General features: G+C 53.4%; 3 protein-coding genes and 1 long non-coding RNA gene across 7 annotated transcripts; 3 read left to right on the top strand and 1 right to left on the bottom strand.

The window, feature by feature from the left end:
* Positions 1–3,507: 3,507 nt before the first annotated feature.
* NADSYN1 (NAD synthetase 1) lies at positions 3,508–31,339 on the top strand. 4 transcript variants are annotated; one of them, XM_081537766.1, is made up of 22 exons: positions 3,508–3,704; positions 4,773–4,833; positions 6,909–7,025; positions 10,312–10,466; positions 10,962–11,015; positions 11,409–11,498; positions 13,750–13,801; positions 16,765–16,853; positions 17,021–17,138; positions 17,894–18,025; positions 21,512–21,586; positions 22,436–22,560; positions 23,189–23,237; positions 24,044–24,146; positions 24,596–24,764; positions 25,949–26,084; positions 26,853–26,959; positions 27,498–27,629; positions 28,002–28,071; positions 28,366–28,491; positions 29,095–29,271; positions 31,110–31,339. In XM_081537766.1, exons 5-22 carry the CDS (start codon positions 10,969–10,971, stop codon positions 31,158–31,160), a joined length of 1,848 nt encoding a protein of 615 aa, XP_081393892.1. In that variant the 5' UTR covers positions 3,508–3,704; positions 4,773–4,833; positions 6,909–7,025; positions 10,312–10,466; positions 10,962–10,968; the 3' UTR covers positions 31,161–31,339. The 4 variants fall into 4 exon arrangements, 3 of the variants coding, with proteins under 3 accessions (XP_081393892.1, XP_081393890.1, XP_081393891.1); XR_014067862.1 differs by lacking the exon at positions 10,312–10,466 and having other exon boundaries at positions 27,498–27,804; XM_081537764.1 differs by lacking the exon at positions 10,312–10,466.
* LOC145524827 (uncharacterized) lies at positions 11,988–15,346 on the bottom strand. Its single transcript, XR_014067868.1, has 2 exons — positions 15,286–15,346; positions 11,988–12,895 (listed from the first exon to the last, which is right to left on the bottom strand). It is a non-coding gene; the product is annotated as an uncharacterized LOC145524827 (long non-coding RNA).
* A 15,185-nt stretch (positions 31,340–46,524) lies between the features above and the next one.
* On the top strand, positions 46,525–56,321 carry LOC145524824 (uncharacterized). The gene is made up of 5 exons (XM_081537833.1): positions 46,525–47,823; positions 48,628–48,704; positions 49,643–50,955; positions 51,461–51,686; positions 52,588–56,321. The coding sequence occupies exons 3-5, from the start codon at positions 50,776–50,778 to the stop codon at positions 52,665–52,667; spliced, it is 486 nt and encodes a 161-aa protein (XP_081393959.1). The 5' UTR covers positions 46,525–47,823; positions 48,628–48,704; positions 49,643–50,775; the 3' UTR covers positions 52,668–56,321.
* Positions 56,322–62,784: 6,463 nt separating this feature from the next.
* Positions 62,785–63,648, top strand: MRGPRG (MAS related GPR family member G). The gene has a single exon (XM_081532894.1). It carries the CDS (start codon positions 62,785–62,787, stop codon positions 63,646–63,648), a length of 864 nt encoding a protein of 287 aa, XP_081389020.1.
* Positions 63,649–64,199: the final 551 nt, after the last annotated feature.

Below are 64,199 nucleotides of genomic sequence, written 5' to 3'. Positions count from 1 at the left end.
TGATACTTTGAGACTGTGTAAATATACTGCTCCCAAATAACCTTCGGTCCAATTATCTAGCATTTAATGATGACTCTTGCCCAAATCAAACTTCTTGAAGCAAAAGGGTGATCTTCTAACTTCATCATCCTTTCAGGATTGATTAGTTGGCATTTTTTCTGTAAAGAATTTCCCTTTCTTATTTTATCCTTTGTCAGTATGGGCTAATAAATTTTTTGCTCATTGAGGAACTGTCATTTACCTTTTTTTAAAAAAGTCATTATCTTTGGATATACAAATTGTCCCATAATTGGCCAGTAGGAACCCCTCCAAACCGACTCTTTTTGTCAAATAACATGCTCACATCATTATGAGAGAATGTGCTTAGTTTCCACTCCAACCAGACATTGTAGGATTTGCTCCATTCCTGGCTAAGGCCTAGAATCGGCCATGGTTCAGTTCAGTCGCTCAGTCCTGTCCGACTCCTTGAAACCTCATGGACTGTAGCACATCAGGCTTCCCTCTCCATCACCAATGCCCAGAGTTTGCTCCAACTCATGTCCATTCAACATGGTGATGCCATCCAACTATCTCATCCTCTGTCATTCCCTTCTCCTCCTGCCTTCAATCTTTCCCAGCAGCAGGGTCTTTTCTAATGAGTCAGTTCTTCACATCAGATGGTCAAAGTATTGGAGTTTCAATTTCAGTGTCAGTCCTTTGAATGAATATTCAGGACTGACTTCCTTTAGGATTGACTGCTTTGATCTCCTTGCAGTCCAAGGGACTCTCAAGAGTCTTCTCCAACATCACAGTTCAAAAGTATCAATTCTTCGGCACTCAGCTTTCTTTATAGTCCAACTCTCACATCCATACATGACTACTGGAAAAAACATAGCTTTAACTAGATGGAACTTTGTTGGCAAAGTAATGTCTCTGCTTTTTCATATGCTGTCTAGGTTGGTCATAGCTTTTCTTCCAAGGAGCAAGTGTCTTTTAATTGCACGGCTGCAGTCACCATCTGCAGCCATGGCTGGAAGGAGAGATTTGAGTTAACTGAAAAAGATTGAGGTGTTTCTGGCAAAGAAAACTATCCCCCAAAGGGTCAGAGTTAGAATTAAATGAATGAACATATAAATATTTTCGTTCTTTTCTGAAATTTCCAAATTGTCTATCATGAACAAGTCTTACTTTATAAACAGGAAACAAGTTTGTTTCAAATGTAAAAACGTGTATGTATAGGAGAGGCATTATTGCAAACCGGGAGAAAAGGGTGCCTATTCTATCAAAGATGGTCAGCCAGCTGCTTATTCATAAGGGGAAAAAAAATGAATTCCTACCCTAAGGGGACTAAAGGCAATGCCAAAGAATGCTCAAACTACCGCACAATTGCACTCATCTCACATGCTAGTAAAGTAATGCTCAAAATTCTCCAAGCCAGGCTTCAGCAATACGTGAACCGTGAACTTCCAGATGTTCAAGCTGGTTTTAGAAAAGGCAGAGGAACCAGAGATCAAATTGCCAATATCCGCTGGATCATCGAAAAAGCAAGAGAGTTCCAGAAAAACATCTATTTCTGCTTTATTGACTACGCCAAAGCCTTTGACTGTGTGTATCACAATAAACTGTGGAAAATTCTGAAAAAGATGGGAATACCAGACCATCTGACCTGTCTCTTGAGAAACCTGTATGCAGGTCAGGAAGCAACAGTTAGAACTGGACATTGAACAACAGACTGGTTCCAAATAGGAAAAGGAGTACGTCAAGGCTGTATATTGTCACCCTGCTTATTTAACTTATATGCAGAGTACATCATGAGAAACGCTGGGCTGGAAGAAACACAAGCTGGAATCAAGATTGCCGGGAGAAATATCAATAACCTCAGATATGTGGATGACACCACCCTTATGGCAGAAAGTGAAAAAGAACTAAAGAGCCTCTTGATGAAGGTGAAGGAGGAGAGTGAAAAAGTTGGCTTAAAGCTCAACGTTCAGAAAACTAAGATCATGGCATCTGGTCCCATCACTCCATGGGAAATAGATGGGGAAACAGTGGAAACAGTGTCAGACTTTACTTTTTTGGGCTCCAGAATCACTGCTGATGGTGACTGCAGCCATGAAATTAAAAGACGCTTACTCCTTGGAAGGAAGATTATGGCCAACCTAGATAGCATGTTTAAAAGCAGAGACATTACTTTGCCAACAAAAGTACGTCTAGTCAAGGCTATGGTTTTTCCAGTGGTCGTGTATGGATGTGAGAGTTGGACAGTGAAGAAAGCTGAGCGCCGCAGAATTGATGCTTTTGAACTGTGGTGTTGGAGAAGACTCTTGAGAGTCCCTTGGACTGCAAGGACATCCAATCAATCCATCCTAAAAGAGATCAATCCTGGGTGTTCATTGGAAGGACTGATGTTGAAGCTGAAGCTCCAATACTTTGGCCACCTCATGCGAAGGGTTGACTCATTGGAAAAGACCCTAATGCTGGGTAGGATTGGGGGCGGGAGGAGAAGGGGACGACAGAGGATGAGATGGTTGGATGGCATCACCGACTCGATGAACATGGGTTTGGGTAGACTCCGGGAGTTGGTGATGGACAGAGAGGCCTGGCGTGCTGCAATTCATGGGGTCGCAGAGAGTCGGACACGACTGAGCGACTGAACTGAACTGAACTGAACTGAAGGGGAATAAAGGGTGAAATGGGAAAACAAAACCTGAAAAACTACTGGTAGTGAACAGGTCCAAACGCTACAGAGAGGAAATTGGGCAACATTTAGTAAAGTTGCACATATGCATAACCCAGGTCAGGCGTCTGGGGAGGCGCAGGTGGCTGCAGCCCCAGGGGAAACTGGCAACTAAACTACAGGTGCCCTCCAAGGAGATGACATAGGGACGGAAGGAGAGTGCGTGTATGTTCAAGCGCGCGTGCGCTGGCACGGGGCTGCTCACTTAAATGCCCGGCGGTGATGAACCGATACAGTGTGCTTTAGTCCTCCAGTGCCGTGCCGAAGTGCAGCAAAAGCGAAAGGAACGTAACTGCTGTGGGGCGGGGGACTCGCACAGGCCTGTTAAGACGCAGTTTGCGGGGAGGTGTGGAATTAAATAGAGGGATGGGGGCACGCGGGCCGGCCGGCCCCTCCACCTGCGCTCCAGAACCCGGAGACGGTCCCACCTGCCTGGGTCTGCGTCGCGGGGGCGCCGGCAGAGGGACCGGGGGTGGGTCCTCTCCGGCCACAGGCCGCTCGGCGGGCCTCCCCCCGCGCAGGCGCGGCGAGGAGCTCCACGGGCGGGGCGGGGCGGGGACGGGGCGATCGGGGGTGGGGCCTGTCGTCGCCGGCTCGGAGGTCCAGTTCCGGCCTCGCTTCGCCAGCGGGGCGGGGCGGGGCGACCCGGGGCGGGGCGGGACGATCAGGGGGCGGGGCCTGTCGCCATCGCATCTGAAGTCCAGTTCTGAGGGGCGGGGCGATCCGGGGGCGGGGCGATCCGGGGGCGGGGCGAGACGCTGCTGCTTTGCGGTCCTGTCCCTGCAGGGACTGGAGGGACGCAGCGGAACAACCCGGAAGGACCCGAGCCGCGGCCGCCTCTCTCCCTAGGACACAAAGCCCCACTATCCGGCCGGCCTTTTTGCCCAGGCGTCTGCAGCCAGGATGGGGCGGAAGGTGACCGTGGCCACCTGCGCGCTCAACCAGTGGGCCCTGGACTTTGAGGGCAATTTGCAAAGGATTTTAAAAAGTGAGTCTAGGGCCGGCGTGGGGTGGACAGGCGAAGGTCAGCTCCGGTCGTCCAGGTTTGCTGTGACGCATACGCAGCCTCGCTCTGGAGAAACTCGCGGCCATGGGTGTGGGACAGATAAGATAACCTATCTTATGACCACACCTGTGCCCTTGAGTGCCCAGGTCCTCCTCCTGAGTGAGGTTGGGGGAGGTACAGTGCCTGGGGCATGTGGTATGTACACGTTGTAAGAAAAGTCTGGCCCTGGAGGTGGAGATGAGCAGGCTGGAGTGAGCCGGTCCTCAGGTACCTCTAGGGTCCCATGTGGCATTTATAGAGCTGAATCCGGTCCAGAGAGGGACATGGAACAGGGGTGAGGCCACCAGCTTAGAGACCAGGTGTGGTCGTTGTGTGTGTGTGACGGGATCCGTGTACAGTTATCACCTGCACCAGCTCACCTTTGAGAGTGGAAGTTTGCACCTCTACACCTGAAGTGGGGCTGCCCTGGGCGGTCTGCAGGCTGGCCATCCTCAGTTGCTTCCTGCAGCAGCGCCACCAGACAGAGTAAAAACAGGGTGATTCAGGTGAGGGCATCTTATATCAGCCATGTGCCTTGGACCTTCTTCCTTTCATTTTTTTCAGTCTCAACCAGCTTTCACCTCGTCAGAGCTCAGAGCAAATCTGGTTGATGAGAGGTCATCTCGGGTGGCCAGAATTCTGTGTCCACTCAGCTGGCCTCTCCTCCCCAGACTGCATCTGGAAGCTGCTGCTCAAACCCAGAGGCGGATGGTACCTGTCACCGGTGCCTTCAGGCCCTGACTTCTCCCTGCACAGGGTCCTCTCTGTCTGATTGTTAATGAGCTACCAGTGTGTGACTCCCCCAGCCCCACCCCTGCCCTCCTCCTTGGTGCTAAGGGTCAGCCCTGCAGGCCCCGCCTCTGTCTCATTTCCTGCGGGTGTCAGCAGGGGCTGGGAGATGCCCTTTGGTTTTTTATGACACCAGTGGCAGCAGAAGGTTGGACCTGCCTCCTTTGGACCAGTGGTAGGTGCTGAAATTGCCTCTCTTTCTCTCTCTCTCTGTGCATGTAGGTATTGAAATTGCCAAACACAGAGGAGCAAGATACAGGCTTGGACCAGAACTGGAAATCTGGTGAGAGCAGAACACATAGACACCCTAGGGTGGGCGGGTAGCTGCCTCTATGCCAGCTCCCCTCAGCTGAAGGGGCGGGGAAGGAGAGGCCGGGATTGAGAACTGCCACGCAGGCCCACCTAGGAGGCAGTGAGAAGCCCCGTGAGTGGGCCCGCTTGACACCCTTGGACAAGAGCAGGCCAGCTGGCCTGGATGATCCTGGATTCCTACCTTGAGCAACACAGGAGCTCGTAGAGAGGCTGACTCTTCCCAGTCCAGGGCCGATGTCAAAGCTGGCTGGACGTCTGGCCTTACATTGGTGTTTGGTCTCACGCGTGGCCTAGGAGCTGAGGGAGTGACAACCTCTGAGCAGGTGTCTATCCTTGGAGAGGAAAGGACATCCCGGGTCTGGATCCCACACAGGGCATCTCCCTGACCTCATTTTCATCTAAGAACCAGGCTCTCCTCCTTATCAGAACCAGAGGCCCAGAGCAATGCTCCTCCAGGCATTAAGAATGGCAAAGGCCAGTTTGGAGGTTACTGTTCATGTCAGCAAAGTTTGCTTGGCATTTTAACATCACTTCTGCTATGCAGTGAGTGCGAAGGACTTTTTGAAGATTTAAAAGTAGTTTACAGGGACTTCCCTGCTGGTCCAGTGGTTAAGAATCTGCCCTCCAAGGCAGGGGATGGGGGTTCAATCCTTGGTTGGGGAACTAAGATCCCACATGCCTCAGGGCAACTAAGCCTGTGCCACAGCTACTGAGCCCACTTGCTCTAGGGCCTGCCGGCTGCAGTGAAAGATCGCACATGCCTCAACTAAGACCCTACACAGCCAAATATATCAATAAAGAAACATTAAAAAAAAAATGAAAGTAGTTTAAAAATACTCTACATTTCATTACTGAGACCCCTGCACTGAAAAATTACTCTCAAACCAGTCTTCCCACGTTGGGACCTCACTGAGCATTGTTTTAGTTTTTCTCAGGGGCTGTCATACTACGGTTTCACAAACTGGATGGTTTAAAACAGCAGAAATTCATTTTCTCACAGTTCAGGAGGCCCGAAGTCCAAAATCAAGGTGTGGGTAGGGTCCTGCTTCCTCCAAGGCTCTAGGGGAGGGTCCTTCCTGCCTCTTCCAGCTCCTGACTCCCAGCTCCTTGTCTCATGGACTGCACCCCTCCAGCCCCGGCCCCTGCCTCTTCTCCGTTGCTTTTCCTTCTTCGGTCTCACGTAAGGACACTTCTCGTTGGATTTAGGGCCCACCTGGATAGGCCAGGATCATCTCATCTCCAGATCTTTCACCTACTCACATCTCTAAAGACACTTTTTCCAAATGAGGTCACACCCCACAGGTTCTAAGGGCTTCCCAGGCGGCTCAGCGGTAACGAGTCTGCCTGCCAGTGCAGGAGACGCAGGTTCAGTCCCTGGATCGGGAAGATCGCCTAGAGAAGGAAATGGCAAGCTGTTCCGGTATTCTTGCCTGGAGAATCCCACGGACAGAGGAGCCTGGTGGGCCACAGTCCATGGGGTTGCAAAGAGTTTGGCACGACTGAGCATGCACATGCACGCCATAAGCTCTGGAGGTTAAGACATAGACATGTCTCTTTGGGGGACGCCATTCAGCCTGCTGTAAGCGCAAGTAAATCACAAGGAAGTCACATAGCCATGTAAGTGGCATTTGAATTCACGGCCCCTTTGCCTGAAGAATGTTCTTCTCTGGGTCCAGCTTTGTTTCTTTTGCATCCCTTTCTTGTAGATTAGTGTAATTTGGGCCACGTTGAAGGTTAAAAAATACCCAAGGGCAGACAGTTTTTGACATGACGGAGAATTTCTCATAGTAACTGAGAACCAGGAGCGATGGATGGGGCCCAGTCCTTTAATTTCCAATACAACGCATCTCTTTTCTTCTTTTTTGTAGCAATGAGTCTAACTCTGGTTGCACAATAGACTCTCCTGGGAGGCTTTGTAAAGATACGGGTGCCAAAGTCGCACCCTCGCACGGTCACCCTGGCCTGGCCCCAGGCCCCTGCCCCACCCCCACCCCACGCCCACCTGCTGTGTCCCGGGCGCTTACTGTTCTCACCCTCCCTCTGCAGCGGCTATGGCTGTTGGGATCATTATTATGAGTCGGACACCCTCCTGCATTCGCTCCAGGTCCTGGCGGCCCTTTTGGAGTCTCCGGTCACTCAGGATATCATCTGCGATGTGGGGATGTAAGTGCAGCGTGGGTGTGGGAGAAGGGCCAGTTCCAGGGCCTCTCTGTCCGGAGGCGTCCCTGCAGCGGGGATGTGGCGTCTGCTCCCTGCCCAGCCCTGCAGACCCCTAACTCCCCAGGTGGAGGCAGCTTTGGGGAGATTTTTTATGCTTCTCCAAGCACTACCTGTGCACGTGGAAGTCAGAGCTCAGGGTCCCCCAGTCTCGTGTATAGCATTTTCCTTACCTAGTAGTAAATTTGGGGATGGTTCCCTGTCACTCTGGGCTTCCCAGGTGGCGCTCGTGGGAAAGAACCCGCCTGCCAGTGCAGGAGACGTAAGAGACATGGGTTGGATCCTGGGTTCGATCCCTGGGTCGGGAAGATCCCCTGGAGGAGGGCATGGCAACCCATTCCAGAGTTCCTGCCTGGAAAATCCCCATGGACAGAGGGGCCTGTGAGCTACAGTCCATGGGGTCGCAAAGAGTTGGACACAGCTGAGTGACTGCCTGGGCAGGCATGCCACGCATGTCATCCCATATTGACATGCAAGCCATCTGGTTCCCGAGGGTGTGGATGCGCAAGTGTAGGTTCCAGAGGTGTAGGTGTGTACAGGGTAGGCCCATAGGGTGCAGGTTCCATATGGAGGCCCCAAGGCCTGCAGGCAGACCTCTGAGACGGCAAGCTCAATTCCACACCACTGCAGTAAAGCCAAATATAGAAATAAAGCAAGTCACACCAATTTAAGGGAGGAGGTTTCCAGTACATGTAAAAGTTATGTTTACATTTTACTGTTCTATCTAAAAATATACATACATATCTTAGTTTAAAACAACTTTGTTGCTAAAAAACTCTATCATCTCAGCCTCCAACGAGCTATCATCGTTTTGCTGGTGGAGGGTTTGAAATATCATGAGAATTATCAAAATGTGACACAGAGACCAAAAGTGAGGGAAAGCTGTTGGGAAAATGGCATCAATAGACCTGCTCAACCCAGGGTTGCCGCAGACCTTCAATTTGTAAAAAATACAATATCTGTGAAGCACGTTAAAACAAACTGCAATAAAATGAGGTCTACCTGTAGGTCCCTGTGGTGTAGATTCTCCGAGTGCAGGTCACATGGGTAGGACTCTGGCCTGGGATTATCCTATACTAGAGCGTGTCTGTGACCAGCTTTGTGTAACCGAGCCTGCTGACAGGCTTGGCGCTGCTTCTGTTTGCGTCTCTGTTCTGTGTTATATGGTGTGAACGTAGCCGAGTTTGCTTTCTTTTTCCTCAGCCTTGCGTGTATTCTACACTTCAGCCTGCTGTGACATCTGTGTAGCAGGATCTCTTTTAAGCAGTGAATAGAGGGATTTTTAGCCCCGTTTGTTCACATTTATTATAATTCTTGAGATGTGGGCCATGTTTGTTTCCTCTTGTGCTGTTGTGACAGCGTACCACGAGTGCAAAACACAGAACCACACAACTTTGCGGTCTTGTGGTTCTGGAGGTCACGAGTCTAAATGGGTCAGTGGGGCTGGTTGCTTCTGGAGGCTCTCGGAGGAGAATCGGTTTTCTTGTTAAAGTCCAGCTTCCAGGCTCGCCTGCAGTCCTCAGCTCGTGGCCCCTCCCTGCATCCTCAAAGCCAGAGATCGCATCACTGCAGCCCCTGCCCCGGTTGTCACGTGTGCCCTCCTCCCTCGTATAAGGACCCCTGTGGTTCCGATGAGGGCCCTGGGGAGTCTGGGGTCCTCGCTTGTCTCAGGATCTGTAGCTCAATGATGTCAGCAGGGTCCCTTTTGCCACGTGAGGTGACGTGTCCACGGGTCCTGGGAGTCAGGACGGGGACGTCAGTGGGGGTCTTCACTCAGCCCACCGCATGGACGGATTCTTGCCACTTTATTAAGTGTTCTGCTCACCGAGTTTTCTTCCTTTATCGTTTTCCCCTTGTCTTTCTGTTTGTTTTCTTTGCCTACTTTCCTCTTCTGGTCTTGAATTTGTAATCTGACTTTAATATTTCTACTTTTTTTCCCTTAAAACATTAACAATCATATTTTAAAATGTTTTTCTGGGATTTTCCTGGTGGTCCAGTGGCTGAGACCCCGCACTCCCAGTACAGGGGGGGCAGGTTTCATCCCTGGTGAGGGAACAAGATCCCCATATTGAAACTAACAGTTCGCATGACAACCCACTCCGGTATTCTCGCCCGGAGAATTTCACGGACAGAGAAGCCTGGTGGGCTGCAGCCCCTGGGGTTTCAGAGTCAGACACAACTGAAGTGACTAACACACAGGCTACAACTAAAGAAAGAGCCTGTGTACTACAGTGAAGACCAAAGGTCCCAAGGGCCGCCACCAAGACCTGATGCTGCTTAATACGGAAATAGTTTTTAAAAGGAATTTTTCTTTTGAAATCCAGCATTTACCTGGATCTGTAAGTGCCACTGAACAGGATAACAGTTAAACCGTGATGTCACTGATATTCACCGTCTAGAATTGTCTTATTCCCCCAAGAGAAAGACACTGAGTCTCCTTCCAGCTTTGTGTGGTTAGAGGCGTGGTACCCTTAGCACTGATCACAGAATGCTAGCTCAAAATCAAGAAACCTTAAAAAAACAAAATAGAGAAAATCTTAGAGTGAGCAATGACTTTTTTTAAAAAAGCTATCATATTTATTTGTTGTCTTGATTTATGAAATTGAACTTTTCTATTTGTTTTTTGGCCATTTGTGACACTGTCTTACTTGTTCTTTTGCCGGCAATTGAAGTGTTTGTGTCTGATTTATTAAGCGTTCTTTATATATGAAAGATATCAAGCTGTTGCCATGTATGATAAAAATACATTTCCTTGTCTGTTGTTTGCTATTTAATTTTACGTTTTGAGCTTTAAATCTTTCTTGTCACGCTTTTTATTTGTTTTTGTCTGAGAGGCTTAGTCCCACTGGAAATCAGATACTCACTGAGGGTTTCTTTTTCGTTTAGAAGATGTTTACCTCCTGCCCTGAACACGTTTTTGTATGAATGTGAGCACAGTGGGTTTCGGCTGGGCCTGGGAGGAATGGACGCTGTACGGTGGGCGTGCTCGCTGGCGGCATCCTCGTGCCGAGGCCGGGCCTAGGCAGCCCGCCTGCATCCTTGCCCCTTAAAAGGCTCTGAGAGGAGGAACTGGGGCCGCTCGGCTCAGCCAGCGCAAAGCGGGATTGGAGCCCGGCCACCTGACGTGACAGCCCACGCTGCTTACGGATGGTTTCATCTCCTCTTGCACCCCTGCCCTTTCTACTCTTGTCCCTGGGCCTTATTATTCTTTATCTGATGATCCGTCCTTAAGGCCCCCTCCCTGAGTGCCTGATGCCTCCTGCCCTGAGCTCCTGCACGCTCGCCCTCAGCTGGGCTCTGCCATCTGCGCCCAGCACTGCCCCGGCCGGCGGCCAGCAGAGTGCCCTGGCCTCCGGAGCATTGGCCCCTCCGCTGCAGAGGAGGAAGGTACCAGGTCATCGGGGAGGGTGTTTGTCCTGAGGGGTCCAGACAGAGAGGCGAGCAGATCTGCCCAGCGCCCTCCACCCCCTGCCCCTGCCCTGGCCCCCCGGCCTGGTCCCCCTGCCCTGCCTTCTTGGTGGGGTGCTCAGTCAGGAGAGAGGCCGTGGTGGAGCATTGGGGACGTGCAAGGGGCGAGTCCCTGAGGCCAGCAGGGGTTAGACAGGTGACTTGGCAGCAGAGGGAGGGAGGCGGCCACTCGATGGTCTGAGGACCTTCTGGGAGGAGAGGGCAAGCCCTGAGTCGGAGGGACTCTGTGCTCGATTTAGAAGACTCTCCATGTAGAGTCTGTGCCGTGGCAGAAACGCTTGGGTTCGTGGTTCCCTTTTCATTTGAGAAGCCACAGAGGAGCCTTCTGATTCCCGTAGAGGACCCGGAGAAACTTCATGTTAAAGCAGACGTGGGGCTCTGCTCCCTGCAGACGTGTGTCCCCTCTCTCCGCAGGCCCGTGATGCACCGAAACGTCCGCTATAACTGCAGGGTGATATTCCTCAACAGGTGGGTGACTGCTGGGAGCAGTGTGACCCCCTTTTCGCCCAGGGGCTTCTTCTGGAACTACCTTCATGGGGGTGGGGTACCAGGCAGGCAGGTGTCTAAGGTGGCACTCCTTCTCCTGGGCTCTGTCGCCACTGACACCTTCAGACATCAGAAGCAGAGACTATGGGTGGAGTTTGGGGACACACAGCTCTGTGGCCAGGAGGTCAGTCCAGGGAGGGCGACCTTGTAATAATGTCCCCTCGCAGACCCTGGGCATCAGTTGCCAGCAAGTGCCCACCCTTGGGGTCTTAGCTGCTCTGTCCCCGTCGACGGTCAAGGTGGACAAGCTGGTGGCTGCTCCATGTCACGTGGGGCGTGTTCATCTCAGGAGCGGCCTTGTTCCCTTGTCTGTAGGAAGATCCTGCTCATCAGACCCAAGATGGCCTTGGCAAATGAGGGCAACTACCGCGAGCTGCGCTGGTTCACGCCGTGGTCCAGGAGCCGGTGAGTCACTGCCTGCGTGCAGGAGCCCGGATGGTGGCCGCTCCTAGGATGCGTGGGGGAGATAGACAGAGATTTGGGCCAGCGTCCCTGCCCCACACGGGACCTGTCATTTGGTGATGGCTGCCTGATGCTGCTGATTAATTTGTAGCTAGTTTATCAGACACCACATAAAACGCTCAGTCATCAATCACCCATCACCCGCCTTTCTACATCTGATCCTACAGATCAGGGTTTCTTGACTCCAGCCCTGTTGCCTTGGGGCTGGCTCTGTCTTGTCAGGGGGGGGCGTTGTGTGCGTGGAAGAGCGTGCAGTAATGTCCCGGGCCTCTACCGGGGGATACATCTGCATCCCTGTGTCAATTTACAATGTCTCCAGACATTGCCGAGCATCCCCTGGGACAGAATCGTCCCTGTTTGCCTGCCCTGTGTTCTTCTGACAGTTATTGCTATTTTGTTCACTGTCACCACTATTGCCAGAGTAATCTTTAATGTGATTTTTAAACACTTTATTGACATGGAGTTGATTTGCAATGTTGTGTTAATTTCTGCTGTACAGCATAATGGTTCAGTTACACATCTAGATACATTGTTTTTCAAAAATTGTATTTTTTTATTCTTGGCTGCGCTGGGTCTTTGTTGCTGTGTGGTCTCTTCTCTGGTTGTGGCCAGCGGTGGCTACTCTCTAGCTGCGGTGGCGGGGGCTTCTCACTGCGCTGGCTTCTCTTGTTGCAGAGCGTGGGTTCTGAGGTACGCAGGCCTCAGTAGTTGCAGCACCTGGGCTCCAGGGCACAGGCTACACGGTTGTGGGGTACGGACTTGGCTGCTCCGCAGCGTGTGTGATCTTCCCGGATCAGGGATCAAACGCGTGTCTTCTGCATTGGCAGACAGATTCTTTACCACTGAGCCTCCAGGGAAGCCCTGTATACATTCTTCTTCGTGTGTGAATTGAGGGGGGAGGTGAGGATGAAGGGAGAAACCTTGGGAGGCTCTCCCTTGAAGACGGATCGTGATACAGCAACATCACCGTGAGCAAACCTTCTGATGGTGACCTGAGTGCTCTTCGTGGGATGCCAAGGCAGCTCGGGGGTCATAGGGCGTCTGCAGTGTCTGCCCCTTCCTTAGTGAGGGCGAGACGGCATCACCCCCTCAATCTCTCTGCTTTTAAATTTTAGTTAAGGGATTTCCCTGGTGGCCCAGTGGTTAAGACTTCATCTTCCAGTGCAGGGGACCTAATATCCCACATACCTCAGGGCTGGAAAACCAAAACATAAAACAGAAGCCATGTTGTAACAAATTCAGTAAAGACTTTAAAAATGATCCACATAAAAAAAAAATCTTTATCAAAAAATTTGCTGAAATAAAAGTCACTGAAATCTCCCAGGAGGTTCTTGTGAATTCTGAGAAAGCAAAAAGAAATCTAGTTAATTCATTAAGATTCTAGTTAATCTAGTGTCTTCATGGTACATCTGGTAACAACCCACTTGAGGTCATATTTGGAAACCATGTAGTATTCGAATTCTGCCTTTTAGGGTAGACCTTGGGATGGCTGGGGCTTCCCTGGTGGCTCAGATGGTAAAGAATCCACCTGCCAATGCAGGAGACCCGGGTTTGATCCCTGGGTCGGGAAGGTCTCCTGGAGAAGGGAATGGCTACCCCCTCCAGTATTCATGCCTGGAGAATCCCATGGACACAGGAGCCTGGTGGGCTACAGTCCATGGAGTTGCAAAGAGCTGGACACAAATGAGCGACTGTCACTTTCACTTTCTGGGATGGCCTGTACGGAAGTTGTGTATTAAACTCTCTGTCCATCTTACACGATTCGGAACGTTATTGTTTCAGTGATGATACGGGCTTGTCTCTGCATGCTGGCTTCATGCAGCACAATCTTTCTGATTGAAGAATTTTGATCAGAAAGTCCAGCCGCATTTCTCTGTGCGGAAATGTGTCTCCTTCTCGGACAGTTCCGGTGACGTGCGTCTCAGATGCCATAATGAAAGTGTGGGGCAATCAGGGCCAGTGAGGGGAGCCCCCAAGTGCCTCGGTGTCCCGTGTCCTGGAAGCCTCATGGAGTCGCCTTGCTCTTCCCTTCCTGCCTTAAATTGGTCACAACAGTGTGTGTGAAAACTTAACGGTTCCTTTGCCAGCGCACGGGTTCCGCGCTCTCAGTTTGAGCTTTGCTCTGCGTCTGGATGCCGTTCTGCATTGTCCCCCGAGATGGTCTGACTCAGGTCTGTGGTGGTTTCCTTTCCAGGGAAACAGAGGAGTATTTTCTCCCCCGAATGTTACAGGACCTGACGAAGCAGGTGAGTCTCGGGGAAGAAAACTCGTTGTCCATCAGATTGTCCCCCTGGGGTGGGCCATGGGGGCAGGACCCTTGGAAACAGGGTAATGGCATCACTGTCTCCCATGTAAGGAAAACACAGACGGGGGTTGATTTCTCTTACAAGTGGGGAGGGTCCCAGGAGCATGGGGGTGGGGGGTGGGTGGGCTCCTCCTTGCCCCTGAGTGAGGTCCCCTCCTCTCCTCTGGCTCACACTGCGGGGTGGGCTCAGGGGAGCTTGGGAGGGGGGCTCCTGCACCACCCTGGCCAGCTGTTCTAGTTGTAAAACTCATGGAAGACTCTACTTGGCTGCCTGTTCATTCTGTGAAAACTCAGCATCAGAAATCTGTCTTGTCTTGTTGTTTGTGCCTGGCTGGCCAGGTGTGAAGAGCTTTGACCTTGCAGCCTTATCCGGGGGTCCTTGTCCGTCCCCTTCACCCTGGAACCTGCTGGAACCCCATGCTATGCACTTCTGGTGGGGGGTTGGGAGCCAGGGGCTCACAGGGAATGTTCCGAGGGGCCCCTGATGTCTCTGGCTCCTACCTGAGTTTCCATTCTGGTGGGGGGTTGGGAGCCAGGGGCTCACAGGGAATGTCCCGAGGGGCCCCTGATGTCTCTGGCTCCTACCTGAGTTTCCATTCTGGTGGGGGGTTGGGAGCCAGGGGCTCACAGGGAATGTCCCGAGGGGCCCCTGATGTCTCTGGCTCCTACCTGAGTTTCCATTCTGGTGGGGGGTTGGGAGCCAGGGGCTCACAGGGAATGTCCCGAGGGGCCCCTGATGTCTCTGGCTCCTACCTGAGTTTCCATTCTGGTGGGGGGTTGGGAGCCAGGGGCTCACAGGGAATGTCCCGAGGGGCCCCTGATGTCTCTGGCTCCTACCTGAGTTTCCATTCTGGTTGCCAGCTTGTTGAGTTGTTCAGGCGCCATAACCCAATTTCACAGCCTAGGGACTCAGCAGACTTTCATTCTCTCCAGGCCTGGAGGCTGGAACCCCAGACCCAGGTGCGGGTGGGGCTGGTCCTCCTGAGGCCTCCCTCCTGGGCGTGTGGACGGCCATCTCCTCCCCGTGGCCTCACAGGGTCGGCCCTGTGTGCGTCTGTGTCCTGACCTGCTCTTCTTATGAGGACCCCAGGCCGTGGGACTAGGGCCCCGCCTGCTGACCTCCTGTCACTTGGTCACCTCTTTGAAGACCCCGTCTCCAAACACAGTCATGTCTGAGGTGCTGGCGGTCAGGGCTTCAGGATATGAACTCGGGGGACGCGGTTTGGCCTGTGTCCCCAGCCCTCTGCACCCCTCGCCGGTGCATTCAAGGTGGCTCACGGGGACAGACTGAGTCTCCCCGACGGGGCGGGCCAGCAGGACACGTCTGGACCTCAGGGATGGATCTGGGGGCGGGGACCCCACCTCCTCTTTCTGCCGGGGGTCTCCCTCTGCCTCTCGCTTCCCTGGCCCTTGGGCCGCAGTCACCTGCATCCAGGAGCCAGATTCAGTCAGCGGCACCAGTTCTGATTCCTAAGGGAGGCTCTCCGAGGGGCCGGCTTGGGTCGGTGCCACCGGCCTGGCAGTCTGGGTGGGTGCGGCTGAGATTGGGGGACGGGACTGTCAGTCAGGTCTGCCCGTCTTCCAAGTGGCCTGGAAACTTTTCTGACCTTGAGTTGCAGCAGCGAGAACAATTTAAAATCACGGTGATCCAGAACACACTGTGTGTGTGTGTGTGTGTGTGTGTGTGTGAAACAAACATTTCAGCAGCAATCCTCCTGCCGTGACACTTCATTCTTCTAGGACCCTTTCATATCCTAAACATCCCACCAGGTGACCCTCTAAGCCCACGTGGGATCGTCTGCAGGTGGAGGGGTGGGAACAAGTTGCAGGAATTGGCCCTGGGCAAACATGGATTAAAGTTCACGGCCATTTTCAAGAGACAGAGCAAAGCCGGCCCTGTAACAGCTGTAGGCTGGACAGTGCAGGTCGGGGGCCCGTCCCTGGGTGCCACCCCGGATGTTTTGTTTGTTGCCCTGAGCCCTGGTCTTGTCCGGGGAGGATGGGGTCAAGATTCCAGCGCTGCCCCTGTGGTCAGAGTTTCAAGGCAGGTGGTCCGGGGACAGCCGGCTCAGGGTCCAGGGTGAGCGCTGTGTCCATGACCCGAGGCCTCAGAACAGAAAAAGGCCGGCTTCCCCTGGTTCCTGCCCTTGGCGATGAAAGGGGTGAGCTCACGCACACGGCCGTCAGGGGACCTGACCAAGACCCCGGGCCTCCAGGGCTGAGTGCTTGAGCAAGTGAGATAGCAGCACAGCTGAAACTTGGTCCCAAAGACACGTGGCCAAGGTGAGTTCCACGCCCGCCTGACCCTCTCAGCACACGTTCGACCCGGCGACTCCTCAGACCCGTGCAGCGCCCTCGGGGGCAGCCCCGTGTGCCTCCCCCGGCAGCCCCACCCCTCGAGGGGCCATGAATGAGGCTCTTGGAGACACAGGGGCCCGCGTCCTGCCCCAGGCCTGCCGCTCGGGAGCTGGGTGACCTGTCAGCTGGAGGGAACTTTGCCGGGCTCAGTCGGGTCGTTTCTGACGTGGGGATGGGACCCCCAGAGCACAGACAATGTCGGAAGAGCATCCAGGAGCCCAGGCAGCTGCTGCTGGCTGCCCTCTGGGCCCCAGAAACTTCAGGAGCCGAGTCACAGTTGGTTACGGCCACAGTCAAGGTCGTGGCAGCTCAGAGCCGGGCTCTCGGCTGGTGAAGGGTGTGGCCGGGGCTCTTCGGTCCTCAGAGGAGATGCCCGCTGACCCTGGGCTGGGAATGCTCCCTGGTGGAGGAGGAATTTGTTAGGGCTTGAAACAAAACGGCAGCCTTCCTGCGAGTCCCGTGCGTGGCGTCTGGGGTCCTGGCTCAGCACGTGGCCCAGACGGCACGGCCAGGGGGCCTCACGAGCTCTGGTCCCCGCCCCCCCAGGAAACTGTGCCCTTTGGGGACGCTGTCCTCTCCACGCGGGATACCTGCATCGGGAGTGAGGTCTGTGAGGAGCTCTGGACGCCCCACAGGTCAGCCCTGCCCTCCGATCCCCGTCCTTGCGGGGCCCAGGGGGGCTGGGGGTTTGCAGCCGTCTTGGCGTCTCAGCCTGGGGCAGCAAAGACACCCCAGGAGCTGCAGGGCTGGGTGGGCGGGCTGGAGACACTCGTGTCTTCTCTTTGACCCCCTCTTCCCGCAGCCCGCACGTGGACATGGGCCTGGACGGCGTGGAGATCTTCACCAATGCCTCCGGCAGCCACCACGTGCTGCGCAAAGCCCACGCCCGGGTGGACCTGGTGACTATGGCCACCACCAAGGTAGGTGGCAGCGGGGACGCTGGCGCATGTCTGTCTCACACATGCGTGACCCCAGCGCCCAGCGCAGGGCGAGGCCCGAGCGCGAGGCTTATCGGTGCTCCTCCTCGGTCCGGCCGTGGCTGACCTGACTCCCTCTCCCAGGCCCCACGTCCACAATCTCATTTAATAATGGAAAGCACCCTCTGAGGCGGGCGCTGTTGCCACCTCTGCTCTCTGGAGCAGGACATCCCAGCACGTGACCATCAAGTGGCCTCTGGCCTCACACCCCAGCCGTCTAGCTCCAGGGCTCTCAACCATCACAGTGGTCTCGGGACAAGTGACTGGGAATCAGGACCCCGTTGGCACCACAGCTGAGCACGGGGAATGCCCACAAGTTTGCTGCTCTTGCGGGCAGCGTGACCCCAGGGGCCATGTCTGCTCTTTCCGGGGGCAGAATCTCGGCTTCGTAACCCAGGGAGTTGTCTTCTCCAAAGTTCCATCTCCTCCCTTCTGGGGGAGGTGACAGCACTTGCCTTGGAGGGTTGTTAAGGGTGAGAGTAGACGCTCTGGGTGACGCCTGGTACCTTGAGAGGCCGAGGCCGTCACAGCTGCAGGGCCTCCCCTGGAGGCGTGTGTTTTATTTGCTGGAGTTGGGGCACTGATTATTAGTACAGCATGGTTGAGGGGGTGGAGGCCTGACGCTTCGCTTGTTTGGGCCGGCAGAGGGTGAAGGTGATGGATCGGAGCTGACCACTGCTGGCCCCCGTGTTTTCCAGAACGGCGGGATCTACTTGCTGGCCAATCAGAAGGGCTGTGACGGGGACCGGCTGTACTACGACGGCTGTGCCCTCATAGCCATGAATGGCAGCATCTTCGCCCAGGGGTCCCAGTTCTCTCTGGATGATGTGGTACGAGCCGGCCTGAGCGATGGCGGGACGGTCTCATTCAGAGGCTCTGTTCTCTGCTCTCCCCGTAACCCGGGGTCTGATGTGCGCCCCCCAGAGGGATCCTGCTGGTTTTGATTGCTTCTTCTTCACCTCCTTAGTGGGGTGAGGGTTTCCTACCCTGAGGTTACGGGGACGCCCCCACCCAGCGCGCTGGACCGATGGATCCACAGTGGGTTATCAGCCCCGCACGCCCTGGAGGTCCCCACGAGGCTGTAGTGGAGCTGAAGGAGAGGCCCAGAGCTGTGGGAGGAGGGGGCTTGGGAGTAACCAAAGGGTGGCTGGCCCCTGGCTCCAGGGAGGATGGGACGGGCTTGTGGGAAGAATCCCATGGCTGGCGGCGAGGAACTGGAGCTGGTCCCAGGGATGAGCAGACACCGCACGTGGTCCAGCGATAAGGGGGGCATTTGGGAGGAACCGCACGTGGTCCAGGGATAAGGGGGGCATTTGGGAGGAACCGCACGTGGTCCAGGGATAAGGGGGGCATTTGGGAGGAACCGCACGTGGTCCAGCGATAAGGGGGGCATTTGGGAGGAGCAGAGCAGGGAAGAGCCTTGCAGGTGCCCTGGAGGGTTTCCCCAGAGGTCAAGGCAACACAAGCTGGAATCAAGACTGCCGGGGGAAACACCAATAACCTCAGATATGCAGATGACCCCACCCTTATGGCAGAAAACAAAGAGGAACTAAAGAGCCTTTTGATGAAAGTGAAAGAGGAGAGAGAAAAAGCTGGCTTAAAACTCAACATTCAGAAAACTAAGATCATAGCATCCGGCCCCATCACTTCATGGCAAATAGATGGGGAAACAATGGAAACAGTGACAGACTTTATTTTCTTGGGCTCCAAAGTCACTGCAGATGATGATTGCAGCCGTGAAATTAAAAGATGCTTGCTCCTTGGAAGAAAAGCTATGACCAACCTAGACAGCATATTAAAAAGCAGAGATATCACATTGCTGACAAAGGTCTGTATAATCAAAGCTATGGTTTCTCCAGTAGTCATGTATGGATGTGAGAACTGGACCATAAGGAAGGCTGAGCACTGAGGAATTGATGCTTTTGAACTGTGGTGTCAGAGAAGACTCTTGAGAGTCCCTTGGACAGCAAGGAGATTAAACCAGTCAATCCTAAAGGAAATCAACCCTGAATATTCATTGGAAGGACTGATGCTGAAGCTACTTTGGCCACCTGATATGAAGAACCAACTCATTGGAAAAGACCCTGATGCTGGGAAAGGTTGAAGGCAGGAGGAGAAGCGGGTGACAGAAGATAATGTGGTTAGAAAGCATCACCGACACAATGGACCCGAGTTTGAGCAAATTCTGGGAGATGGTGACGGACAGGGAAGCCTGGCGTGCTGCAGTCCACGGGGTCGCAAAGCGTCAGACACCTTAGCGACCGAACAACAGCAAAGAGAAATTGTGTGGCTCTCGAGAGTTTGTTAAGCCTCCAAGAAAGAAAGTGACTGTTATCGTCCCCAAATGGGAATTGATTCCAAATCTGCAAACACAACACAAAGTAACTTTCGGTTCTGCCAGAGAGAGTCGCTGTGGCTGCGCTCAGGCGATCAGGACAGGCTTCACATGGTATCTCTCGTCTTGTCTTTTCGGGGTTTTTGGAAACAAGGGTTGGAAATGCTTGGTCACAGAAGCAGGTGGTAGCAGGAGAAAAAAGGGTGTCTGGGGATTTCTCCGCCAGAGCAAGACAAGCGGGTGTCTCTGAATCAGAATTTCTCCAGGACCCTCTGATGCGATGCCTGTTGCTTCCCCGTTTCATGTACTTGTGCGGTCTCACCGGGGTTGTCGGCAAAGAAGTGGTTATGAAATAAAACCTCAGTTTCAGAATGGACTGAGGAAAGGAACCTTGGAACAAGTTCATGGTATTTCTTGCTCAGAGCGAAGCCCAGGGTTTGGCAGTCTGGCCCTAGCAGCTGGAGGGAGCCACCTCCCTGCAAATAGTCCCCAGACCGTGGGGACCCTGATCCTGCCTTCCCGGTGGGAATGAGCATGGTCCCCAGACCTCGCCGTCCAGAGGCCTCCTGCTGTTCAGCGCTAACCTTGATTACGACAGGCCTCTGGAGGCGAAGATGAAGTCCATGCAGACAGCCAGGTGCTTGTCTGCTCCAGACTTGCTTCGGTGTAGGTCAGTTTGTCCAGGACTCTCGACCAGATGTCTGGGCCGCAGGCACTTGGTGTCAGGCCTGACTGGCAGTGAGTGTCTGGGATCACCTGTACCTGGACGAGCAGGTATGCAGGTGGCTGCAGGTTCCAGGCCCTTCAGGAGCCCCCATTTCAGCAAGCACCCAGGTGACTGTTTGCCGCACTATAACCTGGGGACCGTTGCCCCACACCCCCCAGAGGGGCCCCTTGAGCCAGAGTTCTCTGATTTGAGTGTTCCTGGTGGAGGTGGCATCACCGCCCTGGGGTGCGGGCAGCGCCCTTCAGTTCTGCCACCTCTTCCTTGGCCTGTGGACCTTTTCGAGGGCACATGCTTCTTGTGGCCTTGACCTGGCCTTTGTGTGAAGCTAACCTAGTTCCAGGGAAAGTGGACTGGGGCCTTCCTCTCAGGAAGGGTTCACTCCTCTGGAGTCCTTCCCAATTCCTGTGGCTTCGTCAGGGGCAGTCTGGTGGCTTCGGTGACCAGCACTTGGGAAATGACAGAGCTAGTGGGCGTGGGAGTTCTTTGTGCTCTGTCTCTTCACAGGCGTTTCGATCTTGGGTTAGGCTCGATGTTGGCATAGATGGCTGCCCACGGCCAGCAGCAGGCCAGGGTCCCGGCCACCCTGTGTCCCCCTCAGAAGTAGTTCCTGCTGTCCTGCACCTGCATGAGATGATATCCTAGTAATATGACCTGGTTAGGATTTTTTTCATAAAGAAAGAAGTAATATCTCTGAGTTAAAACTTTTCTGTTTTTCACTACTGGTTGCAAGTGGCAGGACCTCCATCTCATCTGGATTCAAAGGCAATGAAGCGTCGTGTCCTAGAACACATGAAGCACATCTAGGCTGGGACCTTTGTGTGATGATTGCCGGGGCTCTGGCTCCATCCCTCTATGAGGAAGCTGGGCCTTCCTGTGTGTAGGCTTCATTGCCAGTTGCCTCATGGTCACAGGATGGCTGCAGCAGCTCCAGCTACCCCATCTTCATACAACCACATTCAAAGGCAGAAAGAGGGCCCTTGCTCTCCCTGTGGCTTTTTAAGAAGCTTTCTCGAAAGCCCCCAGCAGACATTTATTGCCTCATCAGCAAGTGTGTCAATTCAATAGAGTTCTGGTGGCAATGATGAGAGGGAAGGGCTTTGGGAGGGCCACACCATTGGTGCGCCCCTCTCCCAGGCCCCTAGTCCCTGCCTTAGTAGGTGGGACTCTGTGTGTAATGTGGCATACCTATTAAAACAGATGCGTGAGGAAAAAAAAGAGGAAATCACGATTTTTCTTTGAAACTCCCTTCCCTAGGAAGTCCTCACTGCCACATTGGATTTGGAGGACATCAGAAGCTACAGGGCAGAGATTTCATCTCGAAACCTGGCGGTAAGCAATTATAAACACACCCATAGGATGCTCATCAAAGATGGGGAAATTTTTTTAATAATAGCTTCACTGAAACGTCATTCCCATACCCTATAATTCACTGATTTCAGCACAAGATGCAGTGGTTTTTAGTATATTTGTGGAGTTGAGCAGCACCACCACAATCAGTGCCAGAATGTTCTTATCACCTGAAAGAAACCCGGACCCATGAGTTGTCACTCCCCAGTCACCTCCCCCAAGACCCCTGGCAACCACGGTCTGTGTTGACTCTATGGATTTGCCAATTCTGGACATTTCATATAAATGGAATCATATAATATGTGGCCTTTTGCAACTGCCTTCTTTCACTGAGGATAATGTTTTGTGGTTCATCCATGCTGAGGCGTGTTAGTTCTTCATTCTTTTTTATGGCTGAGTAATATTCCACTTCATGGGTAGCCCACATGCTGTGTGTCCATTCATCTGCCGGTGGACATTTGGACCGTCTCTGCTCTGTCCGTGATGAACGGTGCTGCTGTGGGCATGTGCCCAGGCGTCTGTGTGGACGTGTCTGCGTGTCCTCTGTTACCTACCTGGGACTGGCCTGTGGGGTCCTGTGGTGATTCTCTGTTTAATTCTGGGAGGTCCTGCCAGACTGTCCTCAGTCACTGCTCCATCTCGCATCCCCCCAGCGCTGTGCGAGGGCTCCCGTTCCCCACATCCCGCCAGCGTTTGCTGCATCCTTCTCTGTCCTGGCCGTCCTGGTGGCTGTGAAGTGTCCCCGCCGGGATTCTGAGCTGTGTAGCGTCCCCCCTCCAGTCATCCCGGGGACCCGTATGGGTTCAGGGCTTCAGAGGGTGTCCTTCCCAGGCCAGCAGGGTGAGCCCGTACCCCCGCGTGAAGGTGGACTTCGCCCTCTCCTGCCACGAGGACTTGCTGGAGCCCGTGTCTGAGCCCATCGAGTGGAAATACCACAGTCCCGCCGAGGAGATCAGGTAGGGCCGTTGGTGTGCAGGGCACGGGGTAGAGGGGGGTCTGCTGGCTCAGCTGGTAAAGAATCTGCCTGCAGTGTGGGAGACCGGGCTTCAATCCCTGGGTTGGGAAGATCCCCTGGAGAAGGGCATGGCAACCCACTCCTTCTTGCCTGGAGAATCCCGTGGACAGAGGAGCTTGGCGGGCTACAGTCCACAAGGTTGCAAAGAGTCGGACACGACTGAGCGACCGACACCCTGTCCTTCCCAGGGCACTCCCTCCGTCCCCTGCTGCACTGCTCAGTGTCCGCTTGGGCCCTCGCACCCTGGTCTCTGGGGCCCGCAGTTGACACTAACAAGACCGCTGGCCCCCACGCCCAGCCCTGCCTGCCTTGCCCTGGGCCCTCGGGCATAGAGACACCGTGCTTGCTTTCCTGTGTCTCCATTTCCCCCACGGGACCAATGATAGCTCCTACCTCCTGGGGCTGCTCTGAGGCTTCAGAAGCACTCATTCCCTCGAAAGGCTGACAGCAGCCGGGGGCAGCGTGCTCACGCCGCTCACCGGCCCCGCGTCCACCTGGGCACCTGCCCCCAGGTGAGCTGCGAACCAGGGCGGCAGCTCGCCAACCTCATGCTTCCCACCGTTCCCCAGCCTGGGACCCGCGTGCTGGCTCTGGGACTTCTTAAGACGCAGCCGACAGGTAAGACTTGGAGGGGTGGGTCTCGCCAGCCCCGTTTAATCCTTCTACGGTGGGTTTGCGTTCGACTCTGTGGCATGCTGGCAACTATTTTCTTTTTAAGATTTATTTATTATTTGCTTTTTGACTGTGGTGGGTCTTTGTTGCTGCACACGGGCTTTCTTTAGTTGCCACGAGCGGGGGCTGCTCTCCAGTTGAGTGCGTGGGCTTCTCACGGCGATGGCTTCTCTTGTCATGGAGCCGAGGCTCCAGGGCACATGAGCCTCAGCCGTTGCGGCTCCTGGGCTCTCGAGCATGAGATCAGTGCTTGTGGCACACGGGCGTAGTTGCCCTGCGGCAGGTGGGTGGCACACGGGCTTAGTTGCCCTGCCTCAGGTGGAATCCGCCCAGACCAGGGATCGAACCAGGGTCCCTAGCATGCGTGACAGATTCTTCACTGCTGAATCACCGGGGAAGCCCTGATGGGTGTTTCTTAATGCAGACATTTCCTGACTCTGCATCAGTCAGGAGCCTCGGCTACACGGGCCAAGGTCGCACTGAGGTTTCGCTCCATCTCTGGGGTCGTGTCTGATGACCCTGAGTTACAAGACTTCCTGCCTAGTTGTGCGATCGGGCGCGTCTGTAATTCACGGCGGAGACTCAGCCTTGGGCCCTCCACTGTGGAGCTCCCTTCGCCTCGTGGAATGTGCAGGGCTCCCTGCTCCCCCCCGGGGAGAGCACTTTGTGGGCGCTCGGTTTTGCTGGGGGAGCCGGGCTCACCACTGGGCATGAGGCTCCACTCACGCCGCCATCCGGTTGGCCCGTTCCAGGCGGGGTTCTTCCTTCCCCTGAGCGGCGGGGTGGACAGCGCGGCCACTGCCTGCCTGGTCTACTCCATGTGCCGCCAGGTCTGCGAGGCTGTGAAGTGTGGAAGTAGGTGACGTCTGGGGCCCGAGCAGGTTCCGGGGAGGCTCAGCCTGCGGGAGGAGCAGAGGGGCAAACCCAGCTCCTGGGCCTCGTGGTGGGGGGCATGCTCAGACGTCCCAGTGTCACCCCAAGTCCCGGGGTCCAGGCACAGCAAGGCCGTTAAAGTCCCTTCCAGGGCCTCGGGCCCACATGGCCGGGTCCATCAAGCCCACAGGGTGCCTGCCGCTGCTGTGTGTCGGCAGCCTGGCTGGGAGGAAAGCACGGGGCCCTGGGGTCAGGCTGGCCCAGGTTCACACTCTGCCGCCGTGTGCGGCGACATCAGCCATTCCCGTAGTGTCCGCAGCCGAGGAATGGGCACTGTGGTGCCATCGGGCGAGACTGCCGGGCGGTGGAGAGGGACCGGGTGGTGCGGGCGCCAGGCACACAGCCTGTGCCCTTTGTCCCACGGGTTTCAGATCCGGAGGTGCTGGCTGACATCCGAACCATCGTGAACCAGCCCAGCTACACCCCCGAGGACCCCCGGGAGCTCTGCGGCCACGTCCTGACCACCTGCTACATGGCCAGCGAGAACTCCTCCCGGGAGACCTGCGACAGGGCCCGAGAGCTGGCCCAGCAGATCGGAAGGTAGCTGGTCCCTGGTGTTGGGCCTGGCCGGCTGGCGGGGACCATGGGAAGCTCCCCCCGAGACCCCATTGGTGGGTCACTGAGCACCCCAGAGGCAAGCAGCTTTCCCATCAGCTTCACCCCAGATCTTCTCCGTGTCTGAGATCGCCCCCTTCCCCTCCATCCTTCCCAGGAGCGGGATGATGTGCTCCGGGTGGGAGCACAGGAGCCCCTCGCCGCTCCGGGGGTGCGGGCCCCCACCCTCCTCCACCTCCCTCGGGGGCCACTGTACCAGACGCAGGCGCAGAGCGGGGCATCTTTCTGTTCAGGGAGACTTGGTTCCGTTCAGAATGTTCCATCTCTTCTGCCTCCAAAGAAAAGATAAGGAGCTGCCCATTCTATAAGCAGAGCTCAGCTAAAAGCTGCCTCCACCCCGCAATCCTGCTCCCAGGGAGATGCCCAGAGGGACTGAAAGCAAAGACATGAGCAAGTATTTACACATTCATATCCACGCAGCATGGTCACAGTTCACACGTCATCAGCAATTGAGTAGAGAAACGCGATGTGGTCCGTTCGCACACGGGGGTGCTTCTCAGCCTTTGAAAGGAAGGAAGCGCTGACACAGAGGTGCTGAAGCACTACCACCTGGGTAAACCCAAAAGCACGTTCAGTGAAAGAAGCCAGACGCGAAAGGACAGATACTGTGTGATTCCGTTTCTACGAAATGTCCAGAATAAGAAAATCTTAGGGCTTCCCTAGCGGCTCAGTGGTAAAGAATCTGCCTGGCAATGCAGGAGACGAAAGGGATGCAGGTTCGATCCCTGGGTCGGGAAGATCCCCTGGAGAAGGAAACGGCAACCCACTCCAGTATTTTTGCCTGGAAAATTCCATGGACAGAGGAGCCTGGCAGAGGAGGAGCCCCAGGTCCATGGGGTCACAAAGAGTCAGACACGACTGAGCGCAGATGCACACACACACAGGAAGGGCGTCCGTGGTCGTCAGGGGCTGGAAGAGGAGGGGGTTGGGGAGGGACCGCTCGTGGGCACAGGGTCTCCTTCTGGGCTGATGGAAGGTTCTGGAACTGGAGGTGGTGTTGTCACGTCGTGAATGCACTCAGTGCCGCTGAACAGTGCCCTTGAAGATGGTGAACTTCATGCCCTGTGTGTTTGTTTCACTGTCTGCACGCCCGCCCTTTCTCCTTCCAGCCACCACATCGGTCTCAACATCGACCCAGCGGTCAAGGCCCTTGTGGGCATCTTCAGCCTGGTGACGGGTAGGAGCCCTCGGTTTGCAGTTCACGGAGGAAGCGGCCGGGAGAACCTGGCTCTGCAGAATGTCCAGGTGTGCCCCCCACCTTGTCCGCACGCAGGGACTGCAGGGAACCCAGGGGACGGCCGGCGCTGGGGTCAGCAAGCAGCCTGCCTCTTAGAGACGTGGAGCATGCAGGCTCGTGGACAAGGATGGGGGTCTGCGTGTGTGTGCGTGAGATGTGTGGGGGGGGTACGAGGGTGAGAGTGTGCACAGGTGTGTGCACAGGAATAGGTAAGTGTGCAAGAGTAAGGTGGTGGGGTATCTGAGAGTGTGCATGAGTGTGTGGGGGTAAAAGCACGTGAGTGCATGTGAGTGCACAAGTGTGTGTGTGAGCATGCATCAGCGTGAGTGTCTGTGAGCATGAGGTGTGAATGTGTACGAGTGTGTGTGTCTTCTGCATCTTCGGGGATCGGCTACAGGGGAGCTGGACCCTGGGTGGTCCGTGCAGGGAAAGAGGGGGCATAGGCTGCGTCTGCTGGGGTCTGCTTTGTCTCTGTCTGCTTCCTGGGGTTGCTGGTGGCCTTCCCCGGAGGTGCAGGGACTGACCGGAGTGGCCGAGGTCTCCCCCACTGGCTTTGCAGCCTAGTCTCCCCTCTGCTCAGCTCTCATCTTGGGCTCTGGTCCCTCCGTGCTGAGTGCAGGAGCCCCTCGGGGAAGGGACCACGGGCTCCGGGAGTCTCTGGCCGCTAGAAGCTCCTGCATCACTTAAGCTTTCCTGCTGTCCGAGGTGCGGGGAGGTGGTGTTAGCACATGTCCCTGCCCCCGGCCTGCACGGTGACGCCCCCTCCTGTGGGCCAGGCGCGAGTGAGGATGGTCGTCGCCTACCTCTTCGCTCAGCTGAGCCTCTGGTCTCGCGGCGCCCCAGGCGGGCTTCTCGTGCTCGGATCCGCCAACGTGGATGAGAGGTGTGTGTGGCCCCACCCCGGAGGAGACTCCGCTCCACCCGAGGCCACCCCTGTGGGTCTGTGCCCCCCTCACTCTGCCGCAGCTCCGGGTGCCCCTTTGGGAGCAGTCGAGGGGCAGAAGATGCACAGGAGTCAGATGCACACAGCCATCTCTTCTGGCCTGGAAATCCTGACCCTCGCCCCTGACTGGACCCCATTCATACCCTCAGCCGTCCGTTTAACAGGACAAGGAGTGACCTTACACCCACCTCGGGGTTGGCTGAAGGAGCCCTGCTCGGGCCTGGCACTGGTCACCCCCCAAACTGACCCTCTGGCTTGCTGGGTACCCCTCCTCGGCCATCCGCAGCGCCTGCCCCTTCCCTAGTCTACCCCAGCACATCAGACCGAGACCCTCAAGTCTGCGAAGCTCTGGCTCCAGGGCCCCAGAAGAAGGCATGTCCCGGTGCCCAGGGACCGGGTGGCCAGGCCCCCAGGTTCTTGGAGTCTGCAGCTCCCAGGTCTGCTGCCTCGAAACCGCCTGTCCTTTCTCCGGCTGCAGCCTCCTCGGCTACCTGACCAAGTACGACTGCTCCAGTGCCGACATCAACCCCATCGGCGGGATCAGCAAGACCGACCTGAGAGCCTTCGTCCAGCTCTGCGTGGAGCGCTTCCAGCTGCCCGTCCTGCAGAGGTGCGTGGGTGCCCGCGAGGCCACGGCTGTGCCCCTGGGACCCTAGCTGGGCCGCCGGGTACGCGTCTTCTCAGCACAGCCCCGGCCGCCCTCGCCCCTCTCAGCCACCTTCCGTAGCACCCATCGCCTGATGGAAGCAGGCCGGCCTCCAAGGGCGCTCGGGCCCCGAGACCAGGTACCCGCTTCCTTCCCATTGCTGCCGCCCTGGCTGTGGCCAGATCCGGCGGCTGCCGCCTCCCTCTACCCCTCACCGCCCTTCGCCCGCCTTCGCGAGGCTGGGCAGGCGGCGCTTCCCTTGTCTCCGCCCTTGCGTGGTGTCTGCCGCGTTAACACCCAGCTGTTGTGACCGACCTCCGTGTGTCCTGACCGCAGCATCCTGGCAGCACCAGCCACAGCTGAGCTGGAGCCCTTGGCCCACGGACGGGTGTCCCAGACCGACGAGGTAACTCTGCTGGCTTTGTCACCACACTTCCTCCGCCACCTCCCCGCTCCGGGGCTCCTGTGTGGCCTCCTGTCTGCCCCCGAGCAACCGTGCTCCATCCCTGGGTGCCTGGCTGGGAGTCTAGAGCTTAGTGTCACCCGTTGCTGACCGCTGATGTTCAGTTCGGGTCTCTCAAGGCTGGGGCCGGGAGGAGGTGGAGGCGGGGGTTTTGGTTCCGTCACCAGCAGAGGTTTTAGGCTGTCCCCCCAGTGCTGACCTGCTGTCCCTTGTGAGACGCATCTCTTTCGTCCCCAGGAAGACATGGGGATGACGTACGCGGAGCTGTCTGTCTATGGGAGGCTCCGGAAGATCGCCAAGACAGGCCCCTACAGCATGTTCTGCAAACTCCTCAACATGTGGAAGGACACCTCGCCCCGACAGGTGAGGCGCGCCCGGCATCCTTGGGGAGTTGGCAGGTGAGGTCACCTTGTGGGTGGGTTTGGCTCAGGAGCAGGTGGCCACCATGTGACTTTCGGAGGCAAGCACTCCGTAAGGAACCACGGCCCTGCTCTCAGCCCTCCCCCGGCCCTGACTGAGCTTCTCTGATTGGAGCTGGACCCCGTCACAACAGGCAAGCTCCTCCCCTCTTTGTGGGGCAGAGGGCGAACTCCCAGGTCAGAATATGGCTTCTTTTCCCCTAGTTGTCAGGCTCGTTAGGGCTGAAGCCCACAGACAGGGTGGTCCCTGCAGAACCACCTGGAGGCCTCACGAAATAGGAATACATCTCCCTGGGACCCCTGCCCAGGTCTCCTGATGCCATTTCCAGGATGCTGGAGTCAGGACCCCCCATCCTTACAGCTCAGTTCGCTGCTCTAGCCCGAGCAGCAGCTTCGGTCCACTCGTGCCTTTGAGGAAGTCCTAAGGCAGTGCTCTGGGGGTGCTGGGGGGAGGCTGTTAACTGGCCTGGGCAGTGCTGCCGAGAACGCCAGCCGGGGGCTTCCCGGCTTTGCTAACGCCAGGACCTGTGCGCCCCTCACCTCCCAGGTGGCTGAGAAAGTGAAGTGGTTTTTCTCCAAGTACTCCACGAACAGACACAAAATGACCACGCTGACCCCCGCGTACCACGCCGAGAGCTACAGCCCGGATGACAACAGGTTCGACCTGCGGCCGTTTCTGTACAACACCCGCTGGCCCTGGCAGTTCCGCTGCATCGAAGACCAGGTGAACCGGGGGAAATGGTTTCTCTCCCTGTTAAACATCTGTCGAGGGAGTACCAGCTTGTCTCCTCCACCTGCTCGTTTCCATGGAGGACTGAAAAGCTTTTTAACGTATGTCAGTTCAGTTCAGTCGCTCAGTCGCGTCCGACTCTTTGTTGACCCCATGGACTGCAGCACGCCAGGCTTCCCTGTATGTGGTTAATGTACATGGTGGCTTTTTTTCTTTTTATCGTCCTGCTTTCTGCCAAGCATCCAGTATGTTTCAGGTCCATCAGAGCTTGGCATGTGCTGTTTTTGGCTGGACTGAGGATGCTAAAATTAGCGGCTCCTTCACACAGTCAGTGTGATACCAACCACTGTGATTTCCAGGCTACTGGGGTGTTCAACTGGCTTCACATTGTCTAAACCATCTGTTTTTCCTTATTAATTAATTGTAGAATAAAGGAAGGAAAAACAAAATCAATTTAATAGGCAAGTCTAAGTCCTTCCCTTTTCTGTGATGGAGGCAAGTTCGAGGCAGCCCCTTCCCAGTGAAGGTGATGGGAGGAGAAAGATGGCTGATGAGTGGACACAGGATCTGTGAAAGTGATAAATGATGATAATGTTGCTGAGTCCAAGCTCATCCTGCTTGATGCATGACAGTAAATCGAGAGATGAGTTGCTGAGATAAGGAATAGCGACTTTATTGGGAAAGCCAGTAGACCAAGAAGACGGGGACTCACATCCCAAAGAACCATCTTCCCTGAGTTAGAATCCAGGCTCCTGTTATACTAAGAGGGAAGGGAGCAAAGTCAAGCACGTGCTGGTTGCCATCAGCCTGCAGAGGGGACAGGCTCATTTCCTCCTCCCTTGCAGTCACTCACAGGTGGGTCTGGTCACAGCATTTCCTGCGAGGTGAACAAAGGTACTTTAGCTTGGTGCTGCTTACCTGGGAGGCAGGGTTCCCAGAGATGAGCCCTTACGTGTAATAGGCAACACCTCTTTAGGGAAGTGGTCCCTAACCTTTTCAGCACCAGGAACCAGTTTCATGGAAGACAGTTTTCCCAGGGATGGGGGTGTGGGGGGAGATGGTTCAGGCAGTAACGTGAGTGATGGGGGCAGACGAAGCTTCACTGGCTCGCCCACCCACCCCTCAGCTCCTGCTGTGCAGCCTGGTTCCCAACAGGCCGTGGACTGGTGCCGGTCTATAGCCTGGGGGTTGGGGACCCCTGCTTTAGTGATGAATTGTAATAAATCCCAAAGGTTCTTTCCTCTTACAATAAGAACCACGTTGAGCTGGAGGACGGTGGGGTGGGGCAAAGGGGAGCATCCATGAGGAGGTGATATGCAGACTGAGATGGGAGCCAAGCAACCCTGCGTGGCCATGACCCTCATCCAGGTGACGTCAGGCCATGTCCAGAGACGGTTATCCTGCTCGGGGTGAGGTCTGTATCCCCACGTCTAGCAGACAGAGTCCAGAGATGCTGCTGAGCACCCCACAGTGCCGTGGATGCCCCCTCCCCACAAAGAACTAGTGTGGGGCGGGGCTTGGCTCCTGCCAAGACACACTCAGGCGTGGGGTTCAGAGGCTGCAGCTGGAAGAGCCGCACGTGTAGGAAAACACGGCTCAGTAAAGATGTGCTTGCTGTGATCTAGCCCAGCAGTGACCCCTGTCTCCCCCCCACCCCTGGCCAGCACATGTCCTTCCAGACTCGGGATCCCCTCCAGGTCTCCTTGCCCTGCAGATGCAGTTTGCAGACCTGCCTTTTCAGTCCCGTGACTGACCCTCTTTGGGGTGGATTGGTGCGTTTCAACAATGTGGCTGTTCGGGCCCTCATGGTGACACAGCGTCTTCTCTCCTAGGTCCTCCAGCTGGAGGGGAGGCAGCGGCAGGACCTGGACGGCGTGGACTGAGGCCAGGCCCTGTGTGGAGGGCTCCCCGCCTGCTGGTAACCAAGAGCGGGAGTGGAGCCCCGTCTGACATGTTTCAAGGAGAGGGATCTGTACAGTCTAGTTCCATTTTAAAAAGGCTGAAAGAAAGAGGATGCGATTTTACTTGAATTTTTAACTGAAATATATATTGTTGATTTACAGCGTTGTGTTAATTACTGCTGGACAGCAAAGTGATTCAGTTTTCTGTATATATGCATACTTTTATCTTTTTTTGAATATTCTTTTCTATTAGAGGCGATCGGAGGATATCAAATACAGTTCTCTGTGCTGTGCTGTAGGGCCTTGTTGTTTATCCGCTCTGAGAACACATGTAAAAGTTTACATCTGCTGACCCCGGCCTCCCACTCCACCCTCCCCCAAGCCCCTCCCCGCTGGCAGCCTCAAGTCTGTTCTCTATGTCTGTGTCTGTTTTCGCAGAGAGGTTCCTTTGTGTCACAGTTTAGACTCCAGTGTAAGTGATATCATATGATGTTTGTCTTTCTCTCTCTGACTTCGCTTAGTGTGACGATCTCTAGGTCCATCCATGCTGCTGCATGTGGCATCATTTCGTTCTTTTCTATGGCTGAGTCGTATTCCACTGTATGTGCATACCGCATCTTCTTTATCCATTCATCTGTTGGTGGACATCTAGGTCGCTTCCATGTCCTGACTATCGTGAACAGTGCTGCAAAGAACATTGGGGTACATGTGTCTTTTTGAATGAGAGTTTCCTCCAGATAAGGAGGCAGCAGAGGGTGAGATGGTTGGATGGCATCACTGACTCAACGGACATGAGTTTGAGGAAACTCTGGGAGATGGTGAAGGACAGGGAAGCCTGGTGTGCTGCAGTCCATGGGGTTGCAAAGAGTTGGACACGACTTAGTGACTGAACAACAGCCCACGAGTCGGATTGCTGGGTCGTATGGCGGCTCTATTTTTTGGTTTTGTTTAGGAACTTCCAAATTCTCCTCCAGAGTGGCTGTACCAATTTCCATTCCCACCAACAGTGGAGGAGGGTTCCCTTCTCTGCACCCCACAGAGGATGTGGTTTTAAACCCTCCTCTTGAAGCCAGCACTTCCCCAGCCCCTGTGGCCCCTGTGTGGCATCTCCTGAGCCTCACCTGAGCTGCAGGAGAATTCTCCGGGTGGGGATGGAGGAGGTGCTGGGGGTGGAGGGTGGTTCTAGAGTGACTGTCCCCGCTAGTCACCGGCCCTTGCAGTTTTCATAGTTTTGCAGAGCAGCCCAGCAGCCCTTCCTGCTTTACTCCTTCTGTCTTGCTTATGGTTCTTCTCGCTGTAAACCAGTCCGTTTCCCTCATTTCTGTTTCCTGCGTGCATGCTCAGTTGCTCAGTTGTGTCTGACTCTTTGCGACGCTATGGACTGTAGCCCGCCAGGCTCCTCTGTCCATGGAATTCTCCAGGTAAGAATACTGGAGTGGGTTGCCATTTCCTTCTCCAGGGGATCTTCCTGACCTAGGGACTGAATCCGTGTTTCCTGCATTGCAGGCAGATTCTTTACGATCTGAGTCACCAGGGAAGCCCCAAAAGTAGAAACAGCTACAGTGAAAAGAGTTACAGTGACAGATTTTGTTTTCCTGGGCTCCAAAATCAATGCAGACAGTGACTACAGTCATGAAATTAAAAGATGCTTGCTCCTTGGAAGAAAAGTTATGACAAACCTAGACAGCATATTAAAAAGCAGAAACATCACTTTCCCAACAAAGGTCTGTATAGTCAAAACTATGGTTTTTCCAGTAGTCATGAACAGATGTGAGAGTTGGACCATAAAGAAGGCAGAGTGCCCAAAGAATTGATGTTTTTGAACTGTGGTGCTGGAGAAGACTCTTGAGAGTCCCTTGCACAACAAGGAGATCAAACCAGTCAATCCTAAAAGAAATCAACCCTGAATATTCATTGGAAGGACTGATGCTGAAGCTCCAATACTTTGGCCACCTGATGCGAAGAGTCAACTCATTGGAAAAGACCCTGATGCTGGGAAAGATTGAGGGCAGGAGGAGAAGGGGGTGACAGAGGATGAGAGGGTTGGATGGCATCACTGACTTGATGGACTTGAGTTTAAGCAAGCACCGGGAGATGGTGAAGACAGGGAAGCTTGACCTGTTGCAGTTAACAGGGTTGCAAATAGTCAGACACAACTTAGCAACTGAACAACAATATAAATAATATGTATAATGTACATATTTTAGAAAACTTCTGGATTTTTGCCTAACTAAAAAGTTTATGACATTTTGATTCCACCTATTTGACTTAGTATGAATGGAATGCTAGATTTCTAGTTAAAAAAAACAATATGCAACAAGCAACAAGTGTTTAATGTATAAAACAGGGACTATAGTCAACATTTTATAATAACCTATAATGGAAAATAATTTTGAAAATAATATATGTGCATATGTATCACTGAATCACCTTGCTGTGCCCCTGAAATATTGTAAGTCAACTATATTTCAAAAAATTTATATATATTAAGAAAAAAAAGGAAACTGACCTTTTCCAGTCCTGTGGCCACTGCTGAGTTTTCCAAATTTGCTGACATATTGAATGCAGCACCTTAGCAGCAGCATCTTTTAAGATTTGAAATAGCTCAGCTGGAATTTCATTACCTTCATTAGCTTTATTCCTAGTAAAGCTTCCTAAGGTCCACTTGACTTCACACTCCAGGATGTCTGTTTCTAGGTAAGTGACCACACCATCATGGTTATCTGGATCATTAAGACTTTTTTGTATAGTTCTTCTGTGTATTCTTGCTACTTCTTAAAATCTTCTACTTCTGTTACATCCTTGCCATTTCTAGCCTTTATCATGCCCATCCTTTCATGAAATATTCCCTCTATATCTCCAATTTTCTTAAAGAGATAGCTAGTCTTTCCCATTCTGTTGTTTTCCTCTATTTCTTGGCATTGTCCCCTTAAGAAGGTCTTCTTATCTCTCCTTGCTATTCTCTGGAATTCTGCATTCAGTTGGGCATTTATTTCCTTTTCTCCCTTGCTTTTTGCTTTTCTTCTTTGCTCAGCTATTTGTAAAGCTTTCTCAGACAACCACTTTGCCTTCTTGCATTTCTTTTTCTTTGGGATGGTTTTAGTCAATGCCTCCTGTAGAATGTTATGAGCCTCCATCTATAGTTCTTCAGGCACTCTGTCTACTAGATCTAATCCCTTGAATCTATTCATCACCTCCACTCTAGTCATAAGGGACTTGATTTAGGTCACACCTGAATGGCTTAGTGGTTTTCCCTACTTTCATCTTAGTAAAAACACTGGAAAGTATGTCCCTGTTCCCTAGGGCTGGGGAGACAAAAACCAGGCTGGCGGAAAGTAAGCAGGGCAGACAGCATCTGCGGGCGGAGATCCCAGAGGGCGGGCGCCTCGGAAGAGCAAGTCTGATGCTATAAGCACGCTTCCCTTTGAAACGCTTGCAGTCACTACGCTGCTTAGAGCAAGCGGTGAGAAGCCACACAGATGACACCAACTAAGGGCCTTAGGAGGGGAACAGAGCTTACTGGCAACTCTGAGGTCCTGAGGGATTAAAAGCTTGATTTGAGGAGCTATGAAGGGGACCCTTGTGTGTGCTCAGCCGTGTCCCACTCTTTGCAACCCCATGGATTGTGGCCCACCAGGCTCTTCTGTCCACAGGATTTCTCAGGCAAGAATATGGAGTGGATTGCCATTTCCTACTCCAGGGGATCTTCCTCATCGGGGGATCGAACCTAATTCTTTTGTGTCTCCTGCATAGTCAGATGGATTTTTACCACTGTGCCACCTGGGAAGCTCAATCAAGGGGAAAGGTCATGGTAAAATGTGTCTTCATTGTTGTGATGGTTACACAGTTGTACATATGGGATAAAATGACATCAAAGTACGTTATATATATATATATGCGCACACACACAGTTACAAATATATATGCACACTATATATATATATATACACACAGTTACATATATATACACACTATATATATATACACACACACACAGTTACATATATATATACACACTATATATATATACACACACACACAGTTACATATATATATACACACTATATATATATACACACACACACAGTTACATATATATATACACACTATATATATATACACACACACACAGTTACATATATATATACACACACTATATATATACACACACACACACAGTTACATATATATATACACACTATATATATATACACACACACACAGTTACATATATATATACATACTATATATATATACACACACACACAGTTACATATATATATACACACTATATATATATACACACACACACAGTTACATATATATATACACACTATATATATATACACACACACACAGTTACATATATATATATACACACTATATATATATACACACACAGTTACATATATATATATACACACTATATATATACACACACAGTTACATATATATATACACACTATATATATATACACACACAGTTACATATATATATACATACTATATATATATACACACAGTTACATATATATATACATACTATATATATATATACACACAGTTACATATATATACACACACACACACACAGAGTTACATATATATACACACACACAGCTACATATATATATACATACTATATATATATATACACACAGTTACATATATATATATACACACACACACACAGTTACATATATATATACACACACACAGCTACATATATATATATACATACTATATATATATACACACAGTTACACATATATATATATACACACTATGTATATATATATACATACACACACAGTTACATATATATATATACACACAGTTACATATATATATGCACACTATATATATATATATATACAGCTACATATATATATACACACTATATATATATATAAACACATTACATATATATATACATACAGTATATATATATATATACACACACACACACAGTTACATACATATATATACACAGTATGTACATAGATATCCAGACACAGCTGCATTGACGTGTGAATGGTGAAGGCAGGTAGACAGACCATGAACCGTGTGCTAAATGTTCAGTGGACAAGAGGGAGGTTGGGAGGTGGCTGCATGAGTCAGGGGAGCCGCCAGGGGCCTGTGTGTCAAGGGAACCAAGAATCTGGGGACAAGAGGGAGAAAACGAGATAGAGAGGTAATAAGAAATGAGAGTGAGACTTGCCTCCCCTGCAGCCTGCGGTTCAGAAGCTACAGGGTGGGAAGGACAGCCACCCCGCGTGAAGCAGTGATGTCCAGAGGCAGCCTGGTCTCCAGAAGAGTAATAACGTGAAGGGATTGTCTGGAAAGAGACTGACGTTTAGGGTCCTGGGGTGAGAAGCAGAGGTCAGGAACAGCGTTGGGTGTCTGGGAGATGTGGAGATTGGACCAGATCGGGGGAGCACGTGGGTATCGTTGACCTGGTCAAAGCCTGGGCCGCGCCTGAGGGAAGCAGGGCTGTAGGGCCTAATGGGACTGTCTCCAGAGGGCAGGTCAGCGCTTGCAATCCTGGCCTCCCTGGGGAGGGTGCGGACCGGACTCCCCAGCGCCCATGTCGTTGCGTGCTCACTCACTACAACTACAAACGCAGAAGCTGGAAGCTGGGAAAGATCCAGCGTGGGTCTCCCACTGGGGCAGCTGTTCTCCAAGTAAGGGGTCAATGGGGAGGATCCAGAGTTGCTGGGTAAGGTTCCCCTAAAGATTCCAGAGTTGCGGTGTAAGGTTCCCCTAAAGATTCCAGAGTTGCGGGGTAAGGTTCCCCTAAAGAAAGATTCCAGAGTTGCGGGCTAAGGTTCCCCTAAAGACTCCAGCCACTCCCATCCCTGACATTCAGAACCTTCCGCCCAGTGGGAAGCTGTCAGTGTTTCAACTCGATGCCTCGGTTTGGTTGTAGATCCTTCAACCCAAGACTCTAAATTCTTGGAACCGGCAAACCCCTCAGCACTGTCAAGCTGGTATCATGCTTCCTCTATATCCCTCAGCCCCTTGGGATCCCCCAACGTGGCAGGAAGCACAACCGCATACTTAAAAGGGTGCTTGTGGGTATTTTTTTTTTAACCAAGAATGTCTGATTGCTGTACAAGCAGAAGATTTTCGACCTATCTGGTCCAGCACATGGTTATTTCCCGAAGTGAAAGTCCACCCCAGGGTTTGGGGGAGACTTGAACAATTTCAGCATGCAGCGCTGATGGATCTTCTCCTTGTATTCGTGACAGTCTCTGCCTCAGGAGTGAGCAGGTGGTGGAGCCCATGGGCGAAAGCACACCTTCCCCAGGGACACTGCCTCCTCCCAGACGGGCTCTCCAGGCCATCCTGGAAGCCACCGTATGTGTGAGCTCCTGCTGGGGGTGGACCTCGAAGCCAAGCCCTCCACACTGAATTTCACACCACTGAGTCCAGGGGGAAGTAGGATCCTCCAGGCCTATCGGAGACCTGCTGAGCTCCTGGACACATCCTTAGGAGCAAGTCCCCACAACCTGGCCCAGAAAAGTCACACGTGCGTCGAAGGTGTGTAACCTGGGTCCCTCCAGAAAGCCAACAGAGAAACAAAAATTTAGGTGGGAGTGGTTTCTTTGAGAGGTGATTCTAAGGAACAAAGATGAGTCTGGGAGAATGAAACAGATGGAAAAACCATAGCTTTGACTATATAGACCTTTGTCGGCAAAGTAATGTCTCTGATTTTTAATATACTGTCAAGGTTGGTCATAACTTTTCTTCCAAGGAGCAACTGGCTTCTAATTTCACGGCTGCAGTCACTGGCTGCAGTCACCATCTGCAGCGATTTTAGAGCCCAAGAAAGTAAAATCTGTCACTACTTCCACCTTTTCCCCTCCTGTTTGCCCTGAAGTGGTGGGGCTGGATGCCACATCTTAGTTTTTTTAAATATTGAGTTCTATGCTGGCTTTTCACTCTCTTCTTTCACCCTCAAGAGACTCTTCAGTTCCTCTTCATTTTCTGCCATTAGAGTGGTATCATCTGCCTGACTGTATTTTTTTAAAAAAACGTTACAATAGATACCACCAAACTCTCTCCAAAGAACGCCTGCCCCAAACACCAGCAGGTAGCGTTTCCATTGTCCTGTATCTTCACTAGTACTTGAACTTGACTTTTTTCCCCCTAAGTGTGAAATGATGCCCCCCTGGGGCTGTGAATTGCCACATTGCTGGTGAGGCCAACCTTTTCATATTGATGAACTGTTTGGTTTCCTTTCTATGAATACCTGGTACTTCTTGGCCTATTTTCCTTTGAATCGTCTTTTCCATACTGATGTGCAGGATTCCTTATCACCCTTGTTAGTTATATCTGCTGTAAATCTTCTCTCCTCCTCTGCAGTTTGACTTTATGTGTTGCATTGGTGGTTTTTTATGAATGGAAGTGTGTGGTTTTTTTTAACCTATCAATCTTTTTCTTCCTGGGCTTCCCTGGTGGCTCAGCTGGTAAAGAATATAGCTGTAAAGCGGGAGACCTGGGTTTGATCCCTGGGTTGGGAAGATCCCCTGGAGAAGGGAACGGCTATCCACTCCAGTATTCTGGCCTGGAGAATTCCATGGACAGTACAGTTATGGGGTTGCAAAGAGTCGGATACGACTGAGTGATTTTCACTTCACTCAATCTTTTTCTATGTTTTGCGATTTTTTGTGATTTGCCCAGTTATCTCTCCTCTTTATTCTGAGGTGGTAAGGATGGTCTCCTGTATGCTTTTTCCTAAAAATGTTAAAGTTTTGCTTCTCAGCTTTTGGGCTCCAGGGCAGCTGGAGAACGTATGGAGTAAGAGGCAGATCAGGGCTGCTCTTTCCAAACAGCTAAGTACGAGTCCCAGCATCATCACTGAACGAGCTGCCTTTGCCCCCTCACCATCCACGCCGCCTCTGTGACGTCTCATTTCCTTAGTGAGGGGTCTGCCCCTCAGCTGCCCTGGTCCGCTGGTCTTGTGTCTACTCCTGCTGCAGCCACATTTTTATTAATACTGAGGGCAAGTCTTGAAGGATCCATGGATTCTAAATCTGCAGGCTAAGATGAAGAACCTATCTGCTGGCAGTCAGATATGAACAAGAAAGTGAGTGTAACGCTGCCACTGATGGCCGAATATCCCCCACCTGTAACTCCCACTGCCCCGCAGGGACAGCTGCCGCTGGAGGGGCTGTGGACAGGGGTTAGGAGAGAAGCCCTCCCTCCAGCTCCGGCTTCCTGATGCTGTGTAACAAACACCCCAAAGCAGCAGCACAGAACAATGGAGCCGTCTCGTTACGCTCACGAATCTGTTGAGGAAAACAGTGCACCGGGAGGGAAGATTGTCTCTATGATTCACCAAGACGCAAGTGAGAAGCCTGCCTTCAAACTCAGCATTCAAAAACTAAGATCATGGCATCTGGTCCCATCACTTCAGGGCAAATAGATAGGGAAAAATGGAAACAGTGATAGGTTTTATTTTCTTGGGCTCCAAAATTACTGCAGACGGTGACTGCTGCTGCTGCTGCTAAGTCGCGTCAGTCGTGTCCGACTCTGTGCGACCCCACAGACGGCAGCCCACCAGGCTCCTCTGTCCCTGGGATTCTCCAGGCAAGAATACTGGAGTGGGTTGCCATCAGCCATGAAATTAAAAGACACTTGCTTCTTGGAAGAAAAGCTATGACAAACCTAGACAGTGTATTAAAAAGCAGAAACATCACTTTCCCAACAAAGGTCTGTATAGTCAAAACTATGGTTTTTCCAGTAGTCACGAACAGATGTGAGAGTTGGACCATAAAGAAGGCAAAGTGCCCAAAGAATTGATGCTTTTGAACTGTGGTGCTGAAGAAGACTCTTGAGAGTCCCTTGAACAACAAGGAGATCAAACCAGTCAATCCTAAAAGAAATCAACCCTGAATATTCACTGGAAGGACTGATGCTGAAGCTCCAATACTTTGGCCACCTGATGCAAAGAGTCAACTCGTTGGAAAAGACCCTGATGCTGGGAAAGATTGAGGGCAGGAGGAGAAGGGGGTGACAGAGGATGAGATGGTTGCATGGCATCACTGACTTGATGGACTGAGTTTGAGCAAACTCAGGGAGATAGTGAAGGACAGGGAAGCCTGGTGTGCTGCAGTCCATGGGGCCACGGAGAGTAGGATGTGATTTAGTGACTGAACAACAACAGGTGCTTTGCCACTGAAGCTGCCCTGACTTGGAGAAGCTTGAGCTACAAAGCGAGTGAGGAGGCCCCGGCGGCGGGGGTGGGAGGGGGCGGGGGTTGGGATCCTCTGGAAGCCTCTTCACTTCAAGTCTGGTGCTTGGACTGGGCTTTCTGAAAGGCTTGGCTCAGCCAGAACACTTGCCCATGTGCCTGCACCTGGCTTCTCCAAGTGGCCTGACTGTGTGACTCAGGCATCCTCATAGCACAGAGGCCACAAGGATGTTGGACTTCTTTTTTAATTAATTAATTTGCCTGCACCGGGTCTTAGTTGCAACATGTGGGATCTATTTCCCTGACCAGGGATCAAACCAAGGCCCTCTGCTTTGGGAGCCTGAAGTCTTAGCCACTGGAATATCAGGGAAGTCCCTGGACTTCTTACAGTGGCTCATGGCTCTAAGCCACACGCTGCAGCAAAGACAGAAGGCCTTTGCCTTCACCTGGCCCTTCATGACCAGCTTTGGGAGTCCTATAGCATCACTTCTGCAAGATTCTATTGCTCAAAGCCACCTAGATTCAAAGGAAGGAGGTATAGACCCTGCTTCTCAGTAGGAGAGGTGTCCAAAAATTTGCAACCTGTTATAAAACCACCACATACCCACACGAAGTCTTTGTCTTGGTCGGGGCTTCCCTGATAGCTCAGTTGGTAAAGAATCTGCCTGCAATGCAGGAGACCCCAGTTCAATTCCTGGGTTGGGAAGATCCGCTAGAGAAGGGAGAAAGCTACTCACTCTAGTATTCTGGCCTGGAGAACTCCATGGACTGTATAGTCCACGGTGCCGCAAAGAGTTGGACAGGGCTGAACGAGTTTCACACAATAACGGAGGAGGTGCTTTTTCCATCCAGAAGGAAGAAGCGGAACCACAGAAGCATCTGCAGATGCCTTCAGCTGGAGCATGCCTCACTTCGTGGACTCAAATTAAGATACTGCCCTCAGTTCCCTATGATATAAAAGAGAAAAAGATGACCACTGCCTATTGTCTCTATCCCTTAATCTCCTAAGAAAATGGGGAAGAGGAATCAGACTTTCAAACAAAAAAATCTTCTTTTGCTATAAATCAGGTCTAATCACAAGATCCGACGTCTCACGAAGGAGTGACCACAAAAAGGGGAAGTCACGAGCCTCCTGTCTCTTTCTCATGACATCATTTCCTACAGCACAGTGACATCTACACAATGTCACAGGCGGAAGAGAGAACAGTAACACATGAGTGGGAGAGGCAGGAACAAGCAGGAAGGAATCTCCTCCATGACTGTTTCAAGACTAACATCCAAGCTTCCCTGGGCAGCAAACGGAGCCCATCCAGGATCCAGAGACTGGAGGATGCTGCCTCCCCCACACCTGGGGAGGGGCTGTTTATTGTGATGTGTGAGTCAGGGCTGGTGACTGCAGATGGGCAACGGAATTGAGAAGCTACAGCTGGTCCATACCAGTCAGGCAGAAGGCTCTGAAGATCAGGGTTATGATGCAGGACCAAACTGGGAGACTCAGCAGAGAACTGTCCTATTGATCCTTGAACAAGGAGGCGAGGGCACAGCTCACACACCTCCCTTCCAACACCTCACACCTGTGAGAAGGGCTGTCATTAAAAAGTCCATGAATAGTAAGTGCTGGAGAGGATGTGGAGAAAAGGGAACCCTCTTACATTGTTGGTGGGAATGTAAATTGGTGCAGCTCCTATGGAAAACTGCATTCTTTATTCCCTAAGTCACGTCCAACTCTTTCTCAACCGCACTGAGTGTAAACTGCCAAGCTCCCCTGTCCTTGGAACTTTCCAAGCAAGAATACTGGAGTGGATTGCCATTTCCTTCTCCAATGGAAAGCCGCATGGAGATTCCTTAAAAAACTAAAAATAGAGCTGTCATATGATCCAGCAGTCCCAGTCCTGGGCATATATACGGACAAAACTATAACTCACAATCATGCAGGCACTCCGAGTCCGCAGGTTGAAGGCGTGGTGTCCCTGAACTGGTTAACTGGCAGAAGGGAAGCTGGAAGAGACGACTGTCCCCGACTCTACAGCTCTGGCAGTCTCCTGCTGAGCCACCTGGGAAGCCCAACACAGGAAGAGAACATGGGATTTGATCTTGGACAGACGCAAGTTCAAACCCTATCTCTGGCATTTGGCAACTGTTGCATGGTGACCTTTTCCAAGTCTTTGTCCGGCTGGAAGACACGGGCTCCAGCTGAGTGAGAGCCCCTGGTCAGCTCCCTCCCTGGCCCCAGAGATCAAGCCCTGAGCCTCTGGAGTGGAAGCACTGACTCCAAGACCCTAGACTACCAGAGAACTAACCCTAGGGAGTATCAAATAGAGAGAACTCACACAAAGGAAACCAATGGAATACAAGACCCGGCATCACCCAATGACTAGCAGCACCCTGTGCAGGACGCCTCATTTAAACAACAAACAAAGCAAAAATACAAACCCAATCATCAGCAGACAGGATCACCACCTCACTCAGCCTTGACATCTAGGAAAAACAAACAGACAGACACACACAAAAAACTCAGCACAAATCTCACCCAATACAAAGCTTACACAAACCACTGGACCAAACTTAGGAGAGCAGAAACCAAAAGGAAGAAAGAATTCAACCTTGACGGCTGGGAAAAGGAGACCTCAAACACAATAAGTTTAAAAATAATAATGAAAAGGCAGAGAAATACTACACAAATGAAGGAACAAACTAGAAACAGAGAAGTCCAAATAAATGAAGAGGAAATAGGCAAACTACCTGAAAAAGAATTCAGAATAATGATAATAAAGATGATCAAAAACCTTGAAAGCAAAATGGAGAAAATGCAAGAATCAATTACTAAAGACCTAGAAGAATTAAAAAATAAACATACAGGAACAAACAACACAATTACTGAAATTAAAAGCACCCTAGAAGGAATCAATAGCAGAATATCTGAAGCAGAAGAACGAATCAGTGAGCTGGAAGATAAGATGGTGGAAATAACTTCTGAAGAGCAGAATAAAGTAAAAAGTACGAAAAGAACTGAGGATAGGCTCAGAGACCTCTGGGACAATATCAAATGCACCAACACTCAAATTACAGGGGTCCCAGAAGAAGAACAGAAAAAGAAGGGTATGAGAAAATTTTTGAAGAGATTATAGTTGAAAATTTCCCTAATATGGAAAAGGAAATAGTCAATCAAGTCCAAGAGGCACAAAGAGTCCCATACAGGATAAACCCAAGGAGAAACACATCAAGACACATACTAATCAAACTAACAAAGACTTAACACAAAGAAAAAATATTAAAAGCAGCAAGGGAGAAGCAACAAGTAAGATACAAGGGAAACCCCATACGCCTAACAGCTGATCTTTCAGCAGAAACTCTGCAGGCCAGAAGGGAATGGCAGGATATATTTAAAGTACTGAAAGAGAAAAATCTACAACCAAGATTACTGTACCCGGTGAGGATCTCATTCAAAACTAATGGAGAAATAAAAGGCTTTTCAGACAAGCAAAAGTTAAGAGAATTCAGTACCACCAAACCAGCTTTACAACAAATGTTAAAGGGAATTATATAGCCAAGAAATATAAAAGAAGAAAAAAGATCTACAAAATCAACCTTAAACAATTAAGAAAATGGCAGTAGGAACATATATATCAATAATTACTTTAAATGTAAATGGATTAAATGCTCCAACCAAAAGACACAGACTGGCTGAATGGATGCAAAAACAAGACCCATATATATGCTGTCTGCAAGAAACCCACTTCAGACCTCAAGACACATATAGACTGAAAGTGAGAGGATGAAAAAATATATTCCACGCAAATGGGAAGCAGAAGAAACCTGGAGAAGCAATACTCATATCAAACAAAATAGACCTTAAAATAAAGGAGATTACAAGAGATAAGGAAGGACACTACATAATGATCAAGGGATCGCTCCACGAGGAAGACTTAACAATTGTAGATATCTATGCACCCAACATAGGAGCACCTCAATACATAAGACAAATACTAATGACATAAAAGGAGAAATTGATGGTAACACAATAATAGTAGGAGACTTTAACACCCCACTCACACCAGTGGACAGATCATCAAAACAGAAAATTAATGAGGAAACACAAGTCTTAAATGATACATTAGCTAAAATGGATCTCATTGATATCTTCAGGGCATTCCATCCAAATGCAGAAGATACACCTTCTTCACAAGTTCACATGGAACATTCTCCAGGATAGGCCACATCTTGGGTCACAAATCAAACTTCAGTATATTTAAGAAAACTGAGATCACACCAAGCATTTTCTCCAACCACAACGCTATGAGACTAGACATCAATTACAAGAAAAAAACTGTGTGAAACACAAACACGTGGAGGTTGAACAACACATTTCTAAATAACCAACAGGTTACTGAAGAAATCAAAAGGGAAATAAAAAAAATTTCTAGAAACAAATAATGAAAACACAACAACTCAAAACCCATGGGGTGCAGCAAAAGCAGTTCTAAGAGGGAAGTTTATACCAATACAATCCTACCTCAAGAAACAAGAAAAACATCCAATAGACAACCTAACTCTACACCTAAAACAACTGGAGAAAGAAGAACAAAAAAACCCCAAATTAGTAGAAGGAAATAAATCATAAAGATCTGAGCAGAAATAAATGAAAACGAAATGAAAGTAACAATAGTAAAGATTAATAAAACTGAAAGTTGGTTCTCCGAGAAGATAAACAAAATTGACAAACCTTTAGCCAGACTCATCAAGAAAAAAAGAGAAGAATCAAATCAACAAAATTAGAAATGAAAAAGGAGAGGTTACAACAGACAATACAGAAATACAAAGGATTATGAGACTATTATGACCAACTATATGTCAATGAAATGGATAACCTGGAAGAAATGGACAGATTCTTAGAAAAGCTCAATCTTCCAAGACTGAACCAGGAAGAAATAGAAATTATGAACAGCCCAATTACAAGCACTGAAATTAAAGATGTGATCAAAAATCTCTCAAAAAACAAGAGCCCAGGACCAGATGGCTTCACAGGAGAATTCTGTCAAACATTTAGAGAAGAGCTAATGCCTATCCTTCTAAAACTCCTTCAAAAAATTGCAGAGGAAGGAACACTTCCAAACTCATTATATGAGGCCACCATCACCCTGATACCAAAACCAGACAAAGACAACACAAAAAAAGAAAACTACAGGCCAATATCCCCAATGAACATAGATGCAAAAATTCTCAACAAAATTTTAGGAAGCAGAATTCAGCACACATCAAAAAGCTCATATATCATGGTATCAAGTTGGATTTATTCCAGGGATGCAAGGATTCTTCAATATATGCAAATCAGTCAATGTGATACACCATATTAACAAACTAAAAGGTAAAAACCATATGATAATCTCAATAGATAAGTAAAAAGCTTTTCCAAAATTCAGCACCCATTTATGACTAAAGCTCTTCAAAAAATTGGCATAGAGGGAACCTACGTCAACATAGTAAAGGCCATATATGATGAGCTTATGGTACACATTATTCTCAAAGGTGAAAAACTGAAATCATTCCCCCTAAGATCAGGAACAAGACAAGGGTGTCCACTTTCACCACTATTATTCAACATAGTTCTGGAAGTCCTAGCTACAATCAGAGAAGAAAAAGAAATAAAATGAATCCAGATCAGAAAAGAAGTAAAGCTCTCACTCTTTGCAGATGACATGATACTGTACATAGAAAACCCTAAAGATAGTATCAGAAAATTACTAGAGCTAATCAGTGAATTTAGCAAAGTTTCAGGATACGAAATCAATACATAGAAGTCACTTGCATCTCTATATAGTGACAATGAAAAATCAGAAAGAGAAATTAAGGAATCAATCCCATTCACCATTGCAACAAAAAGAATTAAAACTCTTAGAGGAAAACATAGGCAGAACACTCGATGACGTAAATCAAAACAAGATCCTCTATGACTCACCTCCTAGAGTAATGGAAATAAAAACAAAAGCAAACAAGTGGGACCTGATTAAACTTAAAAGCTTTTGCACAGCAAAGGAAACTATAAGCAAGGTGAAAAGACAGCCTTCAGATTGGGAGAAAATAATAGCAAATGAAACAACTGTCAAAGGATTAATTTCCAAAATGTACAAGCAGCTCATACAACTCAATACCAGAAAAACAAACCACCCAGTCAACAAGTGGGGAAAAGACTGAAACAGACATTTCTCCAAAGAAAACATACAGATTGCTAAGAAGCACATGAAAAGATGCTCAATATCACTCATTATTAGAGAAATGCAAATCAAAACTACAATGAGCTATCACCTCACACCAGTCAGAATGGCCATCAACAAAAAGTCTACAAACAATAAATGCTGGAGAGGGTGTGGAGAAAAGGGAACACTCTTGCACTGTTGGTGGGAATGTAAATTGATACAGCCACTATGGAAGATGGTATGGAGATTCCTTAAAAAACTAGAAATAAAACCATCATATGACCCAGAAGTCCCACACTTAGGCATATGCCCTGAGGAAATCAAAATGGAAAAATACACATGTATCTCTTTGTTCATTGCAGCACTATTTACAATAGCTAGAACATGGATGCAACCTAGATGTCCATCGATAGATGAATGGATAAAGAAGCTGTGGTAGATATACACAATGGAATATTACTCAGCCATAAAAAGGAACACATTTGAGTCAGTTCTAATGAGGTGGATGAACCTGGAGCCTACAATACAGAGTGAAGTGAGTCAGAAAGAGAAAGATAAATATCATATTCTAATGCATATATATGGAATCTAGAAAAATGGTACTGAAGAATTTATTTACAGGGCATCAGTGGAGAAACAGAAATAGACCTATGGACAGGGGGAGAGGGAAAGAGAGGGTGAGATGTATGGAAAGCGTAACATGGAAATTTACATTACCATATGTAAAATAGATAGCCAAGGGGAATTTTCTATATGGCTCAGGAAATTCAAACAAGGGCTCTATATCAACCTAGAGAGATGGGATGGGGAAGGAGATGGGAGGGAGGTTCAAAAGGGAGGGGATGTATGTATACCTGTGGCTGATTCATGCTGAGATTTGACAGAAAACAACAGAAGTCTATAAAGCCGTTATCCTTCAATAAAAAAATAAATTTAAAAAAGCATACATGCACCCCAATGTTCACGGCAGCTCTATTTACAGTACCAAGACACGGAAACAACCTAAACGTCCAACAGGAGATGCTGCTAAATCACTTCAGTCGTGTCCGACTCTGTGCGACCCCACAGATGGCAGCCCACCAGGCTCCGCCATCCCTGGGATTCTCCAGGCAAGAATACTGGAGAGGGTTGCCATTGCCTTCTCCAGTGCATCAACAGGAAAAGTGAAAGTGAAGTCGCTCAGTCGTGTCCGACTCTAAGCAACCCCATGGACTGCAGCATACCAGGCTCCTCCATCCATGGGATTTTCCAGGCAAGAGTACTGGAGTGGGGTGCCATTGCCAAGGAGATGAGTGGATAACTATTAAGTAAGTGTTAGTTGCTCAGTCATGCCTGACTCTGCGACTCCATGGACTGCAGCCCACCAGGCTCCTCTGTCATGAGATTTTCCAGGCAAGGATACTGGAGTGGGTCGCCATTTCCTTCTCCAGGGGTTCTTCCCAAACCAGGGATCAAACCTGGGTCTCCTGCACTGCAGGCAGATTCTTTACTGACTGAGCTGCAAGGGAAGCCCCTTGGACTTTACTAGTCCATAGTAATGGACTATTACTCAGCCAGAAAAAAGAACAAAATAATGCCATTTGCAGCAACATGGATAGAGCTAGAGATGATTACACTAAGGGAAGTAAGTCAGGAAGAGAAAGACAAGCACAGTATGAGATCACTTGTATGTGGAATCTAAAATATGACACAGATGAATTTGTCTATGAAACAGAAACAGATCCACAGACATAGAGAACAGACTTGCGGTTGCAAAGGGGGAAGTGGGGTGGGGGAGGGATGAGTCAGGATGTTGGGATTAGCAGATGCAAACTATTATACGTAGGATGGATAAGCAACAAGGTCCTACTGTGTAGCACAGGGAGCTGCATTCCATATCCTGGGATAAACCAACATGGAAAAGAATATGAAGAATATATGTATAACTGAGTCAGTTTGCTGTAGGCAGAAATTAACACAACATTGTAAATCAACTATGCGCCAATAAAGTTAAACACACACACACATCCTTTCTTTCTTGGATTCCTGTGTGACTGCCAACCTTCTCACCATCTAGGGAAACCTGACCTGGCCAAAGTTCTCGACTGTGACCAATCAGAATTTGTCATCCAGATCGAGCCACTATTGTAATTGGTAAGTTGATACCAGATGCATTTAGCACATGGAACAGAACACAGGTGATCATACTAATCTGACTTTTGCATAATTTCATCACTTCTACTCAGTGCTTTCAAATTGTAACGCTGAAGAAGACTCTCGAGAGTCCCATGGACTGCAAGGAGATCAAACCAATCAATCCTAAAAGAAATCAACCATGAATATTCATTGGAGCTGAAGCTCCAATACTTTGGCCACCTGATGCAAAGAGCCGACTCACTGGAGAAAACCCTGATTCTGAGAAAGATTGAGGTGCTTCGGAGAAGGGCTCTGCAAACGCTCGTTTCTTCCACTGTTACTTCTGAGATGTAACAGAGCAAAGCACGCTTGTGAAATTCAGATGTATTTTTCCTGGCTTAACCGCCGGCCAATGACCAAATCAGTGGCTTCTCAATCAAGGGGCATTAGGACAGCCACTTGTATTTTAAAAACTCACTCCCAATTATTTATTTATTTTCTCCCAACTAATTATTCTAAAAATTTTCAACTATTTATGCTGAAAAGTTTCAAACCCACTGAAAAATTAAAATAGTGTAAGAGAATGCCTACTACATGCTTTTCTAGCTTTACTTAGGGTTTAGCTCTTTGCTCTCTCTCTGTCTCTTTCTCTCTTTCCTACTTTGTTTCTCTGTCTGTCTCTCACTGTCTCTCTCTTTCTCTCTCTCTCTGTCTCTCCTCTGAGAGTGAGTTGCAAACATCCTGACACTTCACACGTTTGTAAATAATTCACCGCGTGTCTCGTAACAGCAGGAGTGCCCTTCTGTCACCCAAAGTCTGAGCATCTCACGCGAGCTCCGATCCAGACACCCTGTTCTCAACCATGCGACCCCCCTGACTGCCCCCAGGATGTCCCCTTCACAGCTGTCCGTTGTTGTCTCTAGTAATACTCTCATCCTCTTTTTATTTCGTAACAGGGACATTTTTGAAGCCAGGCCCGTCGCTGGGGAGGAATGTTTTTAATCTCACCGTGAGTTTTTGGTGACAGCTAACTCGACCCTGAAGAGTCACCTTCCTTCTCAAGACAGGTTTGCACAACCCTCTGGCTTGCTGGGCTGCAGAGTACTGTTTTCCATGTCTTTATCTTGTGTCTCTCTTTTCTCACCAATGTTAAAAATATCCGGATTGCCTAAAAATCTTGAGATGGGCCAGACCCACGGTTCCTCAAAATTAAAATGCATCCTATGAAAGGGGGCTGCCCCAGACCCTTGACCTAACAACTCAGACAAGCCAGACTTTCCTAGAAGGTTTTCAGATGGACAATATCATTCATTCCAACTCCAACCAGGAAACCGAAGGCCGAAGAGCGAACGTACTGTTTTTACGTTACTTGAACTAGCACATCATTGGAGTCCATTCATCACGTGGCAGCTGGCAGTCTGGGTGCACTGGGGCATGTGGGTCGCAGCGGCCACCTTCAGCGGCTTACGGTCTGAGGGTAGGAGCATCGCAGATGTGTGGTCCTTTCTCTTGGCTAAACACTGTTAAATGAGTGACCGAGAAGCGTCCGGCCGGCGGCTCTCCTGTGCTTATCTCCTCTGCCTGCCAGACCCTCACCCTGCCTTTGTGCAGACTGACACTCGGCTCAGACTTGAAGGAGCCTGGAATTCCATGTGCGAGTTCACGTGTGTGAGCACGTGTGTGCAGCCCCCGCCTCCCGCACCTGGGCAGCTCACAGGCTGAATCAGGGGCAGAGATGGGAGCAGGGCAGAGCGGATTCTTGCAGTTACAATGCAGGGCCACTCGGGTGCCATGCTGCTGGGCTGACGCGGGCTGGGGCTGGGGTGGTTCATGGAGAAGAGGTCCCCTCCGTAGAGCCCTGGACCCTCCAGCCTCAGCCTCCGCGGCCTCGGCCTCGGCCCCTCCGCACCTGCTGCTCCATCCAGGTCACCTTTTGCTCTGAAGCGTCTGCAGGGCCCGGGCCCCCTCGGGACAGCCCAGGGCCAGGCTGGCGGCAGTCCAGACACGACAAGCCCCCACGCGCCTCTAGCCTAGGTGGGCACTGTTTCCTCTCCCCACCCTGCCTGGGCCCACAGTTCAACCAGCCTTGATGTACAGTTCAAGGCCCATCATTCTGGCCGAGTCCACACTGTCCCCTGTCTTGGGGCACAGACCGTTGGGTCCTGGGGGGAGATTGACACTGGCCTTTAATTCCAGAGGACTCTGGGGCTGTCCTCCCGGCTGGAGCCCTGGGCCAAGGGGGCAGCCAAGCCTCCAGGCTCCCCCAGAGGTAAGGACACCTTAATTTGTGCTGGGGTACGGAGCTCGGGGACAGGGTGAAGGACCTTTCGCTCCAGCTGGGGCTTTGAGCCCAACCTGGGGTGGACCCCCCCAGACCAGGGGATCCAGCTTGAACCATAGGCAGGACTCACTGTCCCAGAGAAGCAGGACTCGGGCTAGTGGGCTGGTCTCCACTGCCCGCTCACCCCCACACCCACCCGGGCCTGTCATTTCACCCTCTTCAAACAGGAGGCGTCGGAGAACTGAGCGTGTGAGCAGAGGGAGAGAGCAGGGCCCGCAGGGCGGCCAACGCCGCCGCTGAGCCCCGAGCCCTCCGGGGGCCGCGCCCTCCCTGGCACCCCGGCCTTTGCACCTCCCACTGGGCCCTGGCCCTTCCTGTCCTGGAAGGGAGCGGAGCAGGGGGCTCTGAGCCCAGCCTTGGGGGGGAGCAAGTCACCAGCACCGGTGTGGGGGTCCCTGCTTGGCAGCCTCCACTGTCCCGCTCTGCCCCACAGCTTCCAGCCCCCGCAAGACCGGAGAGCCCGCTGCCATCAGGGAGGGAGGGGAACCCGGCCTCAGCCCTGGCGCCCAGCCGGTCTCTGGATGGAAGCAAGCCTCACCCCGAGTCCTGCCACCTCGGGCCCCAGGTGCTGGCGAGAATGCGGCCAGGCCAGGCGACCGCAGGGGGCGGGATGCCGGCCTCCAGGAGGAGCTCCCGGATTGAGCCCACGTTCTGGGAAGGTGGGTTCTCTGGGCTCTTACCCTGCCCAGCCCTGCTCCCCAGGCGGGCCCCGAGGGGCTGGGGGTGCCCTCAGGAGTCAGGGGTGTGCGTTTTCATGCACCTCCATGTCCTCCGTGAATCTCCCTCTCCCCAAAGGACGGGAGTGGAAGATGGAGGTGCATCAGACCTGCAGGTGTGATCGCTGGTCTCCCGCCCCGAGTGCTGGGTGGTCCCTGGGGCTGCAGCTTGCCTGGATTAATTACTGGGGTGAGGCACAGGGCTGTGGCTCAGGGCCCACTGGAACTGTGGGGCTCCCAGAGCTGGGCCCCCGTCATAGGCAGGCACGCTGAATGCTGCGGTCCCCGCCAACACGCAGGAGCTGCCCCAGGGACTCAGGACTCACTGGCGGGAGGGGGGCAGTGAGGGGCAGGTGAGGGCGGGGCATGGGCCGAGCGAGGTTTCCCAGGGTCATGACCTTGCTGTGACCCTGTGACCCAAGGTCATGACCTCGGGGTCGTGACCACTCGGAGAAGCCCCCAAGGATGAAGAGCTGCTTTAGGAGGATGACAAACCGGGCCCTGGGCCTTGCACGGGCTGGCCCTCCAAGGCCACAACACTCGTCGGACATGCGGGGGGCACCCTACGCTCACTCTGACGACACGCAGGACTTGTCCTGAGGATCAGAAACACGGCGAGAAGCAGGGACCCCCTGCCGGTGCCCGCCTGGCCCAGCTGCCCCTCCCCATGGAGGGGCCCCGGAGACTGGGCCTCGTGCTGAAATCCTCTCTGCCCTGGGCCCTGGAGGGCGGCCGGCAGGCTCAGAGCGGGGAGTCAGGGCAGAAATGGGAGCGGTCTCGCCCTCCTCAGGGGTCTCAGCCCTCCTCCGTGTCACCGTCTAGCCCTTGGCTCTCGCCCCCTCAGGTGCAGGGAGGAGGGGCCACAAACCCCCAGAACACAGGCATCTCCGGGGCTTCCTGAGTCCTTGGGCCCTCCCACCTTGACCTTGAACCTACCTGATGACCGAGCCGGGAGACCCAGATGGATAGCGTCCCGACGGCCCAGGAGGAGGTCCCTCAGCCAGACCCTAGGCCAGACGGGCCGCGATGGCCAGACCTGTCCCCCGACGCTCAGCTCCAGCCTCTACAGGGTCCCCTCGGCGCCTGCCTCTGGACGTGGCCTGCACCAGTCTCGTCTTCCTCGGGGCCATGCGGTGGCCGTGGTCCCTAACTTGCTGCCTGAGCAGCTGACTTCTCGCCCTCCGTCCAGACCAGCCCGGCCGCACCGGGATCCTTCTTCTGTGTCCTGGGCATGATTCTCCCCCGGCCACCTGAGCACCTGCCTGTGCAGCCTCACCCGGGCCTCTGCCGGGCGCTGTGCCTGCCTCTCGGGAGCACCTGCCTGGCTCCTCAGGGAGCACAGCACCGGTGCTATGCTGGGGGGAGGGTGCCCTGCCCCAGGACTGCAGGGGGTGCGGCTCGTGATGTCGTCCACCCCGGGGCGTCCCCCCGGCCCTGCCCATGTCCCCGCGTCTCCTTCCGCACCTTCTTCTCTGCTGGAAACTATGGGTACATCGCCCCCCAGCTCCACAGCTGCGGCCTGTCTACCTCTGCCCACGCCCCTCACGTGAGTCCCCCCGCAGGTTCCGGGGGTCAAGGCCAAGCTGGGGTGCAGGAGAGAGACCTCCCGCAGGGGGCCTCCTCGTGGAAGTGACAGCCAAGGCCCTGGGGGTGGGCAGGGGAGGCGGCCAGGGTGGTCCTGACCACAGTTACCGCACACGTGATCTGGGTGGGGCGCTGCCCGCCTTGGGGGTGCTGGGACCAGAAGGTGGGTCAGTGAGACCCAGGGTGGTGGCCTTTGCCAGTGACCAGGTCTCGTGTCCCTGGAAATGTCACGTCTCCCCTTGCACACAAGGATCACCAGGGGTGGCTGCTGGAGACGTGGGTTCCGGCCCTGACTACACTGGGAGTGGGGTCTCTGGAGCGGGGGGCAGGAATATGCATTTGGAGGAAACTGCCCAGGTGGTTCTCATGCCCAGGACACGCAGGATGCCGCGCCAGCTCTGTTCCAGGAGAAGAGACCCAGGGAAGGCACGGGACCACGGCCAGCCACCAGGCAGACACACAGCCCAGTCCACCCAAGTCCACCTTCCCTCCTCCCGTCCAGCCTACAGAACCACGGCCAGCCACCAGGCAGACACACAGCCCAGTCCACCCAAGTCCACCTTCCCTCCTCCCGTCCAGCCTACAGGACCATGGCCAGCCACCAGGCAGACACACAGCCCAGTCCACCCAAGTCCACCTTCCCTCCTCCCATCCAGCCTACAGGACCACGGCCAGCCACCAGGCGGACACACAGCCCAGTCCACCCAAGTCCATCGTCCCTCCTCCCATCCAGCCTACAGGACCACGGCCAGCCCCCGGAGAGCACGTCCCCCGTGAAAGCTATGAAGACCCTGGAATTGAAGCCCCATTTAGGCTTGGGGGAGCATCACTTTGCTGTCCAGCAGAAATGAGTAAACATTGTCAATCAACTCTACTTCAATAATTTTTTTTTAAAAAGGTATCTAAGGAGCGTTTTCTCCAAATTCTAGACAGCATATTAAAAAGCAGAGACATAACTTTGCCAACGAAGGTCCATCTAGTCAAAGCTATGGTTTTTCCAGTAGTCATGTATGGATGTGAGAGTTGGACCATAAAGAAAGCTGAGCGTCAAAGAATTGATGCTTTTGAGCCGTGGTGTTGGAGAAGACTCTTGAGAGTCCCTTGGACTGCAAGGAAATCCAACCAGTCCATCCTAAAGGAAATCAGTCCTGAATATTCACTGGAAGGACTGATGCTGAAGCTGAAACTCCAGTACTTTGGCCACCTGACTCATTGGAAAAGACCCTGATGCTGGGGAAAATTGAAGGTGGGGGCTTTCCCACCTCTGGGGGCCAACGGGCAAGGCATGGCATGGCCCTTAGGATGGCAGAGCTCCTTGCCCCACCTCCAGAACATGACTGTCAACCTCAACCACCCCACTTGGGGAAACAAGACGCAGAAGAGGAAGTGGCCTCAAGTACCACTTTCAGCCTCCAGATACAAACCTCCCCCAGAGGCAGGGGAGAACCCAGGAGAAAAAGCAGGAACCAGTCAGCCATCCCCTCCCATGGACAGCGCCCCAGGAAATCTGCTTTCAGCAGAATCACTGCTGTGTTTGGCTGCGTCGAGTCTTTGTTGTGACACCCGCAATCTTCATCGCTTCACGTGGGATCTTTCGTTGCAGCCCATGGACTCTAGTGGCCGTGCGTGGGCTCCAGGGCATGAGCTCGGTGGTTGGGGCGTGAGGGCTTACTTGCCCCACGGCACGTGGGAGTCTTAGTTCCCGGACCAGGGATGGAACCCACGTCTCTGCATTGCAGGGCAGATTCCTAACCACCAGACCACCAGAGAAGTCCCCTTGGGGATCCTTTTAATAAAGCGGGAAAGTCCTCCCACCTTACGGATGGGACACCACACTGAGGCTGAGTCGCTGCTGGACCCCCACCAGAGACGCAAAGCCAGAAGTGGCCTCAAGAGGCCTCAGCCCCTCACCCCCAGCGCCCCCTGCCATGTCTGGGGCAGACACAGCTCAGCAGCTTTCAGAATCTCCCTCCCTCCCGGAGGGCCCACCCCCCGCACCCCAGGGTTTGGGGGCCCCTCAATTCCTCCTTATCGGGCTCCATGAAGCAGTGGCGCCTTCCCCAAGGAGCCCCAGAACTGCAGCATCCTCTGGGGTCTCAATGGACCCCTGGTCGTGGGTGTGGAAGCAGGTCACACAGCAGACGTGTGGCCCAATGGCCTTGGTGGCTGGTGAGGCGTTCTCTCTGCCAGGATCTCACTGCTTAGCCCCTGTCTTGTGATCCGTGGGACCCCAGGGCCCTGGAGCCAAACTGCTGGAGCCTGGGGCCACGTAGGCTGCTGAACCTGCAGGCTCCCTCAGGCAAGGACACCTTAATATCTCATTGCTCCCCCCTGCCCACACCCCTCTGACCTCAGGAAAAGCCTGACCTCAGCCCATGTCCTGAGTCAGGCTGGGAGGGAAGACAGCCCCGGGTCCCAGGAGGCCGGGGCCCCAGGGCCAAAGCCAGTGACCACCTGAGCTCCCATCCCAAGGACCCCAGAACTGTTCTTGCCAGGACAGAGTTCCCAGGAACAGGTACGTCACTGCTTGAACAGCCAGAGAGATGTTCCTGGTAAGGGTGTGGACACTGCCCCTTCCCCGGGAACCAGAGGGGAGGCTGCCCAGGGCACGAGGCAGCCTGTGAGCCAGGGACCGAAGGAGGTACCCTGCACCCCGCACCCCACCCCCAGCCTGGATGAAGGTTCTAAGTCATCATTTGTTTTCTTGTGTGGGCCACACTCACTTCTCAGCTATTTAATTATCTCAGCAGTTGGAGAACAACAACCAAAATATTCAAACTAAAATATGAAATCCAGTCGAGTTTTATCTTTTTTCATGAATTGCACAATTCTTCCAGAACCCCTGGACCCTTTGGTATCTGGAAAACACTCCCCCCGACCCCCGCTGACCTGTCTGGGATGTGGGGTGAGGGGGTCAGCTAGAGGGCTCTTAGCTCTGTGGACGAAAACCTTTTTGGCAGTCACCGGAGTCATAATAAAGATAAGAAAAGCCAATGAATGCCAAGTCTGTACTTTGTTGGTCACGGGGTCGAACATGCAACATGCATGACATCATGTGAACGTCCAGAAGGGACGCCCCTTCGGAGGCAGTAGAGCTGAGTGCCGGTTGAGGGGGTCTGGTTTCCCAGGGAGAGGGCTGAGCTCCCAACCCGGAATTTCTGCCACCTTTCCCGGGGCAGGAGGACTTCAGCAGCCCCTTAGGAGCCCCTTGGTCAAATGACCTAAGAGGTAAAGAATCCGCCTGCAATGCAGGAGACGTGGGTTTGATCCCTGGGTTGGGAAGATCCCTGGAGGAGGGCATGGCAACCCACTCCAATATTCTTGCCTGGAGAATCCCAAGGAGGAAGGCGCCTGGTGGGCTACAGTCCATAGGTTCGCGAAGAGTCGGACATGACTGAAGCGACTCAGCACACACACACAGGAGCCCCTTGCCATGCAAGACACCAGGTAGGAACGAGCTGGGTGCAGGGGGCAGAGGGTCTGCTCGCTCCGTCCTGCAGTTCGCAGCACCCACAGCCCCAACCCCGCCTTCTGTTCTCTGTGTTCCCCACACTGACTCCTGACCCCATAGGGCTGCACCTCCCTCGGTGAGCAGCTTCCTAGACAGCAAACCGCTGCCCACAGCTTCACGAGCAAAACCAACCAGCCACAGCCCACACCACGCCCCACACCACCAGCTGCAGAGGGGGCAGGTCCAGACAGCCAGGGACAGACCCTGTGCCCCAGAGCCCCCAGGGGTGACTCAAACCAGCGAATCCTGAGCCCACTCACCCTGACTCACCCCTTCCTTCCCACGGAAAGCACAGTAAAGCCTCCTGCCCACACGGTCCCCTCCCTCCACCACTGACCCGACCACGCTTCCCCAAGGAGTGGTCCCTGGCTGCCCTCCCCTTCCCCTGGGGAACTGTGAATAACACACTATCCTCTTGTTGTTATTCAATCACTAAGCCACCCCTGACTCTTTGAGACCCCATGAATCGCAGCACGCCAGGCCTCTCTGTCCATCACCAACTTCCGGAGTTTACCCAAACTCATGTCCGTCGAGTTGGTGATGCCATCCAGCCATCTCATCCTCTGTTGTCCCCTTCTCCTCCTGCCCTCAATCCTTCCCAGCATCAGGGGCTTTTCCAATGAGCTGACTCTTTGCATCAGGTGGCCAAAGTATTAGAGTTTCAGCTTCAACATCAGCCCTTCCAATGAATATTTGGGTTGATTTCCCTTAGGATGGACTGGTTTGATCTCCTCGCTGTCCAAGGGACTCTAATGACAGTTAGCCCCAAGGTGCTGGTCTGGTCATCCCTGATAATAACAATGCTCTGTGAAGACATGCCTGCCACAGACAGGCCCTTGGCCTAGGACACCCCACTGCCGGGGTGTGGGGGGACCCACCTCCGGCCCCCACTCCCTGTCTGCCCTTGGGGGTCCTGGGCAGCCTCATGTCCCCTCTCTGGGTCCCAGAGACAGAGGTGCCTGTCAACCACAGCTTGGTACTGGCCGTGGGCAGGCGGTCGGTCCCCACTAGGATTAAGTCACGTGCTGCTGCAGTTGCTGACCTTCCACACCCCGTGAAGGGAGGTCAGGGTGGAGAGCAGAAATGAGGCAGTCTGTGCTCGGGGGGGACCTGCCAAGACACATCTTCAGTTACCTACATATTTTCAGGAGTCGATTTTATGAGCCCAATTCTTGGATCTCCACATATCTAGAAAAGCCCTGCTCCTCATGACTGGCAGAAACCTTCTGCAAAAACCTGAGCTTGACTGCACGCACCCCCCCTTCACCAAAATCACACGTATGCCGTCCCCCCCCACCGCGCCCACCGTTGGAGCAGCCTCTCGGAGCTGAACAGGGCGTGGTCCCCAGGCTGCCGTCCTCGTTTTGTCCCAAATAAAATTCGACTCGCAGCTCTCACAAGGTGAATCATTTCTTTAAGTCGACGTGGCCACGGAAGCCACACACAGGAACGGCTCCCATATCCCCCCACCTGGACCTCCGCCGGCTCCCTTTTCCTCAGATGCTCCCTATGTGTGCCCCTCACTGGGTCCCCACAACCCACCCCAGAGGTGACCAAGCCAGGGCGCAGCCTGCCCATGTGTTCACGGCCAGGGCTGGGTTTGGGCTGAACTGCGTGAAGCTGCCAACTTCGCGGGTCAGATACGGCTGAACACTGGCCACTTGGCTTTGTCGAGGCTCCTGCTGGCACAGCCTGGCCCGGACACAGGCCACAGCTATGAACAGGCTCAGGAGACACAGGTCCAAACAAACACACCTGGTGTTTGGGCGATGGCAGAAGCCCCCGGCCTCCGGGGGTCCAGGAACTGTCCGCAGCTCTGAGAACCGCTGTGTGCTTCGGGGAGTGTGGGGGCGGGGCTGGCTCCAATCCCTCACCACCCACTGAGGGCTGCTGTTCTCAGCTCCCAGGCCTCGGTTTCCCCATCTGCAAGTAGGGCCGGCGGCAGCTCAGAGGCACTTGTGTCGTAAACGAGCTGCTCCGTGGAGAGCAAACAACGTGTGACCCGCGTCACAGGAGTGGCCAGGGCCAAGGCCCCCAGACGGGACAGCTTATGATGACAGACGGGTGATCTCTCACTGTCCGGAGGGCAGAGTCTGAAATCAAGGTGGCCCAGGGCTCCAGGGCAGGGCCTTCCCGCTCTCCCAGCCTCTAGGGGCTCCAGGCATCCCTGGGCTTGTGGCTGCAGCCCTCCAGCCTCGGCCTCCCTGGGCACGTGGCCTTCCTCCGCGCGTCTTTCCTCTCCTGTCTCTTATAAGGACACTTACCGCTTTTAGGGTCCACCTGGGTGACCCGGAATGACCTCATCTCAAAGCCTTCCCTTCTTCCCAGGGAGGTTCCAGGGACCGGACAGCTCGTGTCTCCGGGGCCACCGTTCGGCCCAGGACACACCCCACATAGCTGTTTGCTGCCGTTGTTGCCAACACACGCCGAGAGCGACACTCCTCCCGAGGCTGCGCTGAGAGCTGCCGTGCCCCAGGGCCCCCCGGCCGCCGCGGGCAGAGACCACGGGGGCTGTGGTGGAACGGGGGCCAGTGCTGCGGAGAAGAGGCAAGGGGCAGGAGGACGGGGCGGGCTAGGGTGAGGTCTCGGGTACCAAGGCTGGGACGGCTCACAGGAGAAGGCGACCTCAGGAAGCGGAGAGCATCCTGAGACCCGGGGGTGCCCTGGACAGGGCGGGGCCGGGCCCCGCTTCCTGGGTCTCCAGGCCTGGAGGCCACGCAGCAATTCGCTCCTTACGGCCACGTGCAGAAACGCGGGGGCTGGGGACCGGGGCCCTGCCAGGAATCACAGGCCGGAACCCTCACTCCACAGGCTGCGCCTCTGTTACAGAAACGAGTTCAGAGCCAAACCCATGAACTGGGAAACATTAGGACATGAACTGGGAGACCGGGATCGACACTGTATAAAATAGGTAACTAACAGGAACATATTGTCCAGCACGGGGAGCCCCACTCACGGCTCTGTGGGGACCTGAATGGGAAGGAAGTACAAAAAAGAGGGGACAGGGCTTCCCTAGGGGTCCAGGGGCTAAGAATCCGCCTGCCAGTGCAGAGGATTCGGGTTTGATCCCCGGTCGCCGAAGATCCCACATGCCACAGAGCAGCTAAGCCCATGCACCTCAACTCTGAAGCCCGGTGCTCCAGAGGCTCCAAAATCAGAGAGGAGCCCCTCTCGCTGAGACTGGGAGAACGCTCTCGCAGCAGCAAAGACCCAGAGCAGCCAAAAATAAATAACTAAATACAATTATTCTTTTAAAAAAGAGAGGGGATGTGCATAGAAACATATCGCTGATTCACTTTTTTGTACAACGGACTCACACAGCGCTGTAAATGGCAAAGAGAAAGTGTCAGTCACCAGTCAAGTCTGCCTCTGCGAACCCGTGGACGGTAGCCCGCCAGGCTCCTCTGTCCGTGGGATTTTCCGGGCAGGAATACTACAGTGGGTAGCCGTTTCCTTCTCCAGGGAATCTTCCCAATCCAGGGATTGAACCTGGGTCTCAGGCTCTGCAGGCAGATTCTTTACTGTCTGAGCCACCATAAAGCAACTTTACCCCATTAAAAAATTATTTTTTAAAAAAAGAAAGAAAAATGTCAGGACAAACAGCATCTCTACACGTGACTTTGGACTTGCGCTCCGAGTCCCCAGGGCCGGAGAGCAGCCCACAGAAAAGGCGAGTCTTCGGCAGGACCAGCTCAGGACATGAAGCTTGGACAAGTGTTTTAACCCCGAAGGGTCAGTCAGCGGCTGGGACCCCCGGGTGTGAGGCCAGCAAGTGGACAGTCGGGATGGGTCCTTCAGAAAGGGGCCAACATCTGCAGCCCCAGACCACCCAGAGTAGGACTGCCCAGGGACCACCGTGGGGTCTAGCCCTAGGCCGGGCACGAGCTGTCCAGGAATGGTCAGGCCACGGAGAGGGACACTGAGGCCTGGAAGGGTTAGGTCCTTCCACTCAGGCCACATAGCCAGGTTCCTGCCTCACTGGCCCTCTCCTACAGATCAGGGGACAGAGGAGCCAGCTTGGCCTGAGGACACCCCCCAGACGTAAGGTCCAGCCCCCACTGGACGGGGGGCCCCAGGGGGCTGCTCCCCGCCGTCCATGCGCCTCATATGCTGAGTAGGAAGGGAAGGGCTGGCCCACACAAGGACATTGCTGTCTGAGCTCATCCTGTGGACGGGAGGGCCCCGGATGGCCCCTCCCACTTCCAAGAAACTGGCTGAGAGCCCGGGTCCAACCAGTCGGGCCTTGGGGACACGGGAGGATTTAGGGCCCTGGAGGAGCCCCGGGAGGCGGTGAGCAGCTGAGAGGCCCCGGTCAGCAGGTGAGAAGCCTTGGGGGCCCTGCACCCAGCCTCCCTGCTCCCCCACCGGCTCTGGACTCCCCTGAGGACTTTTGGGCTCCTGTGGGCCTGTGAGCTGGGATGAGGATGGAGAAGCAGACGGTGGGCGCGTCATTTACAAGCCAGGACCCTGGGCTCTGGTTTGTGTGTACCAGGTGGGTGTCCCCGTTCTGAGAGCCGGCAGGACAGACGTCCAGGTAGCCCCCTCCACTCCTCCTCACCTCCTGCCGGGGTCAGAGCCCCCTCAGCGCTGACCCTCACCCTCCACCCAACTCAGCCCCTGGTATCCCTCGGGGAGACTGAGGCCCTGAGGGGGTCTCAGCACAGTCCCCCCACCACGACCTCAGAGTCCAGCTCTGCTCTCTGGATCCCCCAACACCACCACTGCTCGGGGAGATCCTGCGGGGGGTAAAGGCGAGAGACCCCGACACACCCAGCTAAGCCCTGCTCCCGGGCTGGGCTGCGAGGACAGCCACACAGAAGGGGCGGGCAAGGACCCTGGGCTGGGAGGTTGGGAGGGTCCGAGGGGGCTGCGGAAGTTTCCAGGGTCCTAAAAGAGGCAGACCTGGGTAGCAGGGGAGGTGAGGATGGTCCAGGCAGAGGCACAGCCCAGCCAGGGGCCGCCTGGGGGAAAACCCCGAGGTTTGGAGGCAGGCTGTCCGCCCGCCTCGTGTCTCTCTGTCTCTGTCCGAGTCTCTCTCACTCTCTGGGTGTGTGTCTCTGTCTCTCCCTGCATGGCTCCCCCACTCCTCACCCTAGGGCCCTGACAGCCGCCGAGAGGCTGAGAGCAAAGGCAGGCGTGGACTCTACAGGGAGGGGACAGCGGGAAGGGCACCTCTGAGACCCCGCCAACGGGGTCTGCCTCCCCTGTTCCGGGACGGAGTCTCTCCCCTGGGGCCAGAATAGGACTCGGCCCCTCGCTGCCCCTAAAGGGGAGGCAGCAGACACTTGCCCTGGTTTCTCCCGAGGACCTGGGGCATCACCACGTCCCCAAGCTTGCCAAGGCTTCGGAGCTGCACGCGGCCAACCCGCCTGCAGCAGGAGGAGCCGGCTGAACTCCTGCCCAGTCCGGAAAGCAGGGGAGGCTGGGGGTGTCCTCTGCCTTCTCTCGTCCTCCCAGCCTCCCACCATCCCCACCAGTACAGCTCCCCTCCCGCCGCCCACCCTCCACGGCCAGCGCGGGACTGAGTGTGCTCATGGCTACCGCTGGTCTCCGCCCGGCTGGCCCTCTGGGGCTGGCTTCTCCCCACATGGAGCCCTTGAGTCATGTCCACACGAGCGCCCCCTTTGCCTGGAGTCCTGTCCAGCCGATGCCAACCTCTGCAACAACGTTGGGACATGGCCTTCTCAATCGCCCTTTGTGCATTTGGTCTAACCGTCCAGCCGGGGGCAGGACCGCATGCCTGGTCAGCGTCCTCGTCTCCCCGGGTCGGGCGTGTCTTACGGAATCCTCCTTTTCCCAAGAGGTCGTGGGGCCTGCAGGGCTGGGTGCTGGCCTGGAAGGGGCCGTCTGGCGGCCTCGGGACATGCCTGCCTTTCCTCGTGCTGACCACTCAACGTCTGTCGCTTCCCTCCAGGGTCCTGCCCGCCGGCCGCCCAGCCAGCCAGCATGTTCGGGATCTGGGGGACCTTCAGCAGCGTGGTTTTCCACCTCACCCTGGCCGTGGGCCTCGGGGGGCTGCTGGGGAACGCCCTAGTGCTCTGGCATCTCGGCTTCCACATCAAGAAGGGCCCCTTCTCCATCTACGTGCTCCACCTGGCCGCTGCAGACTTCCTGTTCCTGGGCTGCCAGCTGGCCTTCTCGGCCGTGCAGGCGGCCCTGGGCTCCGAGCACAGCCTCTACTTCGCGGTCACCTTCGTGGCCTTCTCCGTGGGCCTCTGGCTGTTGGCAGCCTTCAGCACCGAGCGCTGCCTCTCCGACCTCTTCCCCGCCTACTACCAGGGCTGTCGCCCCAGACACACGTCGGGTGTCGTCTGCGGCCTCAGCTGGGCCCTGGCCCCGCCGGCCGTGCTGCTGACCTCCAACGCCTGTGGCCTGCTGCGCAAGAGTGTGCGCCCGCTGGCCTGCCTGCGCTACCACGCGGCCAGCGTCGCCTGGCTGCTGGCCCTGGCCTGCACTGCCTCCGTGGCTGGCCTGGTCCTCTTCATCTGGGTGGCGTGCTGCTCTCAGCGCCAGCGCCCGCGGTTCTACGGCGCCCTGCTGGGCTCCGAGCTCCTGCTGCTCGTCTGCGGCCTCCCCAACCTCCTCTGCTGGACCCTGCGCCCATACCTCCCGAGCTTCCTGCTGTCCATCTTCTTCCCGCTGGCCACCCTCCTGGCCTGCGTCCACTGCGGTGCCAGGCCCCTCATCTACTTCATGGTCGGCCGGCAGCCGGGCAGGCGGGAGCCTCTGCGGGCAGTCCTCCAGCGGTCCCTGGGGGAGGACGCCCAGCTGGGGGCCGACAGGGTCTCCTTGCCCATGGGCTGCGTGTAGGGGCCGCCCTGGCTGCCCCCTACCCCCACCATCCCTTGCCAGACCCTCCAGGACTCCACGTCATCCCCACGCCCTCCCCCGGCTCACTTGCTCTGGGGACCCAAGGGCTGGGGGCCGGGTGAGAGCCTTGGTCTTGACTGCCCCCCTGCCTGGTCTGCAGGGCACAACGGCAGCCCGAGGACCAGGCCAGAGACATAGCAAGGAAGTGGGAGCCCCCAGGACTGGGGCGAGGATGGGCACCCCAGCTCCTGCCTCCTTCCCACCCTGCCGCCAGCTGAGGCAGGAGTGAAGGGGAGGTGACCCCCCCAAGGCTAACATGGGGGGCTGGGCGGATGGGAGCCGGGCACTGGCTGGGTGGTGGGCTGTCCTCACTGGGGCCCAGCCCCTTAGGGGACCCCTCCCAAGACCTGCCCTGCAGTCTCCCTACTGGCCACCAGATGGCGCGGTTTCCCCACCAAGTGCGCGCAAAGCGTGTGGGCAAAGCAGGGGTCACTGCAGCGCCCTCGGCCCCCTCCACCCCTCCCAGCCGCGGGGGTCCTGGGCACCTGCTG

This window comes from Giraffa tippelskirchi, chromosome 10 (genome assembly GCF_054371585.1).
Source record: "Giraffa tippelskirchi isolate mGirTip1 chromosome 10, T2T-mGirTip1v1.2.pri, whole genome shotgun sequence".
Classification (NCBI taxonomy): Eukaryota; Metazoa; Chordata; class Mammalia; order Artiodactyla; family Giraffidae; genus Giraffa; species Giraffa tippelskirchi.
The sequence above is the reverse complement of the archived record's forward strand: the minus strand, read 5'-3'. Positions and strand labels throughout refer to the sequence as shown.

Bases quoted from the DNA above. Each gene is read 5' to 3' on its own strand.
- NADSYN1 (XM_081537764.1), top strand. From the start codon at position 3,620: ATGGGGCGGAAGGTGACCGTGGCCACCTGCGCGCTCAACCAGTGGGCC. The intron at 22,561-23,188 runs GTAGGGCCGTTG...ACCGTTCCCCAG, and splicing joins AGTCCCGCCGAGGAGATCAG to CCTGGGACCCGCGTGCTGGC. The intron at 24,147-24,595 runs GTAGGTGACGTC...CACGGGTTTCAG, and splicing joins CGAGGCTGTGAAGTGTGGAA to ATCCGGAGGTGCTGGCTGAC.
- LOC145524824 (XM_081537833.1), top strand. From the start codon at position 50,776: ATGTACAGTTCAAGGCCCATCATTCTGGCCGAGTCCACACTGTCCCCT. The intron at 50,956-51,460 runs GTAAGGACACCT...TCTGCCCCACAG, and splicing joins GCCTCCAGGCTCCCCCAGAG to CTTCCAGCCCCCGCAAGACC. The intron at 51,687-52,587 runs GTGGGTTCTCTG...TCGCCCCCTCAG, and splicing joins TGAGCCCACGTTCTGGGAAG to GTGCAGGGAGGAGGGGCCAC.
- MRGPRG (XM_081532894.1), top strand. From the start codon at position 62,785: ATGTTCGGGATCTGGGGGACCTTCAGCAGCGTGGTTTTCCACCTCACC.